The sequence below is a fragment of the Trifolium pratense genome, linkage group LG4, assembly GCF_020283565.1.
Source record: "Trifolium pratense cultivar HEN17-A07 linkage group LG4, ARS_RC_1.1, whole genome shotgun sequence".
Taxonomy (NCBI): domain Eukaryota; kingdom Viridiplantae; phylum Streptophyta; class Magnoliopsida; order Fabales; family Fabaceae; genus Trifolium; species Trifolium pratense.
Window position 1 is genome coordinate 26701399 of NC_060062.1, and position 69476 is coordinate 26770874.

Here is a 69476-nt window from a genome sequence, read left to right on the forward strand (position 1 = left end):
CCTTAACCCCTTCATAAATTCAATCATTATTATTATTTTGGCACTTAATTGCATGTGAGGTTTTGTGGAGAAAGAAGCACCGAATAATTATTCTGGAGCTGCAAATCAAGGAACATGAGTTAGTAGAAGGGTTGGAATTTTGGATCAAGTATGGTAATTGGCATCTTTGTTGCATTTCATATGAGGTGAGTTCCTTTATATAGAACATTAGTTTCCCTTGCCTTTCCTAAATGGTAAATTGTGGTCATACAAATTAGGGTTCATTAGAATTAATATTTGGGTGAAAATCATGAAAATTATCACTTGATGAGAAAACTAGAAATTCCCCTTTTTCTCTCTGGTTATGGCATGTAATGTAGTATGATTTTGGGATGCATAGTAACTTAATTTCATGCTTGTGCTGTTATTGTAATGGCCTTAAAATGATTCTAAGTGCGTCATTATGCCTGGGGCTGTTATGGAATAATAGTCTTAACATTAGACTAGGTTAGATCAATAATAAGGCACTTAGGTTGATAATTAGGACTAGGAAAATATAGTTTATCTATCCCCTAATTAATTGTTAGGAGACTAAATTAGAATAAACGCCACTAGTTGCAACTTAAATCCGTTAGGTACCCTAAGTGATACTTTAGTATAAACTATCGATGACAAGACTAAGGCAATTGCAAACTACAATTAGGGATAAGGACTTTACTTAGTAATTCCCCAATTAGCCTATAGAAATTAATTTAATAACAAGTTAACAGTTGATCAAAATACTTGAATTCTGGTGCATACATTATTATGTGCTGATTATAATTACATTTTGTACATGGTCCTTGAGGCACCACATGAGCTTCATTATAGTCGACCGTGTTGGTTGGATTTCGCATTATATGAATCCACATGGTAATTTAATTAATATGTGAGGTAATTTTCGCATCCAATTATTATACTTACAATTGGCCGGACAAGTCGGCGTCTGAGACTACTCACCTCAGGTCGTCCGGGTAATAAAACGAACCAAGATTTATAATTGTGTGACACATTTTATTACATTGAAGTACTTATAGAATAATACATGTATTTTACATGACTGATCAACTGGCAGGATAACTCTTTAACCACTAACACCCTAGGTGTAGGTGGAACTCACTGAGGCTTTTGTCTCAACCAACTCCCTTTTATTTTTTTCAGATAAACAAGTCGATCAAGATAAGGGTAAGAACTAAGAAGTAAGTTGGCGAACGGAGTTGTGCACGTGTTCTTTGACGGACTCCTATTAGTTTATTTTCTTCCTTATTTTGTATAGATTGAACTATTTGAATTATGTAGCGATTATTTCCGCTGTTTGTATTTGAATAATTGTTGGTGATAGTGTACCATGCAAATTCAGACGAATTATCCTTGTAATTTTAATGTATCCGGATTCAAGTATGTATGTCCCTGTCGATATTCTAGACAATTTATATGGGGCGTTATAACAATTATTTTGGCTGTTAAACTTTTTTTTTAGTTATTTTGATTCTCAAACCCTCAAATTTATCTTTTGTTTGTTAGTTAGGTCTTCAAATATGCTTTGTATTAGTCAATTTGTCCAAAACATTATGAATAATAGGCAGATTTTAAAGTATTTTTGTAATTTTAATACACTGTATTGACAACATCTCATATACTCCCTCCGGTCCTTTTTATAAGAAACACTTTAAAAAAATCACAAAGATCAATGAAACATATTTAACATAGTTACTAGTATAACTGACCCGTGCAATGCACGAGTTAATTTTCATTGAAAAATATTAAAATATTAATAATAATATTTTGTGATTTATTAATTAACAAAATTTATTTGATATATTCAATGTAATTTATCTAAATATGAAAAATTATACAGATTTTAGAGATTTTAAAGGGGAAGGGCGGAATGGTCTGACGAAGAGTGAAACTCATCCACTCTCCGTTTCCGATCGACGTGTTATTTTCTCCCTTGTAGCCATCTTCACTGGTCTTTACTACAATGCAAGGATCTCATGAACATAACAAATTGAATAAATAAATTCTATATTATTTTTCAGATGAAGATCAACCTCCCTGTGACCATATTTTTAAATGATTCTCTTGTTTAGAAAATAAAATTGAGAAGAGTGTTAATAACATTTTCTTAATATATTCTATATATAGTGGTGAGACTCACGTGAGTGTCACTCACTTAAAGAGCGAGCTGAGTAATTGAAAGTGTTAAAAAAATAGTGTTTCTGACCTTCTTTATTCATAAACATGTTCATGGTTTTTTTGTCAAGTAACAGATGTGGAAACTTTGTACTATATAATAGTAAACACTACAAATAATGTGGATCTACACATATTTTTTTGAACATCAAAAGAAAGAATTCTATAGATTGCAGAAAAAAACACTAAATTATTTCTTTCTTTTTCTGTTTTCACAGCCAGTTTAATTTGATTCGGGGTTAATTTTGGTATCAAGTGATTTATTTGATTGATATACAACATATGAATATTCAAATGCATTTTGACATGTATTAACATCTAATGTATTACAATAATTACTATAATACAGTTAAGCATATTCCCTATTTTTATTGCACTAATATTATATGAAATTTGAATTTTAATAGGATGATCTTATTCATAGAAAGTTTAAATATGGTCAATGCATAAATAAGTCATTATATTGAATTGAATAAATATAATTGTTAAAAAGTTATTAGAGTAAAGACATAATTTCTTCTGATATAAAAAAAAAGACACAATTCCTTCAATAAATGATCCAATTTAGTCATCATGAAAAAGTTAAACCATCTTTTTAGTCTATGTCAAGGTTTTAAATTGTGGTTGTGGTCATGGATGTGGGTGCGGTTGTTGCGAATGCGGTCATTACGGTCGCTGCAACGCGCAATGCGGCTATTGCGGCGTGAAATCATTTTGACATTTCACAAGCTATATAAAATGAAACTACTATGTAACTATATTATTTATTCATCATTGCATAGTCTTAGTTTATTCCATAAACACTAATTTGAATGTGCTTAAAATACACGGTTGAGAGATGGTTAAAAGTAAGATTTTTCATTAGATTTGACACAAATTATGATTTAAAGGTCATAAATTTTATTTTTTTGTGAGAAAATTTGAACCAACATCGTCGAAAATATCTGATGCGGCTTCTGATGCGGTTGTGGTGCGGTTACAATGCGGCTATACACGTGAATATTGTGTTGTAATTTTTGTCTCTAACATGCAAAGATCACAAATATTTGCAAGGATCATGAATCTGCAATATACAATCAAAACAATTATAATCAACAAAAAAAATTACAATCAACAAAACAAAATTATCTATATTAAGGACATATGCATTGTAAATAGTCTAATCTGCGTAGAAAATAAATTCATAAATAAGTGCTCAATAAATTCATAAATAAGTGCTCATAGTATTTTATTGGTCATAGATATGTATAAAAACAGTAGTACAAAAATAAGCCAACAATGAAGCAGATGAAATGAAATATACTACTCACACAAAATAGACGAATAGAGAAAGAGAGTACCTTTAAATGTTAGCTGAAACAAAAAAAAAAGTGTACAAAAATGGTTAGAGTAGAACAATATAAACGTGAAAATAAGTAAGTAAACAGAAAAAAAAAGTGTGCTATACCTTTTAAAAAAAATGGAAGAAAAACAAAATGTGATAAATAATGGTGAAAACTATACCTATATATTGATCCCAGGCACTAAAACGTTTTTGCTGTTAAATGATATTAATCATGATTAGAATTTTCTTTTTATAAGTCAATGAGGATTTTCTCAAAATAAAAAAACTTAATTAATGTCAACAAAGAGCATAATTACTATTCACACAAAAAATTTGCTACAAAAATAATAATAATAATACGTGATTGACACTAATAATATATTAATGAATTAATATGTAATATAATGAATCAAATGATTTGAATATATCCTGATTTAATTTAAGAACATTAAATTCGATTTATAAACAATAATTGAGAAATGATTGAATTTCCAAATTAGCCAAAGATTCTATGTAAAATGATATCATCATGTATTAGAGAAATTGCAAAGGCCTTCATAGTTAGCCACATAGGAATTGGAGAAATATTAGAATGCCACATAAGACATGGATCAATAAAATGGTGTCACATAGGAATAAGACCATGAGAGAGAAACTCCTAAACATATAAATAATAGATTTTCATTTAATACTCTTATAAATTTAAATTTATTCCATGTATACCCTTATTTAATTACTCTTTATTCAACTAACTTACTTATTTTTAAATTCTCTCTCATAATAAATAAGGGCATAAGTGAAATTGAACATTTAAAACATTTGAAAATTGGTCAAAGTTTCTTATAAAAAGGACCGGAGGGAGTATTTAAAGAAGAAATCAATGTTTGTTCTCCTTATATATATATATATATATATATTGAGGTAGTAGTCCTTTGCTACTCCTCTTTCTTAAAAAAAAAAAAAAGAGAGAGAGAGAGAGGCATTAATATAAGTTTTTATTTTTTTAAGCAAGGCATTAATGTAAGTTGCATGTTGTATTTTTCTAATAATTCTTTTATTCTGTGAGATTAACCAATCACACTTAATTATATTAATTATACAGTATGTCTTGTAATATAAATTTATCTTATTTTGTGATTTGTCTCCTTTATTTTAACCATCAAATATTTGATAAATGGATTGGTATAGAAAATCATATCATACGAACTCTATTACACTTTGATCATTTAGGTTACGTTGAGTTCTACCTTAATTTCACCATGAGTTTTAGCTTTAGCATGCTTAACTCAGCTTGACCAAGAGCTCACTTTCAACTTGTCTAGCTCAATTTTATCATGAACTCCATCTTTAGCATGCCTAGTTGAGCTTGACCACACTTCACCTCCAACAGGTCTAGCTCAATTTGACCATACATGTCATGTTGAGGTCCACTTTCAGCACGTCAAGCTCAACTCGACCATTCAGGGTCACATTGAGCCGCCCCCCCCCCCCTAGTTAAAATCTAAGTTATTTGGACCTCGAGTTAGTGTCTAAGTTGTGGTCATTTGTCTTGGTTGGCCACACATCCTTCTACAATATAGTGACGTGAACTACGTGTGCTCTAGCTCTACATGATTTGCATGAACGAGTGATGTGACCTACACGTGCTTCAACTCAACGTGTTTTGTACGACCATACATCTCCCACTTCAATTACTTTAATTAGTTATTAAAATACAATTAAATGTGTATAAAATCAAATATATTAACTTGTAATGTTTTATTTATTTTATAGATAAATATTATTATAAGGCTTAATGTTGAATGGGCCGTGATGGGTTGGACCGTTATTTCTAGTCAGCCTATTGAGAGGTTCATGCCTCCACTAGGTTGGATACACGGAAAAACAAAACACGCATAATGGCTCATCAGTGAGAGGTAGAAGCATCTCTTAACATTTTTTCTCAATTTCAGTCAATGGATTTTTCTTTCATTCCAGGTACACGGTTACAGTAAATTTTAATTCAATATTCATGTTTATACAATTATGTTATCCTTCATATCTATAAAATGATTTATAAAATTCTTTCAATTGGTATCAGAGCGGCAGGTTTAACCTTATGTTGAAAGGTCTGATGGGATAACGTTTATATAACTGAACGGCTGAGGGCAGGGACCTCTGATTGAGCTTAACTGAATGGTCTAACTCATCACGGTCCATTCAGAAACAAGAGTCTAATCAAATAATTCATCAATAATTAAGTGTTTAATATAATAGACCATAATTTATATGAATAATAATTTTTAATAATTGATTATTGTCAATCGACGATTGATTACTTAAATAATTAATCCAACAATCTAGCCAAAAATTGTTCCTACCAGAAATCGAACTCGGGTTCTCTGAGCAATCCCAACAGCAAAGGATAAGGTTATAAATAAAGACTGACTTAAACTAAGATACCAGCATCCTAAAATTAATTTATCAGGCTGAAACTAACCTAAGGTGAAAAAGATCATCAAAGCATTAGTGACATCTTACAATAAATTAATCTATTACTTCTCTTCAGTGTGATTATCTTCTATTCTAAATTAAAAATATAATAGATATAGATTATAATTTGTTCGATTCTGACTAAAATAAAAGCAAGCCTTTGAAATAAGAACTTGATTAAGGAAGATGATGACTTCCTCAATTTGATTATTTATCCTCTATTCCTCTATATGTTACTACTATCCAACTACAGACACCTAAACTGATTTGAATAAGGAACATTTTACACACTTGCATCAATTTACTCATAGTTCATACATGTTAAAGAATAAATGAAGATCCTATGTTTGTTTCTCTTAAGCATCATGTTAAAGATTTCATTAAAACAAATTGAATTTCATAATAAAAACATGAACACTTCACGCATTAGGCGTGTCCTGGTGTCAGATGCAACACCAACGACACAACGATATTTATAGTTACATTAAATTGTTTCATTTTCTCAAATTATTTTCAGTGTCGACGTGTAAGTGTTTATGTGTGTTTCATGGCATAAAACCACGAGGATTTATTGACATTGGAGTATGTTAATTCATACAAATACTAATGTATACTAATAATGTCAAGTTACCAGTATTACAACAATCACTAAACTAAAACCTGAGCAAAGCACTGTGAAAACCTGAACAATAGACAACCTCACCACCTTACTGCAAAACCAAAATGATTCAAAAAAAGCAAAACATCAATCATAAAAACAAAACAGACCCATTATAATTAAAACAATAAAGTTATGTTTTTTACATCTTTGAGAGCTTGTTGGGTGCACCATCGGTGACTTTAGCAACACAGAGCAAGGAGAGTTCAGCTTTAAGGTCTTTCAACTGAGCTATTAGATCAGCTTTGGTTTTCTGTCTCAACTCGTGAACCTTGACTGCAAAACACAATACACATCAATTAGTGATATCAATCATATGAGAAAGTAGGGTTATAAAAAAATTACCCATTGTTGAATTCTACAGATGCGGCTGAGAACCGTGACTATTGAGACGATGCAAATATCATGAATAATATATTGAGACTTTGGGTTTGGGTCATTATTTTGGTTTTAATTGGCCTTATTTTACCTATTTGGGCCATATTAGTTTTTTTTTATATATACAATGAGTTGAGGATCGAACTCATGATTTATAGCGTACTACTCAAACTCTTCACCACGAGACCAAACCTAGTGGTTTAAATTTTTTTATTCATTTTAACTATGATTAGACAAAATTACTAATAAAAAACGGTAAAATAAAATAGAAATATTAACCAAAAATAATATGGTCCCCATCACAGTTGTTTGTACTTCTTCATCGTGTTTGTATCAAAATTAGACAATCTAATCGTTTGGTACCATCAACATTGCGACTGACATGAAATGGAAACGATTTTGGGGTTATGATTTTGATTTTGGGGTTTCAGTTTTATAAATTTGTAGATTTAGGATTTGTTAATTGAAGAAGAAAGACCTAACTATCGTTTTAGGGATTTACTTTCACGAGAATTAGTTTCACTTCTTCATTGTTTTGGTATTTTAGGAATTTGATTTTATTTTAAAGTTTATTTTAATATACTATTATCATTTTTAAGTTTTTACTAATAAAATATATAACTTTCATTTTTTTATTTTTTTTAATTCATTAATACAAGTATTTGCCACATGTATGTCACTGGACAAGTCCAATAATTTAAAAAAACTAGATGGCTATTATATATTGATCGGCCAAGTTATATCTTGAAAATTGATATAACATCTTTTATTACTATTAGATGAAAGCTTGAATTGCTCTTAGGCCTTCTTTGTGATGATGTGACACCTCTAAGAGAATTTCTTACAAAATAATATATCAATAATGAAAAATGAAAAATTTAATTAAAAGTGACCAACTAATATTATAAGACCTACAAATTTATATCTCAGTTATGGTTTAGAGAGAGACATAAATGATACTATGACCATCAAATTCTCATGATTGTAGGAATTCTAAAATGAAATTCTCACAAGAAGATATATCAACAAACAATTATGTATTCTTATATTATTTGTCTCAACTTTCTACTAAATTTGGACTTATAATGATAAATGATAGTATATAATGTAATTGAGAAAAAACTGAATTACGCCATATTGACATTTTTGCGTCCAACATTACTAAAAAATTCTCCGATAAACAAAAAAAAATATCTTCCTTAGAAAAAAAAATTAATAATATGTAATTTTATTAAAGTTATTGTATAACTATGAATATAATTTTATATTTGAAACCGGACTTTTTAGAAAAAAGAATTGATAAATACGAGAACAATAACTTGTCTATTATTAGTCCATAGAAGAAAAAATAATTGAAATCGGATATGAGATTTATTTTATGCTTAATTGCAAATAATTGGAAACACCAATTAATAGTGTGACTTTTGATTATCTACAAAAGAAACGGCACACTAAAATGAAAAGAATAAAACTCTGTGTTATTGTGGTTTTTGCATAAAGAGTTCTAATTTCTTATGCTATAAATTAACCTTTGCATAGTTAATTTGTAAAAATATAATGCAATGATAACTAAACACTCATTACAATTAAATCTTATGACTATTGAAATGTTTCTCAATGTAACCATGGTCCTTATATAACTAATATCTATTCACCTGTATCACATACTTTTTGTTTAGTCATGCTCTCTCATTTTTTGTATTTAAATTATTTTGTATGTTTTCTATCTATAGATATTTTAGCAAATTATGTCTATATATATTCTCAACAAGTAAGTCAACCACTGTATATTTTTATCTTTTTAAGTATTTATATATATATATATATATATATATATATATATATATATATATATATATATATGAATGTTATTTTTTTTTTCAATATTCATTTTTCACCTTTTTAAGGACTGAGGTTTCAAGATTGCTTTATGGAATAAATGTGGTCATTGCAGTGTGATGATTGTGAAGCACGTCAATTTGATTGAAAGTTTTCCTTCTATTTAAACCATGGATTTGGTATGTTTTGTAAAAAAAAAATGTATGTCTCAACTACATTATAAATAATTTGAATGTATATGACCTATGCAAAAGTTTAGAAGTTAAAGGTTATAATTTATTTTACGACATCTCTATAAGCGAACTTTAAATTGCCCTTATGTCTTATATTTTCTTAATCTTTTTTGACCAGTAATACATTAAAGAGAAGTTAAATAAGCTATTTTAATATCTATCATTTAACTATATGATATTATTATATTTATAACAATTATTATTTTTCATTTATAAAAATATTTTAATTATATATTTAATCGAACCCGTGCGTGCAACGCACGGGTTTACCCTAGTTTATATAATCTGGCAAACAATTGATTACATGTTACTTAGTTTTCTTCTTTTTATTTTTTACCAAAAAACAATACTATTTATTTAAATTAAGGTTAAAATATATTTTTCGTCACTTGTCACACTAAAATTAGCAAAGTTTAGTTTTTGTAGTTATAAAAAAATCACATGTTTTCATTCTAAAAAAAAAATGTTTTTTTTTATGTTCCAGGTGATCGATTTATGTTTATTTTAACGGTTAAATATGTTTTTAGTCCCTACATTTTGTCATATAGTTAAGAATAGTCCATACATTTTTTTTATGGTAAAAAAAAATCCTACATTTTTTTCCGTTATCAAAATTGGTCCCTGCCATTAATTTTTTTTTAACAGAATGCTTATGTGGCGTAACTAGCCAATAACATGATGACACGTGTCTTCTTCCACCATAATTATTGTTAATTTTTTTTAACAGAATGCTTATGTAACCTACCATGGAAGAAAAAACGAGTTGGTGGAGGAAGAGAGATAGGGGAAGATTTGGTGTGAAACCGTGCACAATAATTATGGTGGAAGAAGACACGTGTCATAACGTTATTGGCTAGCTACGCCACATAAGCATTATGTTAAAAAAAATTAACGGCAGGGACCATTTTTTATAACATAAAAAAATGTAGGATTTTTTTTTCACCACAAAAAAAATGTAGGGACTATTCTTAACTATAGGACAAAATGTAGGGATTAAAAACATATTTAACCCTTATTTTAATGTCTATATTATGATCATTTTATGTTCAAGATGTCTCTATATATATTATGTTAAACCTAGATAAGTTTATATTATGTTGAAAAAATGTCAATTTTGTCCACTAGGAAATAAAAACAAACAGAAATTTTTTTGGGATGGAAATATTTGATTTTTATAGGAACGAAAATCAACATTCGCTACATATCCTAAGTTAGACAAAAAACTCTAACTATTAGACTATTTGCCAAAAAGGATTTAAGAATACTTAAAATAGTGCTTAAGTCTTGGAATAAATAATCTTTGACTTTTAAATGATAAAATACACAATTTTCAATACAAAATTACTATCATTATACACTAACAAATATTTTAAGGACAATGTCAAATTTTATCATTATTTATATCTATCATCATCACTTCACAAAAGCAACAAGGATCTGCAATCTACTTGGTTTTATTTATTTTTTAAAAATTGATCCATTATCGTGTGAGAGTATAATACTATGAGTGAAGAGTATTTGCCTAAAAATATGGAAACGTGTATTTACACTCCTTCGTGAAATTTTTCGTGATAAGATGTTCGCACTATATAGCAGTGCTCATATTGATAATAAGGTGGCGATTATGAATAAAAAGTCATCAGTTTGATATTTATTAATGCTATTATATTAAATGAAAGATTTTTTTTTTTTGCCTAGACCCATGAAATGTCAAGAACGACACTGACAACCGATGTATGACTTGTTAACATTGATGTGAGACTCTCAACACTTAGGACAATTGTTAAAAAAAAAACTAATATAAAAATAAGTTAAATATAATTTTAGGCTTTATAATATTATAAGAACATCTCCGATAAAAATTTAGATTTTTTTAACATTAGGTGAATTATTTATAAATTTTTATGAGTAAAAAAATCATATTCAATACTTTTTTATGAAATATTTAATTCACCTATTGTTAAAAAAATTTAAACTTTTGCAAGAGAAATTCATATAATAAACAAAATTTAAAATTTCGAATGATATGCACAAGTTAAATGAAAAGTAAGGCAAAAAAGTATGACAGAAAATACTTCAAGAACAAAAAAATCGCGAAAAAAATAAAAACAAATTTTTTGAAAACTATAGTAACCATTTACTTATTTAATCCAATAAAATATTAATAAAATTTACGTTGACAACATAATCATGACAAATATGATGACTGTTGATATTAAAATGATAGAGCACCATGTATTAGTAAATTTGGTCAAATGAAATTTATAAAAGATAGAAAATACTCACTCCGTGACACTTTATAAGCAAAAATATAGTTTTTAGGTTAATTGTATATTTAATGTATCTAAACTATATTATGGACTAGATACGTTAAATATACAACCAACTATATTTTTGTCACGGAGGAAGTATGTAGAGTAATTGGCAAAATTTTCTACCGAATTTACATACTAGCACTAGCATTTCCACTATTGCCTTATAGGTTCCGTTTAGCGTGATCCAAAACATGAATTTGTTCATGTTGGACCAATTAAATTGACTTGCTATCATAAGTTTGATCCGATTACAATATTCCATACCATTACACACATGGCAACATAATAGTATATCCCTGTTAATATTATTTTAAAAAGAGGACAACTATTTTTACTTGCAGGTTTATTTTTTTATTTGGATTGTTTATCATATGTCGTTAGGGTATATGTTAACACGGTCTTTAAAAATTCACCAATTTTACTTTTTATAAAAAAAGTCATTTTTTTGTCTCTATAAAACTTTTATGCACATAATTTTAATTCTAAAAAAAGTCATTTTTATTTTTTATCATATGTATTTTTTACCTCTCTTAAAAATATAACAGATTTGTCAAAATAAAAAATATATATAACAGATTTTGATTTTTGTTTATAAAAATATAAAATAGGATGTTTTTGTCCTAAAATCTACTATTTTTAGGGACTTTGGTACAGAAAATTTTGGGAGGACAAAAATATGCCATTTTTATTTTTAAGAACTAAAATCAAAATTTGATTTATTTTTAGGGAAAAAAAAATATTTAATTATTCCTCTATTTATTTTGGTCTTTGTCAATAAAATCCCTTTTATTCATTTTAAAATTAAGTTAATGAAGTCCCTATGAGCTTAGCTCGGTTGATAGGGACATAACGTTATAAACGCAGGAGTTGGAGTTCGAATCCGGATACTCTAATTATCCACCTTTAAGATAAAATTTGTAGTCATTAGACTACTTGACAAAAAAATTAAGCTACTGAACATTTCGTTATAAGAATTATGTTACCAACGTTTTGGTCCAGTATTGACCCAACCCACCAATTCTGGTTGCAAACAAAAAAAAAGGAAAAGAGAGAGAATAAAATCACATGTTGCCAAATTTACTTAAGCATGTGTACCAGTATAACTTGACTATCAGGTTGTAAACTTTTAATCCCTACCATTCACATAAATATATATTAAATCAATGGACACAAAGCCAATTGGTCCAAGATGGACAAATGAATTTGTTGGTCCAAATTATACGGACCCTGCCTTATATTACTCTTATACAATACACTCTCACAAACAAACGAATTTAACGTTCTTCAACCCACTCTTAGATTCTTCTTCTTCCTCCCTTCTCCTCTTGCTCTCAAATTTTCAAATTTTTGCTCTCAAATTTTCAAATTTTCAATCATTCCTATCGCTCTCGATATGATATCATCAAGAATAACAAAAAATCTGGATACAGAAACCTTTTATTTCCTCTCCCACAAAGTACGCGAGTTCTGAAAACCCTAACTACCCAAATCGATTTCTGTTCCGATCCACTCTCATGAAGCCTTCTCGCGATGTCTGTTCTGGAAACTGGATCCACTCTCATGAAACCTTCTCGCGATGTCTGTTCTGAAACCTTTTACTACCCAAATCGATTTTTGTTCCGATCAATCGCGATGACAGCGTTGTTGTTTTCCCTATTTTAGATTTCGAAACCCTAATTTAAAATTTCAATTCTTGAAAATTTCTCCTAACTTTCTTTCTTCCATTTCTTCAAAATTTTAATTTTTAGATTTTGAAACCCTAATTTTTACTTTGGGTTTGATTTGTTTTTGTTTTAGGCGCCGGAGACGACGTGGCAGCATCATTTGTATGGAGAGATCAACATGTGGCTGCGGCGGCGGCGTTTCCTGCCCAAGGTGGTCGTGCTTCCTGCCCAAGGTGGTCGTGCGGCTTCCATAGAATCTGGAACCAAGCTCTATATATCTAATTTGGATCATGGTGTTTCCAATGATGATATAAAGGTATTTAATCTCTTTTTTGTATGTTTTATTACTAGTAATATAAATGTCTCATTTACAGGAGCTATCATGGGACTCTATTAAAGGCTTGGCTTTACAATGTTAGACTATTTTTATGCAATAATCTCAATTTGTGAAACCTTTCTTTTCCGCAGATATATCTATAAATGCTGAAAATCTTTGCATGATAAGTTTTGAGATGGTAAGCCTTTTTTTGACAAATGAGATGTTATTCCTTAAGTTTACTCGGTTTTAGGATTTGGAGAATTTCATGGTGCTAATTAAATGCACGCTTCTGATCCAGGTCAGGATAAACCAGAGGTTCAACGAGAACATAAATATGAGGTAAACTTCTCTGACTAGCATGGCTACTCTCAGGTGTTGATATTATTGGGTGATGCAAGCAGTGCACTTGGACATATGAGCAAAGGTGTAGCTGCATTGTCTATGGATAAGTTCATTCAAAGTCGACAGAGACAGGTTGTCTGTTCTTTTCTCGTGCTTTAAATTTTGATAGCCACATTGATATTACCACCAGACCTAAAATTTAAAGCTTTTGAGTAGTACTTTCCCCACATAATTTTTTCCTTAATCTCATTTTGAGTTTTAAAAAATCTCAGGTCATGTTTAGTGATTTGATAGGATGCTGTCATGTTGATACACATGTTTAATATAACTTTGTGTGACAGGAAAACAAATGTGTGGAGGATTTTGGTGACGTTGTTAGAGAGTGAGGTGGAGCATTAATTATGTTAGGCACCTTTCTTAATCCCAGATCAAAGGTTTGTCTATTTTTAATTATGTTAGGCACCTTTCTTATTAAACCACACAGTTCATTTTACTGCACTTTTGTGTTGGATACTGTTAAAGGACAATGCTAATGATACTAAGAATGATGCACAATAGAAATTGTTTGTTGATTTAGAGTTTTGGATGTATGATGATGTGTGGTTGAGTAAACGTGTATCATAAAACTTTCGAAGCAGGTTATAGTAGATTGGTCCCTAAGGTAGCTTAACCTATTGCAGAATCCATAAAAGATGGAGCTTAATATCCTATTGGGTTCTGACTAACTGTTAACATCTAACTTCAATATGTTTTTGGCTGATGTGGTTATTTGTTTATCTTTCGTGTACAATGCAGAAAATGTTATCTGGCATAAGTCAACGTCATGATGTTCCAGGTTTGTACATGCTTTTAGCCCTAACTAGTCATAATGGATTTTCTCTAACGCTGTTGTTCTCATCTGCTGTTATTGACCATAAATTGTTTTCTTCATCATGATTTTATATACTTTTTAATCAGACATTTGAGTTTCGACTTCCTTTTGGTTTCAATCTCTCACATTCCTCCTTTTATTTTAATCCATCTCTCATCTAATTATCTCTGACTTTACTTTTTCTTCGCATGTCTGAAATGCTCCTCCTCATACGATGAGAATAATGTGCTGCTTGCCGTCACCGACGAAGGTAACGACGACCCAAACCTTTTTTCCCCCCTGTTGCTTTCTTTTGTCCCCAATTGCTATTTTTAAAGCCTTTTTACGTTGTCCATATGGTTATGCTAAAAGTTATATCATTTTATTGATTTGCTTTCTACTCTCACTTGAAACCTAATTTCTTAATTGTTGCAAAGGGTAAAAGGAAACGGGAAGATAAGCATGGTCGAGATTTCCCAAAAATTATAAGAGATAGAATTTGTTATCGAATAATCAGGTGAGTATATCCAAACAAACCCATTCATTCTCTTTAATTGAATATTTTCTAATGTTGTCTCCTAATTAATATTCACCTTTTTTTAATTATGAATTTGGGGATCTTTGATTTTGTTTTTATGAAATATAGTGACTAAACCCGTTCCTGGGAGTCAAGGAGAGCATGGTGTTATTGGATCGGCGAGAAGAATTCCTTTAAAAGATATTGCTAACGGTAATGAATCAATTTAAATGCAATTCTGTATAGTAGTGTAATCATTATTAATTGAAATACACTTCTGCAACTGCTATTTCAACCTGCTGTAGTGATTTTGGACGTACCTTTTTTTTTTTTTTTTGCAGCATGAAGTGTGTTGGTTGTGTCTGTTTTATAGCAATTGTGCTTTGAACCAAATATGCCCTGTTTTTGCAGCATCGTTATTTTTCACTATCAGAATATAATTATTAGCCTTCTATGGAAGAAATTGAGTTAGAGTTTTTGAATTTGATTTTGTATATCTGCAGTTGGTTCTTCATCTTTAAAAAAAACAGCAAAATCATCAGCAACAAGAAGTTCGTTGAAGGCAGGGAAATATACAGTACGTAATGGTACATTTATTAATCGCGCAAGATGTTCACTAAGAGCTTCGTTTAGGCGGAATGTGGAATCTATCAAACCACGTCATATTGCATTCCAAGGTAATTATGTTTGAATATGCTATTGGTTTATTAAAAACATAACTAAACAGAATGGTACTGATTATATCATTAAAAATATTTGTACCCTGTTTAAAAAACCACCAGCTGCTATATTAGATGCAATATCGGCTCTTATGACTATGATTTAGTTGTTTATAATAACTTTTCCTATCAGACATAACCAGCAGATAGGAAATATAAGTTCTTTATTGAAACATATAATTGTAAATATAAGTTTTTAACCTGTCTTCTTTAAGTATCCTTTTTTTTTTTTATAACAATAACATTCTTATCGCACAGATGTCGTCGATATTACATTGATTAATCATCATGACGAGAACCAAATGATATGTGCAAATAATGCTGAAGAATCAGATATACCGTCTAATTCGGGTTTTCTTATTCAGATATATCCGCTTTCTTATTAACAGATACTTCTTATTCAGTCTAATTTAGTTTTTTTTTTTTTAATTTTTTCATTTATCTTTTTGATTCTAACACAATCAAATTTGTAACTTTCTATCTCTCTTTCTCCGTTGTATAATAAAAATCAAATTAATCAGTATATCTTCACTTTATTTGTTTCTGATTATGATGATGTGTTGCTTATAAATCTCCAATCAAGGTCTTTTTTATGAATGATTCTTTTCAATTCAACTAGTTTGTTTGTGTATTTGTCTGTTTGTTGCTTCTCATATTCCCTAACTAACTAACAACATTCCACATTACTCATTCAACAACAGTGCTGCTGCAAACATGGCCAACCAACCTAACTTTGCCCGGGATACTTGGAAAGGTACTTTATGATTGTTTTTTGTGTGCGAAGAAATCTTATTATCGACTATTTACTTGTTTGTGCCACAACATAACCTAACCATACAATGATTCTCAGATACAGATGACTGGAAACGATAAAGACCAGAGATAAATGGCCACTTCTGATTTGGTTAATTAGTTGACCAAACCCACTTTTAGGGCCGATCCTGATCTCGAACTTAAATTGAAAAATATCATCATACAACAACTAGACATGCTGCTAGTGATGTTTCTGGACTTGCTGTCAAATGGTACATATATCTTTTTACCAACGAACCAATATCATATTATCAAACCACTCTCCACATTACAGATTAAGTGTTGTTTTAATTCTTTTTGTTATAATTTGCAGCCTTGCTCCGTTAGTCAGGAAGATGAATGAGCCTTGCACCGTTAGTCATCATGCCTATTGAAATGGTTGAGTTTATATGCTTTGCATATTAACTTATCTCTTTGTTTAAAACTTGTTGTCCAGAATCACTTTGGTGTTTTGTTCTCAATCCTTTATGCTTTCAACACCTTATTTTATATGTTTTCCTAGTTCTCTGTTCCTTGTATTACCCATTCTTAACACGATATTGAGAACATGCGTATGGTTATTGAGCTTTACCCTTTTTGCTAATTTAATTTATATATTGTTATGTGGTTTAGTTATAGTTTGCTGTTAAGTTCGCAGTAGCTTTATCAACACATTTAACAAGTTTTTATTGCTAGTTTGTGACTATTCTTTAGTTTTCATGCCTTTACTTATGCTATGTGTTTTGTATGTTATAGTTTCAAATGACAATGGAAGTTACACAGATCCAATTAAATGCCCAAGCAGTGGATGGTGCTGTGAGGAAACAAGCTGAAGATAACTTGAAACAATTCCAGGTTTGTTTTTCAGTTTATATTTTTGGACGGCTCTTGGCAATTTCTACTGGGAACACAGTAAGATGTTAAATCCTGCTCAGGGTTTTTTATGTTTACTTATTATTAACTATTTTTTATTTAAATTTATGTATATGCACCTTTTAGCTGATTGTCAAGCACAAAACCCATGCTTTTATACATATACACAAGATAGATTTTATACTTAGCTAAACAAGGGTGTTTTGTTGTATTTTAAAATGGTCATGCTACTAGGACAGATAACTTGCTGATGTAAAAACTTGCCGCTGGCATTCTCATTCCTATAAAATGAATTTATAGTAGTTAAAGCCAATTTTCAAGACAGCATTCTTTCAAAGTTCAAAGCTTTTTTGTTATTTGAAAAGTTGTATTTATATTCATTTTTGTCTGCTTGGAACATTTGTCTCATCTGCAGATACCAGCAGCAGCGAAGACACAATGATGGTACTGAAGATGCTGGCCTTGTTGGTCATATATTCATCTAAATGAGGTTTTTTTTCTTTCTTTTTTCTTTTCATGACATGTTAACTAGTACAATTTTAAATTTTATAATCTGTCTATCATTGAACCATCAATTAGTAACCTATTCCCCCTATGAGAAAATTTTCATATAAGGAGATCCATGATCATTGTTTGGCTTTGGTTGTTTTTCTAGTTCAAATTTTGGCGTTCCTCTGGTGGTCTATTCCAAAGGAAAAACTATCAATGCGAAGGAGGTGCTAGCTGCTGGTCCTCGGCCTCAACCTATAATGGAAACAGTTTTAATTACTCTGATGCATGTTGGATTACATAGTGAGAAGGTGGAGTTAGAGGTAATCTTATTGATGCGCCATATATATATATATATTTTTTTTTGTTTACTTTTAAAGTGCTTTGATCCATTCTTGTACCTCTGTCTAGTGTTATTCTAGTGTATGATACAAAATACTCAAGTTTGCTTTTTATTTAGTAGTGCCGTTTGTTTCCTTTCTGATTCTGGATGCCTTTTTTCAGGCTGTTTTTATGATATGCGTGGTTTCTGCTGTTGATTCTTGTCAATGGTAAACAATATTTCCGTGTCATTTTAAGAAGCTTCCCTTTAGTGTCTTATCTTCCGTAACGTGTTTAGAGAATTGGTCTGCACTGTACTTGACGATCTTTCTAAGGAGCTTCAGTATATGACTAGAACGAAGGTAATTGTTTTTTATGTCTTTGTTTAAATTTTGACCTTGTGCAATATCTATTTGATTGTAGTTTGGTACTACCAAATGTCTTTGTTTATTTATAGTTAGATGCAAATTTAATTGTAATTTTGTTTTTTATAGAACCCATTTTTATTATAGAAAATTTTATTGGCAGATGCTTATTTGCTTTATTATGATCTCGGACAATAACTTGATTTTCATGCTTTTGTTCCGTATACATGTTACTAAGTATTGAGTGAGATTTACTGCAAGGTAATAGCTCAATTTTGCTTCTAGTACTGCTCTAATAAAAAGTCTGTTAGTTGCAAAGGCGATCTGCGATCCTTAAATATAGGACATGAACAAGCTGCGAGAGATATTTTGAATTCCATTTGTAATTTGATAAAAAATTTATGCTTCCGATTTGAAGAATTGAAAATCGTTTTATTTCTAAATTTTTAAAATTAGAAAATATTTTCTAAACACTATTTTCAAACCAGCGATTAGGGAAAGAGAGGGAGAGATAAGGCGAGGACGACCGGAAATGTCTTTGGTTTACAATAGAGGCTATTTGTGTGGATGCGAGTTGGTGACTGCAGTTGGAAAGAGAGAAATGTCCTGCTACCATCAAAGGGTGAAATACACTCTGTGGTGTGAGACATTAGGTATTGTGCCTTATGAGAATGTTGACATGGTAAGATGAAGTGTGGTCATGCTGACAGGGATCATGTCCTTGCAGAGTGGCAATTGGTGGAGATGGTAGCTGCGTGTGATGGTGTGTTCAGATCTTATTCTCGACGAAGGAGATGGAAGATAGATGTGTTGCAGATCTTGTGATGGAGGGCTGCTGATCTGGTTGTAGATCTTGTGGATGGCTGCCGATCTGGTTGGAGATCTTGTGAAAGAAGGATGCGGTTAGAGAAGAGAAGAAGAGATTGCGTGTTATGATGCAATAATTTTAGTTTCGTACTCTATTTTGTTCGTTGAATGTCTTCCAAGAATGCAATAATTTTTGCTTTTGCTAGTGTTATATTTCTTGTCCTCGTCTATAAGTTTTCACTTTTCACCTTTTTGTTCCTTTTTCCAGGTGTCCTGGACATTTTTATCATGTACGGTGCATATACAACTACCAGCTCTATCACGGATTTTTCTAAGATTTCTTTGGTTTAGCCTTGCTTTAGTTTTGTAACTTTCCTTTATGTGTATATATTTGCCCAAAATAATGATTTTTATCTTATATCTTCAGGTTTTTGTTGTTTTTTATTGATGTGTTGATGATGTTTACATTTACAACTCTTTGTTATGATGGCAGAAAAGCACTCCAGGAAGAGAGTAAAAGCGATTCAAATTCGGTTATTTTCAGATTTTATGTTATTGTTGTCGGGATTTATGCCGATGTCCAGTTTTTCATTAGTTTCCTCATGCAGATTCCTGCATTGTCATCTTCTGACAAACCAATGTGATCGTTGGCCTCTCATTCGCTTTGTGAAGTGGCCGCGCCAGGTTTTGTGTCTTCATTTGCACTTGTTTTTGTAATTGTATTATCGATTAATTCATCTTATTTTGTATGTTCAATATCTTTTGTGGTTATGCTGAATGCCGATATCGGTTTTTATATTGACTAATGAAGGAACGACATTATGTTGGACGGGGAATGTATGAAAGGAGTTTCGATTTCATAAAGTATGCACTGGATATTGTCTTGTATAATTTTTCTTTACTTATAATACATGTAGAAGTACTAAGATATTTGCTTCCATTTCCAATACATTTTTGTGAGAAGTTTAGGGGCTTTAGTTTTTTTAATTAGAAGCGAGTACTATAAGAGAGACTCCTCTTTGTGAGGGACTGTATCTTGTGTTTTTCCCGGTTTAATTTAGAAATATATAATTAAAACTACCTTATTTGTGTGATTTTTTTTATTAAGATACACCTTGTTGCTTTTCTCAGGTATATGCTGTTTTGGCTTGTCATTTTGAGTGCAAAATTTTTATTTGCTTACTTTCTTCAGGTACGTGACATACTCATAGTTGCCTCCAAATTGGAATTATACTGTTAGAACTGGTATCTAAATTAATTAAATATACTGAATTTACTAGAATATTTTAGATAATAAATCTTGAAGCACTGTTCCGAAGAGCAGTGATTACATATAATGCAGTAGCAGTTCTTCCTCTGGCCAAAACTGACAGATTCATTTTCTGACGTAACAATTACAGAAGTTACACACAAATGACAGGAATTTGAGAGCCCGTCCTCTCCCTAACCAACCGGTTTATACCAAATAATGCCTCAATTAAAACAACAAACTACTATTTATAGAGTTACACACACTAATAAAAACATAACTGACATAATTAAAATAACTTCTCCTAATAATATAATAACTGCCATTAATTACATAATAAATACGTAATAATATTTACTAATAAGTGGTCTAACGTATGCATCTGTTTGTTCTTGTGTGCCTATATGTGGGTGAGTGGATAATATTGCTTGTACCTACTGTGCGTATGCTTATATGCTTGTACACTTGAATGTTTTATTTTTGAGGTTTTCAGATCAAGCCACTTGTGAAACCAACAAGGGACATAATAAAAGAGAAAAACTTAGTTTACTCTTGTCATGATTTTGTATCTAAAAGTAAGCGGTGGTCTGTTTAAGTTTGTGGTTATGTCTTTTTGTTTCCTGTTGATGCTATTGGCTACTAAAGTGCCTTTATTTTTGCTGATAATCTCAATGCTTTGACAATTGTTAGCATATGGTCTCCAGTGGTTTTCGTAAGTGCATCACTGTTTTGCCTTTTTACCCCCTTGTATGCTTTAGTTCTACTTTTTTCGTTAATGATAGCTTTCTTCTCTCGTGGGGATGAAATTGTCTTTCAAGAGGTTGTTGAAGTTTGGTGTGAACTATGAAGTAGCACAGATATTAATGTGATATTTATGTACGACATCATTTATGAAGCCTTCTAGCATTTTATGTTTATGTTCATTTGCACTCAAAACAAGCTTTTCTGCTGAAAGCTATATCTTGAAAAACATGTTTAGCTCTTGTAAGTTGTAACTCAAATACTCAAATAAATAGATTATTTTAGGAGGTATTGAACTAATATTGAGTTGGAACATTTTCAGTACTGATGGTTGTTTTTGTTATTGATTTATCTCATCCTTTTCACCTTGACTGTTTCTATTGTGCAGGAGAATGAGGATAGATATATTATACTACCTAGGAGATGCTGCTCTGTTTTCCTATAAATATAAATAAAATACTTTACATTTTTTTTTTTTTTTTAGCGTTTATAATATAGCTCCATTACTAAGATTTTGCATCTACAAACGGTTCCCCCCGAGAGCCCCTTGATTGATTATTTGGCTTTCGTCAGGCTCACAACGGTAAATAAGCGATTCGCGGGAGGCCACCTGTGTCCATTGTTTTATATTTTAGTTTATTATTATAATTTTATTATGTTGGCATGTTTGATTTTGATTTTAGGAAATTCAACGTCTTTTTCCCAGAAAGTTGCGCTCAAGATGGCTTGTACCTTACACTGTTAGTCAAGTCTTTCTTCATGGAGCACTTGAAGCTTCTAAAGAAGATGGCACCACTTTCATAGTTAATGGACAACATGCAAAACATTACGAGGAAGGGTTGCTCCAAGTGAGATATGTCGTTTGCCTCAGTGATTGAAAGCTTTATCAGGGAAGTCACTGTTACTCTCTCACTTATTTACTTCTGTGCCTGGTTGAATATTTGACATTGAAGACCATGCTCTGAACTAGCACAATGTGCTATGTTGACTATCTTTTTGTAAACTATCTTCTAAATGTGAGATTTGAGCCTCTATAAGGGGATACATTCTAGAACTTGTCTTGTGTTCCACTGAAATTGAAATGCATAAAATTGCAGGGTAAGGGGACATATAAGAATGATAAGGCTGGATTGACACTTGCTGATCTTGCTTACCGACGTGCAAAAGCAGTGAAGAATCATCAAAAGAAATCTAATAAATCTAATCCTTTGCCAAAACCTTCCTCTTCCAGGCTAGAGGAAATGCGGGAGCTATTCCAGAGTGACGTGAAGGATAAAAAGCCGAAACGGAGAGGTTCTTGAACAGGAAAGAAGGCGAAGAAGTCATTGAAAAGCAAGTCAAGGTATCAATTGAAAAATCTATCTCATTTTTGAAACTCTTATCTGATCTTTTTAGGCATCGGTAGAAATATTAATTTCATTCTTGATCAACTCAAAAATGTCTTTTGTTTCTGTTCTGTGATTAATGTGGAGTTGTGGTCTGAGGCTTTCAATCGGGCAACTTAACAAATAATGATATAATCCTTTTCATTTTCTTGGTGCTAAGAAAATGTCTAAATATTTTTTACTTAATATCTTCCTCTAAATAGAAAGTAAAACATATCAGTTAATAAATTTGTGAGATTTTCTTTCTTTTCCGGTGTAAGAAAATATGGTTTATCCTTTAATTCACTTTCATAACTCTCATTATACGGTGATCTGAGATACTACATTTAACAGTGAGATTCATCCCATTCCCATTATATTTTAATTTTTTTTACCATTTTCATGTGGAAAATTGACATAAATTCTATTGCATTTCAATCTTCTAACTTTACTTTGTTTTCATTTTTTTTCTTCCAGAAAAGTGGTTTCTTTTATCAATCACAAGTTTCATAACACTGGCAGGGTTGCAATGCATGTCTCATATAATTTTTGTAATGCCAATATTTCTTTTCAGTAAACTTTCACTTTAATGTCTATGGCTTTGTTCTCAAATTGAGAACCCAAAATCTGCACTACTCACTAACTCAAGTTGTTTTGCGTATTATGCTGTCTATGGTTTACAATGTTTGATCTACTTCTACTATATTTTAAACGTATACGGATCAAAAAATATTTTTGAATTGTGTGGGAGATGATTTTGAACCAGTTATGTTGAATTGTGGCTACCATATTAACTTAAGAGGAGATACTTGGAATTTTACACAGAACTTAGAGTTAATTTATCTCGTTCTTTTTGCAGCTGTAACCAGTGCTGCCATGCTGATGGGTTGCAGTTCCCAGGAATTAATAACGGCATTATCTACCCATAAAATCCAACCTTGCGAGCGAGGACACTGTTGCCACAAGTTTGACATTATTGCAGGTTTGTTTATTACTCAAACACGTCCGTTCAATTTTTTGTGGCTCTAAATGCTCTATATTCAGTATGTTTATCTATCTATCTTTTTCACATTCTATTCTCAGGCAATTGAAACAAGAGATACAATTGCCAAATTTATTTATGCAAGCTTGTTTGAATGGCTTGTACAACAAGTTAACAAGTCACTTGCAGTGGGTGAAAACCATACAGAGAAATTCATTAGTATCCTTGCTTTTTATGTGTTTCAGCCATTCCAGGTATTCAATTTGTATTAATTTGCTAACATGGAGATAAGAGACTCTTGAAGTAAACAAATTGTGTGCATTTTTTGGAACAATGAAAATGCCAAAAAGAATTCATTTTATCTTCTTTCCATCACAATGGTACACTTCAAGAGTCCCACATCTTATTAGCAAGTTAAAATGAACACATATTTTGAAAATGCAAATAGAAAATGTTTTCATTAAGTCAACGGGGCCTTAAATTTTTTATTTCAAAAGAAATATTTTCATTGCTTTCATGATAATGATATCAATACAGTATAGCATATTTAATCATGTAGGTACTCGTATGATAACATTGTTTTTCCTCGTCATTCCCCTAAAACTTTACACCCTTCACTAAACCCTCACTTTCATACTTGCTCATGCTTGTACCTACTGTGCGTATGCTTAACATGCTTGTACACTTGAATGTTTTATTTTTGAGGTTTTCAGATCAAGCCACTTGTGAAAGTCACTGTTACTCTCTCTCACTTATTTACTTCTGTGCCTGGTTGAATATTTTACATTGAAGACCATGCTCTCAACTAGTGTGGGGGAGGATATTTATCTTGGAACTTCACTTCTGCTAGTTCTTGTTGATTGAATTTTCTGGCTTGTTTTAATTAAGTTATAATAGAGATTATGTCTTTGAGGGACCCTTGAAAATTTTATTTGATAGACTTGTTCAATGTTGATAATGGGGTTGTCTTTTGAAAGCTAATAATTAGCACAATGTGCTATGTTGACTATCTTTTTGTAAACTAACTTCTAAATGTGAGATTTGGGCCTCTATAAGGGGATACATTCTAGAACTTGTCTTGTGTTCCACTGAAATTGAAATGCATAAAATCGCAGGGTAAGGGGACATATAAGAATGATAAGGCTGGATTGACACTTGCTGATCTTGCTTACCGACGTGCAAAAGCAGTAAAGGCCACCAAGAGGGCACTAGACTCTGGCAAGATTGTGAAGAATCATCAAAAGAAATCTAATAAATCTAATCCTTTGCCAAAACCTTCCTCTTCCAGGCTAGAGGAAATGCGGGAGCTATTCCAGACTGACGTGAAGGATAAAAAGCCGAAATGGAGAGGTTCTTGAACAGGAAAGAAGGCGAAGAAGTCATTGAAAAGCAAGTCAAGGTATCAATTGAAAAATCTATCTCATTTTTGAAACTCTTATCTGATCTTTTTAGGCATCGGTAGAAATATTAATTTCATTCTTGATCAACTCAAAAATGTCTTTTGTTTCTGTTTTGTGATTAATGTGGAGTTGTGGTCTGAGGCTTTCAATCGGGCAACTTAACAAATAATGATATAATCCTTTTCATTTTCTTGGTGCTAAGAAAATGTCTAAATATTTTTTACTTAATATCTTCCTCTAAATAGAAAGTAAAACATATCAGTTAATAAATTTGTGATATTTTCTTTCTTTTCCGGTGTAAGAAAATATGGTTTATCCTTTAATTCACTTCCATAACTCTCATTATACGGTGACTGAGATACTACATTTAACAGTGAGATTCATCCCATTCCCATTATATTTTAATTTTTTTTACCATTTTCATGTGGAAAATTGACATAAATTCTATTGCATTTCAATCTTCTAACTTTACTTTGTTTTCATTTTTTTTCTTCCAGAAAAGTGGTTTCTTTTATCAATCACAAGTTTCATAACACTGGCAGGGTTGCAATGCATGTCTCATATAATTTTTGTAATGCCAATATTTCTTTTCAGTAAACTTTCACTTTATTGTCTATGGCTTTGTTCTCAAATTGAGAACCCAAAATCTGCACTACTCACTAACTCAAGTTGTTTTGCATATTATGTTGTCTATGGTTTACAATGTTTGATCTACTTCTACTATATTTTAAACGTATACGGAACAATAAATATTTTTGAATTGTGTGGGAGATGATTTTGAACCAGTTATGTTGAATTGTGGCTACCATATTAATTTAAGAGGAGAACCTTGGAATTTTACACAGAACTTAGAGTTATTTTATCTCGTTCTTTTTGCAGCTGTAACCAGTGCTGCCATGCTGATCGGTTGCAGTTCCCAGGAATTAATAACGGCATTATCTACCCATAAAATCCAACCTTGCGAGCGAGGACACTGTTGCCACAAGTTTGACATTATTGCAGGTTTGTTTATTACTCAAACACGTCCGTTCAATTTTTTGTGGCTCTAAATGCTCTATATTCAGTATGTTTATCTATCTATCTTTTTCACATTCTATTCTCAGGCAATTGAAACAAGAGATACAATTGCCAAATTTATTTATGCAAGCTTGTTTGAATGTTTGGAAGGGATGATTAATGTTCCTTGATACCATATATGTTTGGAATGGCTGTTTATATGAATTTATAACATGTTTGAATGAATTTTTGAGTTGATTTAATGTTAAACCGCCTTAGAAACTCAAGAACAGATATTTTCTTTCTGGTGTAGTTCGCTAAGCGACCAGGAGTTCGCTGTAGCGAACAGGTTCGCTGGATCTCGCCGAAGCTCGCTATGAGCAGGTGATTCCCGGGTGAGGTTCGCTTAGGCTCGCTAAGCCTTCGCTCAGCGAATAGTTTGTTGAAGCTCGCCAATGCTCGCCATGAGCAGGTGACTTCCTGGTGTGGTTCGCCATGTCTCGCTAAGGCTTCGCTTAGCGAAGGCCTCTGTGACAGCAATTCTTGTTGATGTTTGTAAGTGTGGTTAGGCACTTGTAACATGGTTTAAGAGTATCCTTACATGATTGTTGATACATGTTGATACTGTTAATGCTTATTGTTAATCGTTATATGAATGATAAACGTGTATGCAATAAGTTGTAGCTTAAAATGAGCAATGTTATGTTTTGGCATTAATGTGCAATGTTAAGTGAATGTGTTAGGATTGTGTTCCCGCATTCATAAAAGTGTAGCTTCGAGCTAGAGAATCTCATATGGTTGATATGTGTATGCATACATGCATTCATGATTGTATGTGAACATTGGAAACTTGGGTTCCAATAACGAAAATGGATTATGTGTCCATAATGAAGCCGAGGATCGGATTAGATGAATCCATGAGTCCGGAGTTGCTATCCAACAGGATATAAAACTGTGTTGGCTTATCCAAGGGAGATAAGATGGTTCGGTAAGTTCCGACATATCCAGCATGATATAAAACTGTTCTTGGTCCACCGTTGGTGAGACACCTTGGTACCACATGCATTTAGTTATGTCTAGGGATGACATGACAGTGAATTAATTGGCATTAGATACCTTAGGGTAAATGCGCATATATTTGATAAATGGTATGTGACATTATCTGGTTGAATTGTGTTGAACTTTATTAATTGATAATCGTTTAGTGCGATGTTTTGGCGTGAGTTAGAATATGTATGATGTAGTTCGAAAGTGCAAGACCTTTCTTATGCTCGTATGATATGCGATTATGTTTTCTAACTCTCTGCTTTGTGTTATTTGCTGGACCTTTGGGGGTTCAGATATTCAGGCTGAGGATTGTGCCGACGTTTAGACTGCTGTTCTAGCGTGGTGTTGAAGTACCTTTTGGTGAGGAGACTTAGCATAGATTACTCCTCTTAGTACTAGCTTTTGACTAGAGTTTGTAAATAGTAAATGCTCTGGTAATGTAACATCGAGTCGGGGTTTTCGCTTGGCTTTCATCGTATATCGGTGTTACCTTTTTGATATGCTAGTTCTTGTATAAGTGACATCCTTAGGGATGAATATGGCTTATGTATATATATATGTATATATATGCATGCTTGGTTTGATTGGAATCCGCTGTTGCTTTTCATGTTAAATTTCATGATGCTCTGTGTGTATGCTTGTGTTTTAATTACCGCGTGGCACTCTGCCTTTACACTTGTTGAAAAGTTTTTAAAATTACGTTTTTAAGGGTAGTATGGGTTAGGGTGTTACAATAGTGGTATCAGAGCAGGTCGGTTCGTGTGAACCAATTAGGACTTTTCTTTTCCCCGTATGAGCATGTGTAGGGAACACTGTTAGTACTTTCTAACGTCTAGTTGTGATTCGTTCAGGAATCATGGCTGCTGCGAGAACGAATGCTCAGATTGCGGAGGCTTTGGCCGCACTCACCAACATTGTGGTTAGAGATCACCAACCTAGAAGAGAGGTAGAGATGAGGTTGGAAAGGTTCATGAAGCAGAAACCGCCAACATTTACCGGAGGTTACAACCCGGATGGAGCTCACAAGTGGCTGGAGGAACTTGAGATAATTTTTGAAGCAATGGATTGTTCCGAGGAAGGGAAGACAACCCTTGGGACATATGTGTTGCGTGAGGAAGCGAACGTGTGGTGGAAGAACGCCAAGTTGAGGCTAGGACCCGGTGGTATGGCTATACCATGGGCAATGTTTAAAAGAGAATTTTTGGTTAAGTATTTTCCTGTTGATGTGAAGAACAAGAAAGTGGTGGAATTCATGGAGTTGAAACAGGGAAATATGACGGTAGCTGATTATGCCGTCAAGTTTGAGACTTTGTGTGCGTTTAGCCCGCATTACAACACTATGGAAGCGGAGAACGACAAGTGTGTGAAGTTTGAAAGTGGTCTACGTCCAGACATTAAGCATATGATTGGATTTTCACAGATAAGGGATTTTGCGACCCTTGTGAACAAGAGTAGGATCTGTGATGAAGATGGTAGAGCTAAGGTGAACTACTACAAGGCTGTGAATGACCGAAAAGGGAAAGGACAAGAGCGCGGAAAACCTTATGACAACCGCGGTAAAGGGAATACAAGTGGTGGTAAGAAGCCGGTGAATGGAAGTTGTTACAACTGTGGAGAAAGGGGTCATATGTCTTATGATTGCCCGAAGAAAGGGGATAGGTGTAAGAATTGTGGAAAGCTGGGCCACAAGACCGAAGTGTGTAGGACAAAAGTGGTGTGTTTCAATTGTGGTGAAGAAGGCCACAAGAGTCCAACTTGTAAGAAGCCCAAGAAGGTGATGGGCAAGGTGTTTGCTTTGAGTGGAGAGGATGCTAGCCTTGAGGACAATCTCATTAGAGGTACGTGTTTCATCTATAACACTCCTTTAATTGCGATTATAGATACGGGAGCGACGCATTCTTTTATTTCTTTGGATTGTGTGAAGCGTCTTAGTATTCCAGTAACGGATATGACGGGTAGGATGGAAATAGAAACTCCTGCTAATGGTTCAGTGATTACCCGACAAGTATGTCGTAACTGCCCCGTAACCATTTTTGGTAGGCACTTTGGTATGGATTTAGTGTGTATTCCACTTAGTGGTATGGATGTAATTTTTGGTATGAATTGGTTAATCTTCAACCGGATTCATATCAACTGTCGTGAGAAAGCCGTTGTTTTTCCGAGGCCGGAGGAGAACTTGCATTTGATGAGCGGGAAGGAAGTATCGGAAGCGTTGAAAGAACATGCCGAGATGTTCATGATGTTTGCATCATTGAAACTCGAAGGAGGAGTTAAGATAGAAGAGTTACCGATCGTTTGTGAATTCCCAGATGTGTTTCCGGATGATATATCTGACGTGCCTCCAAAGCGAGAGGTAGAGTTTTCTATCGACCTAGTACCTGGAACTAGTCCGATATCGATGGCGCCGTATCGAATGTCAGCATCTGAGTTGAATGAGTTGAAGAAGCAACTTGAAGAGCTGCTTGAGAAGAGGTTTGTTCGACCGAGTGTTTCGCCATGGGGAGCGCCAGTATTGCTTGTGAAGAAGAAAGATGGAAGCATGAGATTATGTATAGACTATCGTCAGTTGAACAAAGTGACGATCAAGAATAGATATCCACTTCCGAGGATAGATGATTTGATGGATCAACTAGTTGGAGCTTGTGTGTTTAGTAAGATCGATTTGAGATCTGGATACCATCAGATTAGAGTGAAGACGGAAGACATACCTAAGACTGCATTTAGGACGAGGTATGGGCACTACGAGTATTCAGTTATGCCGTTTGGTGTGACCAATGCACCTGGAGTTTTCATGGAGTATATGAACCGAATTTTCCATTCATTTTTGGATAGATTCGTGGTGGTGTTCATTGACAACATTTTGATTTACTCAAAATCCGAGGAAGAGCACGAAGAGCACTTGAGGATTGTTTTGCAAGTCTTGAAGGAGAAGAAGTTGTATGCCAAGTTGTCAAAGTGTGAATTTTGGATGAAAGAGGTGAGTTTCCTAGGGCATATAATTTCAAGTGGAGGAATCGCGGTAGATCCTGCGAAGGTTGACGCTGTGTCACAGTGGGGAACGCCGGAATCTGTTTCAGAGATTAGAAGTTTCCTTGGTTTAGCCGGTTATTATAGAAGATTCATCGAAGGTTTTTCGAAGTTGGCTTTACCGTTAACCAAGTTGACGAGGAAAGATCAAGCGTTTGTTTGGGATGGTATTTGTGAGAAGAGTTTCCAAGAGCTCAAGAGAAGATTGACTACTGCACCCGTGTTGATTTTACCTGATGCCAAAGAGTCGTTCGTCGTGTATTGCGATGCTTCGAAGTTAGGACTTGGTGGAGTGCTTATGCAAGGGGGTAATGTGGTAGCATATGCTTCAAGGCAACTGAAGGTTCACGAGAGGAACTATCCGACGCATGATTTGGAGTTAGCCGCAGTGGTGTTTGCTTTGAAAGTGTGGAGACACTACTTGTATGGATCGAGGTTTGAAGTGTTTAGTGATCACAAGAGTCTGAAGTACTTATTCGACCAGAAGGAGTTGAATATGAGGCAACGTAGATGGCTCGAATTCTTAAAGGACTACGATTTTGAATTGAGTTATCACCCCGGAAAAGCCAATGTGGTGGCCGATGCATTAAGTAGGAAAACTTTGCATATGTCATCATTGATGGTGAGAGTTAGAGTTGATTGAAGAATTCCGAGACTTGAGTCTTGTGTGCGAGGTTACTTCTTCAAGTGTGAAGCTTGGAATGTTAAAGTTGACGAATCCTTTTCTCGAGGATATTAAAGAACGTCAGAAATCGGATAAGAAATTGATGGAGAAGATGGTACTCATCAATGAAGGCAAGGAGACCAATATCAAGATTGACGAAAGTGGAGTCATGAGATTTCACGGAAGAGTTTGTGTACCGGATGTACCCGAATTGAAAAGAATGATCATGGAAGAAGGTCACAGAAGTGGTTTGAGTATTCATCCTGGAGTAACCAAGATGTATCAGGATTTGAGGAAGTTATTTTGGTGGCCGGGAATGAAGAGGAAAATTTCTGAATTTGTTTATTCATGCTTAACTTGTCAGAAATCGAAGATTGAACATCAGAAGCCGTTTGGTTTGTTACAACCAATGTTTATACCCGAATGGAAATGGGATAACATTGCAATGGATTTTGTGGGAGGTTTACCGAAGACCAAGAAAAGTAACGAGGTGATTTGGGTAGTGGTAGATCGTCTGACGAAGTGTGCTCACTTCATTGCTATCAGGAAAGGTACTTTGGTGCCTAAGTTGGCCGAGATTTATGTGGAGCAGATTGTGAAGCTACATGGTATTCCAACAAGTATTATTTCAGATAGAGATCCGAGATTTACTTCTAGATTTTGGGAAAGCTTGCAAGAAGCTTTAGGAACGAAGTTGAGGTTGAGTTCAGCTTATCATCCTCAGACAGATGGTCAGTCGGAGAGGACGATACAATCCTTAGAGGATTTGTTGAGGGCGTGTGTTTTGGAGCAAAACGTGAATTGGGATTCTTGTTTGCCGTTGGTAGAGTTTACATACAACAACAGTTACCATTCTAGTATCGGAATGGCACCGTTTGAGGCTTTGTATGGGAGAAGGTGTAGGACACCTCTGTGTTGGTATGAAACTGGAGAAGGTGAAATTCTTGGACCAGAGATTGTACAAGAAACAACAGAGAAGATTCGGATGATTCGTGAGAAGATGAAAGTGTCTCAGAGTCGACAGAAGAGTTATCATGATAAGAGGAGGAAGGACATTGAATTCCAAGAGGGGGATCATGTATTCCTACGAGTTACTTCGACTACCGGAGTAGGACGTGCGTTGAAGTCAAGGAAGTTGACATCGAGGTTTATTGGGCCGTTTGAGATTTTGAAGCGAGTTGGGAAAGTTGCATATAGGATTGCATTACCGCCATCATTGGCGAATTTGCACGATGTTTTTCATGTATCACAGTTGCGCAAGTATGTGTCTGACCCGACACACGTGATTGAATCGGACGATGTTCAAGTGAGGGATGACTTGACCATCGAGACTGTGCCTTTGAGAATCGAAGGAAGAGAAGTGAAGAGGTTGAGAAACAAAGAGATTGCATCCGTGAAAGTCGTGTGGGGAGGACCGGCTGGTGAGAATGCGACGTGGGAGTTGGAAAGCAAGATGAGAGATTCTTATCCCGATCTGTTTCTAGGTAATTTCGAGGGCGAAATTCTTTTAAGGGGGGTAGAATTGTAACGACCCGTTTTTCGTATTCGTATATTTTATTAAATGTTATTTTATTTATTAATTGGCTTTTATTATTTTAGTGAGCGACGAATAATTATTTAGCCGAACGTAAGTTATTAGACGCGAGAACCTTTGTTTTGGGCTTATGGGCGTGAGAGGTAATGGGCCTAAGCCAACTGGGCTTGGTTCATGACCATGGGAAGTAGTATAAGTAGCAAGTCAAACATATGAATAGTATTACAATTCATTTCTTTGAGTTTTGAGTGAGTAGAGCAAGAGCAAAACCATAGAGCTAAGCTAGGGTTTGATCAAGAGAGAAAGCTTGAGCAAGAGAAGGCTTGGATCATCACCAAACTTAAGGTAAGAGATTAGAATTCATGATTCTTGAGTGGCAAGGAGAGGGGAGATTGTCTATGTCTCCATTCCCGAACTCTCCCACTCAATTTCTTTTAGATTTTGATTAAGCTTTTGTATGTGAGTATGATGTTCTTCATCATCACTTTGTATGTGTTAATCACTAGTTTGATTTCATGAAAAATATGCATGTATTTGGATCATGTTGAAAAAGTTTATGAAAGTTGCTTAAAACTCAAGTAATTGGCATGATTTTGATTATTAGAGGTATTTGGATGTTTGGAAGGGATGATTAATGTTCCTTGATACCATATATGTTTGGAATGGCTGTTTATATGAATTTATAACATGTTTGAATGAATTTTTGAGTTGATTTAATGTTAAACCGCCTTAGAAACTCAAGAACAGATATTTTCTTTCTGGTGTAGTTCGCTAAGCGACCAGGAGTTCGCTGTAGCGAACAGGTTCGCTGGATCTCGCCGAAGCTCGCTATGAGCAGGTGATTCCCGGGTGAGGTTCGCTTAGGCTCGCTAAGCCTTCGCTCAGCGAATAGTTCGTTGAAGCTCGCCAATGCTCGCCATGAGCAGGTGACTTCCTGGTGTGGTTCGCCATGTCTCGCTAAGGCTTCGCTTAGCGAAGGCCTCTGTGACAGCAATTCTTGTTGATGTTTTTAAGTGTGGTTAGGCACTTGTAACATGGTTTAAGAGTATCCTTACATGATTGTTGATACATGTTGATACTGTTAATGCTTATTGTTAATCGTTATATGAATGATAAACGTGTATGCAATAAGTTGTAGCTTAAAATGAGCAATGTTATGTTTTGGCATTAATGTGCAATGTTAAGTGAATGTGTTAGGATTGTGTTCCCGCATTCATAAAAGTGTAGCTTCGAGCTAGAGAATCTCATATGGTTGATATGTGTATGCATACATGCATTCATGATTGTATGTGAACATTGGAAACTTGGGTTCCAATAACGAAAATGGATTATGTGTCCATAATGAAGCCGAGGATCGGATTAGATGAATCCATGAGTCCGGAGTTGCTATCCAACAGGATATAAAACCGTGTTGGCTTATCCAAGGGAGATAAGATGGTTCGGTAAGTTCCGACATATCCAGCATGATATAAAACTGTTCTTGGTCCACCGTTGGTGAGACACCTTGGTACCACATGCATTTAGTTATGTCTAGGGATGACATGACAGTGAATTAATTGGCATTAGATACCTTAGGGTAAATGCGCATATATTTGATAAATGGTATGTGACATTATCTGGTTGAATTGTGTTGAACTTTATTAATTGATAATCGTTTAGTGCGATGTTTTGGCGTGAGTTAGAATATGTATGATGTAGTTCGAAAGTGCAAGACCTTTCTTATGCTCGTATGATATGCGATTATGTTTTCTAACTCTCTGCTTTGTGTTATTTGCTGGACCTTTGGGGGTTCAGATATTCAGGCTGAGGATTGTGCCGACGTTTAGACTGCTGTTCTAGCGTGGTGTTGAAGTACCTTTTGGTGAGGAGACTTAGCATAGATTACTCCTCTTAGTACTAGCTTTTGACTAGAGTTTGTAAATAGTAAATGCTCTGGTAATGTAACATCGAGTCGGGGTTTTCGCTTGGCTTTCATCGTATATCGGTGTTACCTTTTTGATATGCTAGTTCTTGTATAAGTGACATCCTTAGGGATGAATATGGCTTATGTATATATATATGTATATATATGCATGCTTGGTTTGATTGGAATCCGCTGTTGCTTTTCATGTTAAATTTCATGATGCTCTGTGTGTATGCTTGTGTTTTAATTACCGCGTGGCACTCTGCCTTTACACTTGTTGAAAAGTTTTTAAAATTACGTTTTTAAGGGTAGTATGGGTTAGGGTGTTACAACACCCACCTCTCACCTTCACGTACGAAGAACCAAAACCCCTCTCACCTTCACATACACGAACCCAACGCCGTCCTCACCTTCAATTCGCATCCCAAAACGCAGCAACCCAGAGCCGTCCTCACCTTCGCAAGAACCAGCGCCGTCCTCTCTCTCAACTCACCACCAGCGCCGTTCCCTCTCACGAACCCTAACTCCAAATCGAAGCTTAACTCCAAATCGAAGCTTCTCTTTCTTTCTCCGGCCTCTACTCTCACGAATCGAAGCTTGTTTTTCTCTCTCACATCGATTCAGGTACTCTTCTTTCTTTTTTAATCCTTTTTAAATATTTTCCTTTTTTTGATTTCTGTCGTGATTTTCCTTTTTAATTGTTACGTGGTTATGTGGTTTTGATGGGAGATGGGTATGATTATGGTGGAAGTGTGTGGTGAGGAATTTGTTTTCACGCATAGAAGAAGGTCTAATTTGTGTTTTCTGTTCTCTGTTGTCTCAGTTTGTTGGTTACAAAATCTCCCTTTGTTCTGATTTTTTCGTGGTTTATTACTTGGTTTGTTACTTGATTTCTTTGTGATTTCTTTCGTGATTTTACATGGTTTGTGGTTTGTTACTTGGTTTTAGCTCTTAGAATTGTTTCTACTGCAATTGATTTATGTTTTTTTTCATCTGCAATTGATTCATTTAAGTGATTGGTTTCCCATCGGGTACGAAACCAATACTTTAGTTGGTGTTACCATGTTTTAACTTAATTTCACAACATAGGTATGGATCGTAATTGGATGAAAGCTAGTAGATTAAGTGCCGAGTTTGAACGGCGAGTGATTGAATTTATTCGATTTGCTGAAATCAATCTTCCATCTCCCGAAAATAATGATGAAAAAAATCTTCCTCCTAAAAGTAATGAACATTTTCGATGTCCATGTGTTCTTTGTGGAAATAAAAAACTAGAAATTCATAAGGATAAAAAGTATTGCTTCTGAGATGGAAGGAAAGACAGAAGAAGAAGTAGAAAGATATGCAGAAGTTTTCAGAGAGCGATACAAGGAGTTGAATGGTAAGTTGCCATGAACATGAAAATGTGAATATTTTGCAGTAGTAAAACTAATTTGTAGAATCCAGATGAGTATAGATATGTATTTTGAAGGAAGTTTTTGTGTGTGATAAAGTCAGTTTACTCGCTTCTTGGTGTACTATTGTGGTTATGAAATGTGAAGACTATGCAAATTATCCAAAATCCTTGCCCAATCCTAGTAGCTTTAGTTTGCTTGATTGATTGGCCAACAACTCTGATATGTTGAGATGGACTGTGTAGTGTTTATTGAGACAGCTACAATGCATCTACATATTTCCTTTTTTATGTGTGTTGATTTACCAACCAAAACTTGAAATTCACATATCTTAAAAAATATGGGTCTTCTGATTTATGTATTTTGCTTGATTGATGTAGATTATGACAGAATTATAAAAAACATTGAAAGAGGTGAGTCAAGAATAGCTCGGAAAGATGAGATCATGAAAGCTATTGGGAAGAAGTTGGACCGCTACAAGAATCCTTGGCTAGAGTTGAAGATACAATATGGACAAAACAAAGGGAAATTATACAATGAAGAATGTGATCGATTCATGGTGTGGATTTTATTTAATTTTCATTTTTAGTCTATTCTTATTGAATTCATTTATCCCCAATTCATTATGTTGTCTGGTTTTTAACAGAAAATTCTTAATATTATTTTATTGTGGCACAAAATTTTCAGATATGCATGACTCACAAACTTGGATATGGGAATTGGGATGAATTGAAGGCGGCATTTCGAATGTCACCCTTGTTTCATTTCGAATAACAAGGAGAGATGTGACACCCTCATTCGGTTGGTAGAGAAGGAAAATCAAGAATATGATGAAAGGGAGAGACAAGCTCGTAAAGAAAAGAAACTTGCCACTAAGGTTCTTTTGAATCCCTTTTTTTACCTAATGAATTTCTTGAATCATATTGAAATAAACTCTTTTTAAGTTAAAGTTCTACAAACCTTTCAGAGTTCGACTCCATCAAAGCGCCCCTTGCCAAGACAGGCAGAGAGTCCATCTCTGAAGAAGCGGAAGCAATTAACGATGGATCACTATGTAAGCTCGGTAAGTTTGTTGCCAATGCATCATATATTCCATCATCATGATTACATCCATGTTGCAATTTCACTAATGCAGACTGGTATTATTGTGGCAGGGGAAGAGAAAAAAATAAATGGACGAATGCCCTACATTCCGGTAAATGAGAGGGGTTGTTTGTAGGTTGACTTCTGATTTTAAAGCCTTGGTGACTTTGATATGGCCTAGTAAACATCTCTATTGATCGTAGCGTGGCTTCTGGCTTCCCAAGTTTGGTGCTAGGGGCTTCTACCTAACACTCTAATTTTACCTCTTACACCTTCCTTTCTGCATTCTTATTTTTTTACTCTCCACAGCGCTGCTTTGCCTAATGTAACCTACGACCCATTCTGCATATATAAGTATTTGCCTATTTGCCTGATTAGTACTTCTGCATTCTGCATTAGCTGTGTAGTTTCCTAGCTGTGTAGGACTTCCTTCCACAATTAGAAATTCTTGACATTTCTCACAATTGTCTTCTTGGAACACTTCCTTCCCTGTTTCCTAGCTGCATTAGTTGTTGTAGTTTCCTAGCTGTGTTTTGTATTTGGAATTATAATGGCATCATTTTAATCCTAGCCTTCTCACTTCTCATATGCTTCATTCTTGATCATGTATATGTATTGTAGGTGTTCGATGATCCCACGTCATTAACCGAGGAGGAGATGTATGAATTGCGAAACAGCTGGGCTACTTGTTTTCTTGACCTGTACAATCCCGAGGTAGATTATGATGTTTCCGATGATGAGGTTTAGGAGCTAGCTAGTTACAATGGATTCACATTAATTAGGATGTTTTGAATTGTAATGACTTGTATTTTGCTTGAATGTTATAACATTTTGGATTGTTGGTATTTTGCTTGAATTGTAAGACTTGGTATTTTATTTGAATTGTAATGACTTGGTTGAATGTAATTGTATTTTGGTTGAATGTTGAATTGTAATGACTTGGTTGAATGTAATTGTATTTTGGTTGAATGTTGAATTGTAATGCTATTTTGGTTTTTTTTAATTACAAAATAGGATTTAAAAATATAAAAAAAAAAAAACGCAGGATTTTGAAAAAAAAAAAATTAAATAAAGTTACTATTTCACATCTGGTGACTTGGTCAGATGTAAAAGGTCCAATTTAATTAAAATAAAAAATAAAAAATTGGTCAGCTAAAACACGAGAACAGAGGTAAAAGGGGATACTTTACATCTGGCGAATGTCAGATGTAAAAAGCGTAAACTTACTACTTCTTGTACGTATACCTCTGACTGGGGCCAGATGTAAAAAGTGTTTTCTGTACTAGTGTTTGTAGAAAAAATTAATTTCATGAACACATGAACATAAATTATTCGTCGAAAAGATTAATTTCATGAATAGATGACCAATTTTTTTTAACCCCCTAGATGATTCCAAATATGAACTCAATTTTATTTTTAAAAATATATATTGTGTTTATAACTTTGGATCGAAACTCAAGAGATGTGAACCTCTTGTTTTATAAGAGTTCGTAAATTTTTATGAATGCTTGCTAAAGTAACACTTAGTTTATTATCACATTTCAACCTCTTAAAGACATGCAAATAGAAACATTGTTATTTAATCAAACACAAACAAAACTTCTACAAACAAATAAATTTAAAGCAAACTAAGTATAATATGTGAAATTCAACAACTACCAAAGGCTTGGTAGTAAAAAATCACAACTTTTTTTTCAATTTCTCAAACATATGTCAAATTAAATCTTCACAAATCCTCATTCTTGTAAGAAGATTAGCTATGTGGGCATTGCTCATCAAGGTCACTTGCAACTTTGAGATGAAGCATGCATTCACCTTGGTGGAAAGAATTGTTTGAAGCCATGAGACATTGATTTTGGTGGAAAGAATTATGGAAAGTCATGATAGGATGAGGGAGCGTGTGAGTTGAAGGAGAGAAAGTGAAAATTATGGGTTTGAAGAGAGTGGGTGTGTGAGTGGTGTAGTTATAGGAGAAGCAAGTCTTGCCTTACATGCATGACAACACTTGTCATTTGCCTTCCATGCAAAACACCAAGTGTCCTTCATGCACCTTGCTATTTGTCACCACATGCACTTGTCAAGTTGTCAATTAGTGATTGGTCAAAATGGCAAACAGAAAAGTTAACATCATGAACCTATTTTGAAAACAGAAAATTCTAGAGGAACTATTATTCGATGAAAAATTTTAGGGGGATTAAAAAAAATTTGGAATATTTAAAGGGATGGATAATATATTTGACCCTTTATTTATTTTATACAATTTTCTTTTTTAGTTTTTAAAATATGTTTTTATGAAGGTAAAACTAATTTTTTGATGAGCTTACACAGTACTTGTCCGAGGCTCCAGCTCCAATATCAACCGATGTTTTAGAGTAGTGGAAGGTAAACAGTACACGCTACCCTCGACTGTCTGTGATGGCTAGAGATTTCTTGGCTGTGCAGGCAACTTCAGTAGTGCCTGGGGAACTTTTCTGTGGCAAGGGTGATGAAATTGACAAGCAACGATTTTGTATGCAGAATGATAGCACACAAGCCGTTCTTTGTATCAAGTCATGGATTCAGGTTGGAATAAAGTTTAAGTATAAATCGACGGAGATAGATTATGAGAGGTTGATGGAACTAGCAACTGCTTCTGCAACACATAATATTAGCCCTTCAAGTTCTGAGAAGAAGATGGTAGATAATTATATACCACATTTTGTTAAATGTTCATGTTGGATTTAGTCTCTATAAAATGTGTATAATATTGTTGAAAGTCCTTATGTTATCAATATTAGATGGATGAAAATTAAATGTTCTACTTACTATAGAGATCAATTCTAGCATAATTTTTTTTTACAAGGACTAAAAGAAATAGTAAGGATCAAAGAATGTTTTTTATATTTTCAAGGACTAAAAATTAAATTGCAAGGAACAAAAGTAAAAAGTTGTAAGTTTTAGTAATCAAAAGAATATTTAAATCATAGTTTTGTTACTGTGTTTTTTATTAAATAATTCTATTTTTATTTTTTACTGAGTAGCTCTATTACTATATATATCTTAATCTTGATCTATATATAGATGACCATAAATAGTCTCAAAGAATAGTAATAGATGATGGAGTATATTAAAAACTCCGAATCTACCATTACAGGCCCAGATTTTGCCAGGAGAGGGAGTAATTTATCGTACATATATTCAGATACATTAGATTTTCAATGAATCTAAAAAGTAAATTTTCTTTTATATTTAGGACTATTATTTTAGACTTAATTGAACTCTTAGTCCCCCCAATTTTTTTTGACACAAAAATAATCTTTTATTTGTTACTATTTTGAAAATTAACACGGTGTATTTTTGCACATTATCTTTTTATTATACCCTAATTTTAATACACCAATAAATTCCTTTTTTTTGCCGACACTTTCTTTTTCCAATAAATTTGATATAGTGTAAATGCCTATTTACCCCCTGCAAAATTAGGAATTTTTCGTTTACCCCCTGCACAAATTTTTTTCTGTTTAACCCCTGCAATGTAATTTTTTTATTCATTTTTTTTGCCCCCAAGATGGACAAGTGGGCATCTGACTGTGCATCTTTGCTGACGTGGAAATGCATTAAATTTATATTTATTTTTAAAAATCCACGTTAGTTAATTTTATTTTATTTTTGAAAAAAATATTCTTAAAACTTTATTATTTTTTTTATTGCCAAAAAAAAATTCAAAAAATAATAATTTTTTAAAAAACAAAATTCTTAAAACTTTATTATTCTTTTTTAATACATTTTTTAAGATTTTTTTTAAATAATAAAAAATAATTTTAACAAATAAATTTTAAAAATAATAAACTTATTTTAAAAAATTTATTTTCTATTATTTTTACAAATTCATAAAACTTTAGTATTAATTTTTATTTACAGTAAAAAAAATTATTAAAGAAAACATGATAATAAAGTTTTAAGAGTTTTTTTTATAAAAGATTTTTTTTATAGTAAAAAAAAGGTTATTAAAAAAAACATAATAATAAAGTTTTAAGAGATTTTTTATAAAAAAAATTATTATTCTTTTTTACGGTAAAAAAATATTATTAAAAAATAATAATAATAAATTTTTAATAAATTTTTTTAAAAAATAATAAAAAAAAATTCAAATTTTTTTTTAAAAATATTAACTGACGTGGATTTTTAAATATAAATTTAACGTATTTCCACGTGTGCATGTGTCAACAAAGATACACAGTCAGATGCCCACTTGTCCATCTAGGGCGCAAAATAAAAAAATCTTGACATTGCAGTGGGGTAAACAGAAAAAAATCCACGCAGGTGGGTAAACGAAAAATCCATAATTTTGCAGGGGGTAAATAGGCATTTACCCTTTAATATATCATGTAAAAAAAAACAAAAATTTAATATGTTATGTACAAAAAAAAAAAGTTTTCTAAATATATAGTATTAATTAGTTTTATTGAAAAAGATAAGAATAATTGACAATGAGTATATGCTTAAAAAAAATAAATTTGACAATGAGTATAATTGACAAATCGTACATTTATTTAGTATAATAGTATTAGTAAAGTAGAAGCCGTAAAACTTAATATATATTGCTGCAAAATATAAAGTCATTCCCGGAGCCGGTCTTTCTAAAGAGGAAAGAAAGAAAGAAACAAACTTCTAGAAAAACATGACACATGAATTAAAAAAATAAATAGAAAACAAACGTTAATAGTATACAGAGAAGACACCATCACACAACCACCATCGGTCCATCAAGAACCGACAGCCAGCCACCCATCACCACCGTTGCCGTACCCACTCCTCCTATTCTCAGAAACTTAGTCTCCATTTAAGTTATAGGGTTTCTAAAATTTGAATGTGTTGTTGGGAGAAGAACATGGAAATTGGATAGATAGAGAAGAATGTGTGTTGTTGACATTGTTGGGAGAAACATGCATGAAGAAAATAAAAAGAACACAATCACAACACAAGAATATAACGTGAAAACTTTAAAATAAAAAAAAAAAAACACGGTCGTTGTCAAAACCGACAACCAGAGAATATCACTATGTGAAAATTGTTTCAACACATAAACTACTTTCAACCTTTCCACAACCCCCAATACACTCACACTCTCTAAAACAAATATCTAATTACATCTCACAACACTTTAATAAAAGAGTACAAAAGAAGAACAAAAAGTCACATATAAACTCAAAGTGTTTCCGTTGAGTGCATATAAAAACAAAGAACTTAGGTCCAATATATAACATTGGTTTCCCCCTTCTTCTCTAATAACTAATTTTTAACCTCTTTTATTTAAAAATTTGGGCGATGTGAGAATTGAAAATCAACCCCAAACTTGACAATAAAGATGAGATGTTTTTTTTTTGTTTTTTAAATTAAAGATGAGGAATATTATGCACGGTTTATTTTGCTATTTCAACCTACTAGATATGTTATAGGTTTAAATATCATTTTCGTTCTTATATGTTCACAAATTTTTAGTTTTAGTCCCTATATGTTTTTTTTGTTGCAAATACACCCCTAAATGTACAAATCTTAGTTGGTTTTAGTTTCTCCCGTCCAGTTGTAGCTAATTTCGAGAATTTTTGTCTTTAAGCACCATTATGAAAATGTGACCAACGAACTAATTAAGTTGTTATTATTATGAAATCTTGATTGTAAAAAGTCTTTTGAAAAAAATCTCTCAAAATCCATTCAAATCATGTGTTAAAAATCTTGATCGTAAAAAAGTCTTGTAAAAAAGTCTTTAAAATCTCACAAAATCAATATAGTCCAACAAAATCTCATAAAATTATCAAGATTTTTTTTGACAAAATTTGTCTCATAAAATCTCAATTCAATACACCCTCCTTAATTGAATATCACAAGACTTTTTTATTTTTAAAAAGTCTTTTAAAATTTTTTGAAATCCTAATTGAATACACCCCGCTTGTTGCCAAATTATTGTGACAATATCCTAGCGATTTAGTTGGGAAACACAAACTTTTGGACAATATTTAACTAGGTATTAATTGGGAACTAGCTAGGATATTTTTTATATTAGTTTCAAATTAGCTAGGAAATTTTTTGATAGATGATTTGCTGCCCAATCCATGCTACCCCCTATACCATAGCTAATTCACAATAATTCACAACAAATCTGTAGCTAACTCTGTTTTACTAGAGATTAGCTACGAATTAGCTACATACGCCGTCGAAAAGGGTCGGGCTATAGGGCCGGCCCATTAGCCCTATCCTTTTACACGGGTCGGGCTTCATAAAAAGGGGGCCGGACCTTATCGGGTCAGGCTTTTTCATGGGCCGGCCCACAGGCCCCTTAAAGAATTTAAAAAATTATTTAAATTTTTTTTATAATCTTGTTATTATTATATTTTGGTCCTATTTTTATGCATAAATTCATATATATTTTTTTTTTTTTTTTTTTGTTTTATTGTTATTATTTGTGTTTTGTTCCGATCTATAATCTGTTTTATTCCTATTTTTAAGCATATCATCTTTTTATATTTTTTTTAATTTTTTTTGTGCAATTACAACGAAGGATATAAAACTTGGAATATGTTTATTATAAGCCTATCATCTTTTTATTGTATTTATTTTATATTCTTTCTATATTTATTTATTTTTTTTACTTAAATTACAATGAATGAATGATATAAAACTTGAAATTTTTTTTGGTAGTAATAATAATAATATGACAAAAAACTTATTGGATTATAATGAGATTATTTGTTAGAGATTTGTTTATTTGTTTGATGAGGATAAAGAGGAAGATATTGTTGTTTGGGAGATTATGTGAGAAAATATAGGGATACGAATTACCTTCTTGAAGATTTATCTGAGAAATATAACATAAATTTAGTAGAATATGTTTTTTTTTTCAAAAAAAAAATACTATGAAAATTAGTGGGTCGGCCCATCGGGCCATGTAGGCTTTTGCTTATCGGACCGGGCTAAGTGGGTCGGGCCATGAAGTTAACGGGCCGGACTGGGCCGCCCCCTTTATTTGGCCGGGCCCCTCCAGGCCGGGCCAGGCCGGACCGGGCCGGCCCCTTTGACAGCTCTACGTATTTGGATTGAGAAGAGGGTGGGAGCGGTTGGCGGCGGCTGTGGAGAGGCTGCTTTGAAACCCTATCAGAGTGTCTGTTGATATTCATCAAATAGAATCCAACTATTGTATTTATTTGTTCTCATTTCTCACGATAGCAAAGTGCTCTCAGTGGAGTCGATTATATATACACCCACATATTTGATAATAATTTTTGTTGTTTGAAAAAATAAAAACTTTCTTAAAAAAATTGTGATGCACGAAAATAATACTAATATAATTGACTTTAAAAGCTAGGGTAATAATGATGAGTGCCTGTTTTCGGGATCATGTTGATAACTTTGTGGCTGGGTTCACGCAGCGTAAGCAGGTCACAGTGTCAATAGTGGAAGGCGAAGCATGGGCGCTCTTGCGGGCCATGAAAGAAGCCAATCATAGATGTTTGGATAGGGTTCAATTTGAAAGTGACTTACATATGTTCTGAAGCTATTCGAATCAGGCATAGTGGTAATTCAGAGTTTACTTTAATTGTGGCTGAAATTATCCAAATTATGTTTTCGTGTATAAACTTTGAAGTGAAGTTTGTTATGAGATAAGCGAGGTTGCTCATACTCTTGCTCGGGCGGCCAATTCTTGAGCTAGTTTTCGTAGTTTTGATATTATTCCTTTATGTATTGAACAATTACTAGTTAATCAAATGCATTAAGTTTGTTTGATTAAAAAAAATTATTTAAAATTGAAACAATAATTATATGAAAATTTAAAAGAATTAGAATTAGAATTATTTGAATTTGAATTGTTTCTTTTTTAATAAAAAAATTAAATGCAAATTCACAATATTTATTTACTCTAATAGATGACTCTTAAAGAAAAATAATTATATAAGTATGAATGTTAATAATGAAAAAGTAAATCATACCCAGAAATATTTGGCTATGAAGATGGTTCAAACTGAGAAATATTTGGTATTTCCATTGCTCTACAAATTTATTGAGTTGACTTTGATATTGCCGGTGTCGACAACATCCGTTAAAAGAGTTTTTGATATGCTATCTTTTAACTTTGCAATTTTAATTTTTTCTTTAAAATCAAAAACCAATTTGAAATATTTACCGACCAATCTTCGTCGAGGTCAACAAACATGTGATCACTACGTCAATGCGGTATTTTATTTATTTATTTATTTTGGCTTTTACCATCGATTTAATTTGGTTCGTGGGTCAGTTTTAGCATCAAGTGGTTCCAGCCTTCTTCCAATCGCAGTTGCGAGGAATTGAACTGTAGTCCTCTCTACCAAGTTCAACGTCAATCACCATTGAACCAACTAATGTCAACGTAGTATTTTTGTTGTCATACTTTTTATCTTCTAGCTACCACTAACATACAAAGATTAAAGCACACAAAATTTTGATACTCAAAGAAATAATTTTTTCTCCTTTTAATTTAAAATTTATTTATAAAAAAGGCTAGTAGCTAGCTTGTGCAAAAAAATAAAGAATGTCCCTATCAAAGACTCTATTATTATAGAGAAATACTTCTCTAGGCACAAGGATAAATATATATTGTTAGGCACACTTACATAAAGAAGCAAAAAATTAAAGAGAAATAGTTAAAATGATATTGATTGATGTGACTTAATTATTTTTCTTTTATTTTTTTAGATTTATGTATGTGTGCCTGGATAAAATTAATTTGGGTTTGTACCATAAAAGAATACCTCATTATTATCAACTAGTCACCGCCCCGTGCGATGCACGGGTTTGAAAGAACGTCCTATACATAACAATCATGGTTGTTGTCAATCATGGATGCTATGAGCCAAATGAAGTTAGTCATAAGCATATAAAAATTAATCAAATTGGTTCATTTGGCGGAACACCAAATTTATTTCAATCATGAATGCTGTCAATTAAGTGGGTTAAGCATAATATATCATTGCAAATATAGGATGTTTTAAATTAAAAGCATCATATAATTTAATCTTAATTAAGTGGGTTAAACATAATTGATCATATGCTCACTTCAAGAGAATCATCACACCGAATTTTATAATGGAACTTTCTATGACCCATGACATTTATAGAAAGAAGATTACTACTATTTGAGAATAGATAGAAGTGCTATGAGACATAGGAGTGCTATTCAAAATATAGGTAGGAGAAATTTTAGTGATGATAGAAGAATTTTGTGAAGGACATGATAGCAAGTTCCAAAATAGTATTCTTCAACATATGAGAATTATTTCTACCTTCCTTTCCTCTCATCAACCTTCAATGTATAAGATTTTCTAGGTCAATCTCATTATATCATATGAAGCCAAATTCAATTTACAAAAACAACCACATAAATTATCATTATCATGACAATATGAAGAAAAAAAAGTTTCAATGCACAATAAGGATGCAAGAGTGCATTAGGATATACTTTAAAGAAAAACATCAATACATAGACTCAATCCATTTCTCTCTTCCTCTAAACAATAATTCAAAAATAATCATAGCTCCTTTTTTCCATTAATTTGGTTGATAACTTCAAACTCCAGGTCCCTCCCTCTTTAGGACATATAGATCGAAGGCCCAAAACCAAATTGATAATCTTCTATCATATCCTACAATCTAAAGTTCCCTGCATAAAATTTGGAAATTCATCATATCTGAGATAAAAAGATAACTACATTGAATGTTACCAGCATATAGTTATATTGAACATAGTTTATCCATAGTCATGGAGAAAATCAAATGGATAATCAAATCAAGAATAACTAACATCTAAAAAGCAAGCAATCAAGTAGAAAAAATAATCTTAATTGTTAAAAAATAAATTTCAATATAAATCAGAAAAAATAATATAATTCACACAATAAAAGTGCTAATTTTGCCAAGACAATTATGATGTTCAAATGTTACAAATAGAACCACGTTGCTGCTATGTGACAAAAAATTTACCTCATTAGTATTGCTTGTACTTTTCACCTCATTAGTTTAAATGAGAACATGCATGGTGTATATAGAAGTTTTTCATCTATGTTTCAATCCCCACCACTTAAGCCATGCTCAATAAAAATCTCATTCCACCGACCAAACAAAACTAAAGAAAATCAATTAATTGAAATATCACAAAGAGACATAATCAGAAAAAATTAATGCAGAAGTTAGAATCTTTTTACCTCTAGCATTTCAAAAGGAAAAAAGGCATAATCAGGTAACCTATATCAAACACCACCAATATTTCCCCATACTATAATACTCTGCAATTTAAGTGCAAAAAAAAAAAAACCATAAGCAGATAAAATATAATCAAATACCAATCAATTTTCCGTTAAGAAAAAGTCAATTACTTCAACACTCAACATGTCAAAATTATCTTCTTCTAACCCTTTATTTATTTAAGAGGAGATGAATAGAAAAGAAAATTAGAAGAGTGGTGCATTTGATCAATGAGAAAATATGTGTGTATTAGTGAAGGAGTTATTCAAAAATATAGGATTGGATGCTCAAGACTTCCTAAAAAGTATCAATGATGATGTAGTCATCCCTATAAAATAGTAGTAACCATACATACCTATCCTTCCTCCCCTAAAAAGTAGCAATTATGATTCGCCAACATGAGTTCCAAATTTATATGCACAAGTAAAAAATGAATAAAAAGTTGCTTACAAAAAAAAATAAGAAGGGGTTTAGTTGCTTAATTAGTGTGTTTCTAATTGGAAGATCCCTAATCTCCCAAACCAACAAAACAAACCCCCAATAGCTACATCATGGAAAAACCACTTTTAACTTTCATTGTTAACACATGGAATTAAGGATCATAATGTGAGAGATAGAAGAAGAGAAACTAACTCTTATAACACAGATGATTAAAACTTTCAGGCTAATCCATCCTTTATCTGCAAAAAACACAATCTCAGCAAATATTAGAAAATAAATCATCAAATAATCTAGAAATTTCAAATTTTACAATCCATATCTATCCTTTTCATTCTATTGGAAATACATTTTCCACTATCAAGTGTTAGATGCATCCTTTTGTTAAAATAAAAACACAATTTAAAACAGGGAATTGGAGGTTCACTCATAGTCCCTGGTTATTGGAATTCGGAAATGTTAATTCTTAAGATAGACCATGTGATCATTTAACAAATTTAAGGCATGAATTTAAAGTAAGAGACTACAATATTTAATGTGCAGTAAGGGACTTCGGATTAATCCTTTTTCTTTTTTTTTTTCCTGAAGTTGAACTTTTATATTACCCTCTAAAGATGAAAAGCAACAATGATACAAGCAAAATTAGGAAGAAAAACACCGGAAGAAAAAGAAGAAAGAAAATGGAGAAATTGGATAACAATTAAACTCACTTGTTGGGATGATCTGCTGTAGAGAACATGGAGATAAAGTATAAAAAGTCATCGTGGCCTTGAAACTGACTGTGTGTTCGTCACTGCATCCGTAGAACAAAATTTGACACCATTAAAAGTGTAGGAAATGAGCAAACATACAAAATTGATAGAAATCAAGAAATACCACTCAAACTCCAAAGTAAAAGAGAAAAGAGCACATGAATCCACATTGTTTACCTGAACAAAGGAACATCAAAATGCGCAGATACTCCTCCAAAACCATTTGGTGATGAACTGTACCTGCCATTGATGCTTATTAGTTTTAGGTGCCGGCTGGCTAAATATAAAATACACATTTGTAACCCAAAAAAAAAAGAGTCGTGAAAGTGCAATTCAATGAGGCAATAAATCAAACTTGTAAAAGGAGAATTAATTAAAACTGTAAAATTTACACAAAAAGTAGTAAAATAATAAAGATTTGATCAAAGAATAAAGTGGAATATTGTTAAGAGTTAATATAGACTTACAGTAGTAGGAGTAGATATCAGTTCATCTTGCGTTGCATTTGCATCTACAATCATGCCACTTGATGCCTGGATAGTGCTGATGCAAAGATTTGAAGCATGAACCAATCAGAGTGCAAACTGTCCAAGCAAATTAAAAATGCATGATGTAAGTATGCAAACTCAAAATCAATATTGTCCAAGCAAGTGATACCAGGTCAAAGAGGCAAATAGGAAACATAATAGAGCTGAAACATGACATATAAGAGCCTTACCTCAAATGATATCCATGAATGCCGCTCTCATGTTTGGATATACCTAAATGATGGCAAAATATTTTGCAAAGCCTTGTTAGTTGATACAAACAAATTAGTTTGAAAAAGACAATTTCAGATATCAGTATTTCCACACAAGGCAAAACAGAAGGGTATAAATTATTAATAACAGCCTCATATTTTCCTATCAAACTCAAAAGACCGCCATGATGTTTCTGCTCGGCAGTAGCAATCCTTACAGAGGCAACACAGGCTTGCCAGTAGCAAAAGACCAATTATTCAACAATACAAGCCCACAAAGCACTAGTAATCGATTCTCCACCCAAACTTCAGTAGATCATAATTGTAATTAACCAAGATATTTAAGAATACCCGTCTATGAGCTGTGGTCTATTGTCATCACTGAATCTGTTAACCAGTGGTGGATATAAGTTATAGTTTGTGAGGGCAACTGCCACTACTCCTCTAGTGGATTTTTAATAGAAATGTATATAAATTGTTCTATTCCCTCATCAATAATCAACTGTTTCAAGTTTCCCGCGGTTACTCATTAATTAACAATTTGTGCAAAAAAATTACGAAGGAAAAATTACTCGTTAACTACCAGTGATAACCCAAGGAACCAGAGGGGAGCATTAAGCATGTACACAACATCTTCGGTAGCTACATTTCCCGAAGCCCCCTTAGCATATGGACAACCACCAAGACCAGCAACTGAAGAATCATCTGCGCTTATTCCCATCTGTTTATATGAATACAAACCAATGATGTCAATTAATAACTGTGACTACCAAATCATAAAAAGCAGACCCAATTTAAACCTATATTCTAGAAAAAATATGCTTCTGATTTGTTACAGCTGGAAAATCCTGAATTTGCCAGTCATGTATCTCAGGCTGTCCGATCTAAAGATAGGATTGCTCATGTTTCAACTCAGTCAAGCACATTCAAAGTATGCAGTTGCAACATGATCTGTTTGATCTTAAAATACACATTTAAAATCCAAATCTGTAATGCTTCACTGAAAACAAAACTAAAACTAAAAAACCCAGCAAAAGAGTATGTGGAAGCTTAACATCAACATATATTACACGTGCCACTTAACTTCACAACTCAAACAACCAAATTTGAAAAGTCAATTGAAAAACCTTACACAAAATCATATGCTAAACTCTAAGGGCAAAAAAGATTAATCCACATTCCATGAATCAAGACAAAATTAACATTAACATATAGTAATACATATAGTACTTAACTTTTCAAATTTTTTAAAAATTGTAAATTCAATTGAAGAATCAGTTCTGCACTAAATCATATACATGGACTTTATGCATGAAAAATATAAATCAGCAATTTCAAAAACTAACCTCCGTATTTTTTCTTCACGGTAATTACACGTCGACGTTTCAACTTGTGCTCTCTCCACCTGTAAATAGAAAGTTTAATGCGTTACAATAAATTTAATAAAAATTAGAATGAAATCATGAATAATAATGAGAGAAAAAGCATGACAATTGTAGTAGTAACAATTCTTCAAATTCAATTTTTCTAACCTCTAGATCTAACGATTTGATCCTTTCTTGAGTGATTTCAACGGATCCATTGCTTGAACAACATGATGCCTGAAAATTGTTTGTCGTAGATAGAACCGGAGGACGGTTCTATCTACGACAAAATAAGTGGAAAAAGATTAACCAAATCATTGCATGAAATACCATTAACAATTATATTATAGTCATGTCTTTGTAAAAATCCCTTTCGATCAAATAAATAAAAAAAAATGTTATACTAAATTTCTTCTCACCCAATTAGTGGTCTTTCTACTGAAATTCAAATCCATCTAGAACTTTACTTCATTGTGAGTTTAAGAAAATGGTGTAACCTAAAACAAAAATGAAAAAAGTAAAAATAAAACAATGCAAGATTCATCAATTAAGTATATAAATTGGAAGCAAAAAAACTGAGGAAGAGGAGGAGAGTAGAGAAAAAAAAGGAAGCTAGGCAGAACCAAAACAGAGAGGGGAGCTTGCCATTAAGCCACAAAAACACATCAATATTTCCAAATTCAAACACCAACCTTCTTCAACACACAAATTAATCAAAACAAATCATTCCCAAACCAAACCACCATTTTCAATCAATAAAACAAACATCATTAAAGAGTGAAAAAATCATCACTATCACCATCCACCGTATTTAAGTTCAATGTTGGGGTTTTTTGCAGAGCATAAAATTGATAGGGGAAGAACAGAAAAAACCTAAAAAAATCATCACTATCACCATCCACCATAACTACCACACATCACCACCACCTCCAATCTTCATCCATCCTAACAAAAAAAAAAGCAACACAAAAAAATAAAATAAAATAAATAGAGTATAGAAAGTAAGGGATCTAACCAGAGGAAAGAATGAGAAATCGTCGCCGCCGTCGCCAAGCACCGCCGTGTCACCGCCACAAGAATTCTCTCGGCCGGAACTCCTCCTCCTCGCCGGAACTTCTCTCCCGCCGGCAAATCTTCTTTCACTCGGCAAAAAATCACTCTCACGAGCGATTGATTTGGGAAAAAAGAGAGAAGAGAGATGAATAATAGTTGAGGGTAAAGAGAGATGAGAGTGTGAGTGAGGATGGTGAGAAAAGAGAGAGTACGGGAGAGAGAAAAGAGAGAAGAGAGAGAAAAACACTTGATAAATGAAAAAAATTTGGGAAAAAAGAAATATATATTTTATTGGGCCCAATGCATGTGTTCCATGTAGCTATCCATGTGTAAGTTTCTAGTTCTCACTTCTCAACATGTGGTTTGCCAGGAATTAGGGTTACCAAGGGAGAAGGGAATTAGGGATGCAAACCTAGAGTTGTCAACATTTTATTGGCTAATACACAAAGATGTCAAGTGACAATTGGACAAAAAATTAGGGTTTCAAATCACCATAGAATTAGGGCTTCCAAAACAACCTTGCTTTTAGTATAATAAGAATAAGATAAGATAAGATAAGATAAGATAAGATTAATTGATTACCCTTTATCTCAGCAACCCTGAATTTCGTGTATATTTACAACAAACTTAACAAACACGGTGCCACGGAAATTCAAAGTCTGTATGAAAGTTGTTTAACTCGGTCTAGTCTTTTGTGGGTCTCTTCACCTTTTTTGTTTGTGGCCATAAATAATTAGTCTCTACTATCTCTTCATCAATCTTCAATTAACAAACATTTAAATTCTTCAATTCTCAACCACTCTATTTCTATATCTCTCTGAATGAAAAAACATGACAAGCAAAGGAACAAACTCTGGAGAACAACAACCAAAGACAGAGTGTTGCATGTGCGGTGATCTTGGTTTCTCTGATCAACTTTTTCAATGTAAAATCTGCCAATTCAGATCTCAACACAGGTACAGTATCTTCTTAGAAAATAGAAAAAATAACCCATAAATTTTTATTTTACTATAAGTGATCTATATTAAAATAATTTATATCTTTAATTTTATTTTAATTTTGACAGACTTCTTTAATATCATTATATTTCAATTTTTGGTTATTGGGATGTGCATGTTCTTTGGATTTTTCTTTCAATAATTCATTCCATGATTTTTTTGCAGGTACTGTAGTAATCTGTACCCAAAAACAGAGTTTTTTGGAACATGTAACTGGTGCTTGAGTCCTGAGAATTCACCAAACTCTTCAAATTCTTCTTCTTCTTCTTCTTATAAGAAAAACATGATGAGTACCAAAGACGAAGGAAAGAACAAGAAAATAAAAAATTGTATTGAAAATAAGGGAATGATTAAAGGAAGTGGTGGTGGCAGTGGCGGCGGTCGTGTTTATCATCTTCAACTTCCGAAACCAATGAAGAAACAAAATTTACCATCTGAAAAAAAATCACCATTAGCATCAACATCTCCTCCAATTTTAGTTTCAACTCGTAAAAGAATCATCACAAATGGTGCTTTGGAAGAGAAATTGAGAAGAACTAGATCCGAAGATATTATAAAAAGTAGTAATAGTATTGGTGGTACCAAACAAGTTTCCAGGAATAAGGTGAGAAGGTATAAGCTTTTGGATGAAGTTTCAAGTTAAAATAAAAATAAAATAAAAAATTATTAGAGAATAGAGATGAATGGTTTTTGTGATAGATGAATGAATCATACAAAAATGAAAAAAAGGGTCATCTTTTTTTATTTATATTTTTTATTTTTATTTTTATTTTAAAGTTTTGTCCTGATACATGTACAGAACAAAAGTGAATGAATGAAGGAGCTAAAAATGTTTAGATTCATAACACATACAAGTGCTTTGAATTTGTCTTTCCCTTCTTTTTCTTGCCGAATGTCATTTTAACGTGCAGCGAGGAATATTAGAATTTGATTTGTTTATTAAGTACTCAACTAGTCGCTTACCTGTGCGATGCACTGTTTTATACTATAACGTCCAAAAATTATTTATATAAGTCGTAAATTTAAAATTAAAACAATAGGTATTATCAAAATAATAGTTACAATATTTTTTCAAAATAATAATAATAATAATAGTTATAATAGAATTTATCTAAATGTGATATCAAATATTAGTTTATACATTTAAAAAAACTTATTTATACATCACATTTGAAGTTACTTTGGTATCTTCTTCATTAACATTGGCTGGCAATATTTTTAACTCATTATTTAAAATAACTCTGGAAATGACAACATATAATTGACCATGGAAAAAAATTGATGTTGAAACATAACTTTTTTTTTTGTATTGTAAATCTCATGGGAGGATTTTGAGTTGCATAAACTACTTAGCTTCATTATCGAAGAATCTGACATTTATATTAATTTGAAACATATTGGGAAAAAGATAAATCAACTTAATTCGTACTCAAAATCGAATATGATATTAGTAAATTTTATTTTATCTATTTTTTTTACTAACACTTCAAATTGATTTTTATTTGGATCAATCAAAAGAACGCGACGATGAATTTCCGTACCAAAATCATCAGTAAATAGTCCCGACAATCGACCAACTCTCTATGTACACAAAGATTGGACAAAAGTTTATTAAGCTGGACTGACAGCAACTTGCTTGTGCATTTACCAACAACTGGAGCATTCTTTACATGGTCAAATGGTAGGCCTGGCGCAAGACACACAGAGAGGAGATTAGATAGATCAATTTGCAACCATGATTGGCTTGATGTTTGCACTTCCATTAGCTGCATCACTCTAGTGAGAAACAAGTCAGATCATTATCCTTTGTTATTGGATTTTCAAAGGAACATTCACAAGTTTATGCCTTCTTTCAAATTTCTTAGTATGTGGTCCACTCATGAAACTTGCAAAGTTGTCATAGCTAATAGTTGGAATGTGCCTGTAGTCGGTTGTCCTATGTATATTTTGAATACTAAATTGAAAAGACTCAAGGAAAAACTTAAAGTGTGGAATAAGGAATCTTTTGGTAACATACATGATCATGTGAAGGTGGCTGAGAACCAGTTGCATGATATTCAATTGCAAATCCAATCAAATGGGCATTCTGATCACATGATGCAGCTGGAAAAAGAAGCTCAGTGTAACTTGGATAAGGCTCTGGACAGACATGAACTCTTTTGGAAAGAAAAATCAAGCTCTAAATGGTACTTGGAGGGAGATAGAAATACAGCTTATTTTCATAGGCTAGCAAAAGTCAAACATGCATCCAAATTAATATCATCTCTCAAAAATGGAAATGAAGTCATAACAGATCCAACACAGTTAGCTGATCATGCGGTGAATTACTTTAAATCTCTTTTTTGTACTAACACTATTATGCAGGAGTCTTTGCTTGTGGAAGATGTTATTCCTTCTCTAGTCTGTGACAATGTCAACAATTTGTTAACAATGTTACCTTCTAAAGAGGAAATAAAAACTGCAGTTTTTGATCTCAATAAAGATGGAGCTCCTGGACCAGATGGCTTTGGAGCATTTTTTTATCAAACTTATTGGGATATTATTCAAAATGATGTTGTCAGTGCAGTGCTGCAATTCTTCTCTTCTGGATGGATACTTCCTAATTTCAATTCAAACACCATGATTCTTATTCCCAAAAATGAAAGTGCTGATACAATTGACCAATTTAGGCCTATTGCATTGGCAAATTTCAAGTTCAAAATTATTTCTAAAGTCTTGGCCGATAGACTTGCACAAATTTTGCCATCTATTATTTCCAAAGAACAAAGAGGGTTCATCCATGGCAGAAATATTAAAGATTGCATTGGTTTAACTTATGAGGCCATCAATCTTCTTCATAAAAAATCATTTGGTGGTAACTTAGCAATGAAGATTGATATTTCCAAAGCTTTTGATACTCTTAACTGGTCTTTTCTTCTTAAAGTTTTAAAGCAATTTGGCTTCAATAACAAGTTCTGCAGTTGGATAGAAGCAATTTTAAATTCTGCACACGTCTCAATCTCCATCAATGGTGCTCAACATGGCTATTTCAAGTGTAGGAGAGGTGTCAGACAAGGAGATCCATTATCTCCACTCTTCTTTTGTCTGGCTGAGGAAGTTTTGAGTAGAGGAATATCTAAGCTTGTGATTGATGGAAAGGTTGATCTCATTAAAAGCTCAAGAAACACTTATATTCCATCACACTGTTTATATGCTGATGACATTATGGTATTTTGCAGAGGTAAGTTATCTTGTATTCAAGCTTTTAAAAATCTATTCACAGAATATGCTAATTGCTCAGGTCAAATTATTAATGTCTCTAAGTCTACTCTTTACTCTGGTGGTATATCCCAAGTCAGACTTGCTCACATTGCGAATTTAATTGGCTTCAATATTGGTTCTTTGCCTTTTATTTATCTTGGTGTCCCTATCTTTAAGGGTAAGCCAAAAGCCAGATACTTCTATCCAATTGCAGACAGAATTAAGTCTAAACTCTCAGCTTGGAAAGCTTCACTCTTGTCAATTGCAGGAAGGGTCCAATTAGTTAAATCAATGATTCAAAGCATGCTGGTTTATAGCATTTCTGTTTACTCTTGGCCTGTTTCTATCCTTAAATCTATTGAAACATGGACTAGGAATTTTATATGGAGTGGAGACATTAATCAGAAAAAGCTTGTTACAGTTTCATGGAAAAGGGTTTGTCTTCCACCTGATGAAGGTGGGCTTGGTTTGAGATCATTGATCAGCATTAATGAAGCCACCAATTTAAAGCTTTGTTGGGCGCTCCTAAATTCTAATGAAGATTGGGCAGTTATTCTAAGGAGCAGAGTTATTAGAGGCCATCATGCAATTAACCATCATATATACTCTTCCCTTTGGAGTAGCATCAAGGCAGAATTGTCAACAATTAAAGATAACTCATGTTGGAAAGTAGGCTCCGGTCAGCAGATCAACTTGTGGTATGATGCTTGGTGTGGAATCCCTTTGGCTCAATCTCTTAATATCCAACATAATGTTGTTACTTGGCTTCCTCAAAATGTTAGTGAAATTATTCTGTTGTGAATTCGTCTTAAAATCACACCAATGAATAACTTGATGTGTGGAGCAATAGAACGACAACCAACAATTAAGCGGAATAAGCAATAATAATAATAACCGATAAAAGATAAAGGAGAAGAAAGAACACAATATTTGTTTACCCAGTTCGGTCCAATAATGACCTAGTCTGGGGGAGAGAGCAGCCCCTCCGTTCCACTATATCAAAGAGTAACGCTACAAAGAAATTCCCAATTGGGTTACAAGAATTAATCCTAATTCTACCCAAAACCCGAATCTCTTCCCGTGGCCAAGAGACTCAATTTGATAAGTGTTTTCCAAGGTGTAATCAATCCCCTTTGCTCAACCCTAGAGTTATACCAAGAGACAACCCCTCTTGTTTCTCTCTAAAACCCTAGCCTTGTGTCGGCGGCAAATCCTAATTGAAAACCCTACATTGTTGCTTCCTTTCTCTCTCTCTCTCTCTCAATTTTTCTATGAATAAAGCACTCCCTATTTATAGAAAAATAATATGCCAAAAAATTAGTAACAAATCTGTTTTAAAATAAAACAAATCCAAGTCAAAGTATCTTCCAAGAAAATATATTTTTTTCCCAAAAGATCTTCAAAACATCAAAGATGCAAAAAGATTCAACAAAGATTTTTCTGACTTCTTGTAACTGAGATTTCAAGGCATATCCAACAATTCTCCACCTTGCCTTTAAATCGATGGTGATCCCATCAACCACCGTGCTGCTCTCTCCATCTTGAATCTTCTATCAAGATCACCGGATTGTACCTCCCTCTTCATCCTCGGAATGCCTTCCGCTCTCATGAAGATCTTGCATCCCACTACCATAGGATTTTAGGTAGCCCCACAAGATTCACCGCACCCTCTTCAGACTCCGAACTGGTCAAGTCCGTACCTCCCTGAAGAAACGCTTGCTCCTAACTATCATCGGAATTTTAGATAGCTCAACAAGCTCCACCATCCCTCTTCAGCCCCCGGATTGTGCCTTTTCCGTCCTCCTGAAGAATCGCTTGCCTCCGACTATCCATGGGATTTTGCGATAGCCCTACAAGCCTTCACCACTCTTCGACCCCGGAATGCCTTCCGTACTCTCGAAGTTTTGCTTGGCTCCAAACCAACCTTGGAATTTTAGGCGGTTCCACAAGCTGCAACATCAAACTCTCCTTGTATCCAACTACCTCCAGCAGTCTCACAAGTTACCAAGTCTGATCATCTGTTGCTTTCAATTGCCTCCCTGAAGATCCTCTCAAGGTCTTGCACTTCTTCAGCCACAATTGAAACATAACTCACAAGGTCTTCATGGTCATCCCCCTTTGGTTCAACAATACCATTCTCCTCCCTATCTCCGATTAGATAGCCAAGAGCTAATGTTGACTGTCTACCACTATTGGAAGACTCCACCTCAAACTGAGTTTCCACCAAAGTATACCCACCATGATCTCCACCTTGTAACACGCAAGACCTCTTTAACTCCTCTGAAACATACTTCAAGCTATTGTTAGTCTCCAACAATTCCAGTTCAGTTCAACACCTAGTAAACCTTGTTCACTAGTCCAACTAAACTCATGTCACTAACAGGTCCACCCGAAGTCCCACAACTCAACCACATTATGAGAATCACCGCTAGTTATAGATGCATGACCAACTATCTTTGCATCTAAGTTCAGAAACATACCTCACATCGTGTAAAGAAACTCACGATTGTCAAACTTCGTAAGACAAACTAAACCCATACCTTGAACTTCAAGCTTTCCGTCTTCAAGATGAACAACTCCACCTTCAACTAGATCTAGAGCCTCAAAGTATTCATTCTTTGACCACACGTGATAGGAGCATTCAAAGTTCATGACCCAACACTCCACCGGTTCCCAACTTCCACTAGCATCTCCGCATCCTCATAATAAAGTTGTTGTTTCAGAAGTAACCCGAGTATTATTACCACCGCCTCTCCAGGCCGACCGTCTTCTTCACCATCTCCATTAACTTTTTATCTTCGAGGCACCGGGTAACAACACTCCATGTTTTACCCATCATCCCGAACATTAAAATTGCTTCCATCTTCACTTTCCACAATTCCAAATTGCTTTTGGAAAGTCCCTCGATATCCCACTTAGAACCCATGGTGCTCACTTCAAATTGTTCCGATTGCCCCACGGTGGGCGCCAATTGTTGTGAATTCGTCTTAAAATCACACCAATGAATAACTTGATGTGTGGAGCAATAGAACGACAACCAACAATTAAGCGGAATAAGCAATAATAATAATAACCGATAAAAGATAAAGGAGAAGAAAGAACACAATATTTGTTTACCCAGTTCGGTCCAATAATGACCTAGTCTGGGGGAGAGAGCAGCCCCTCCGTTCCACTATATCAAAGAGTAACGCTACAAAGAAATTCCCAATTGGGTTACAAGAATTAATCCTAATTCTACCCAAAACCCGAATCTCTTCCCGTGGCCAAGAGACTCAATTTGATAAGTGTTTTCCAAGGTGTAATCAATCCCCTTTGCTCAACCCTAGAGTTATACCAAGAGACAACCCCTCTTGTTTCTCTCTAAAACCCTAGCCTTGTGTCGGCGGCAAATCCTAATTGAAAACCCTACATTGTTGCTTCCTTTCTCTCTCTCTCTCTCTCTCTCAATTTTTCTATGAATAAAGCACTCCCTATTTATAGAAAAATAATATGCCAAAAAATTAGTAACAAATCTGTTTTAAAATAAAACAAATCCAAGTCAAAGTATCTTCCAAGAAAATATATTTTTTTCCCAAAAAATCTTCAAAACATCAAAGATGCAAAAAGATTCAACAAAGATTTTTCTGACTTCTTGTAACTGAGATTTCAAGGCATATCCAACATATTCTCAATCAACAATGGCATATTCCTTCAGTTTTGAATCTTTTGTTCCCAAATCTCAGGTCCATGGTGCAGCACATCATTCTTCCAGTTGAAATTACTCCTGATCAACTTTGCTGGAATGAATCTCCCTCAGGACAAATATTCATGAAACAAGCTTATGAATTCAAAAGAAGGCGTTGCACTTCAAAACACTGGGCAAAATCTATTTGGTGTAAAGATATTCCTCCATCAAAATCTCTCTTAGTTTGGAGATTGATGCATGATAAAGTCCCCACGGATGAAAAATTAATGGAAAAAGGTTGCAGTATGCCTTCTATGTGCTCTCTCTGTCATGACCACTCTGAGACTACTTTCCACATTTTCTTTGAATGCAAGTTTGCTCGTAATTTATGGTGCTAAACTGCTAATTAACTACTATTCTGAACTTAACTTTACAATTTCAATCCATGGATGATATTTGGCATTTATGTGACAATGGTTGGTCACCTCAATGTAAAATCACAATCAAAGCTGCTCTAATTAACCTTTTGAATGTCATCTGGTTTGCTAGAAATAATGCTCGTTTCAACAACAAAGTTACTCATTGGAAGTCTGCAGTAACATGGATCATATCTAGCACTTCCCTTGCAGGTAACATTTCTAGTTGTGTTTCCTCCTCTTCTATGAGAGATTTTATGATTCTTAAGTGTTTCAATGTCAAGTTACATCCTCCAAATCCCCTAGTCATCAAAGAGGTTATTTGGCAACCTCCATTAGAGCATTGGGTAAAATGTAACACAGATGGTGCATTCAACAACCATAAATCTTCTTGTGGCGGTATTTTTAGAAACCACAAGGCAGAATCTTTATGTTGTTTTGCTGAGAATATAGGCCTAAAGTCCGCTTTTATGGCTGAACTTTGTGGAGCCATGACAGCTATTGAAATAGCCAATAGTAGGAATTGGAAGAACCTTTGGCTAGAGACAGACTCAACTCTTGTGGTTATGGCCTTTAAGTCATCCGAATTAGTGCCTTGGGAACTAAGTAACAAGTGGATGAATTGTAACTTACTAACTAGAAATATGAATTTTGTGGTTTCACATGTTTATAGGGAAGGAAATCAATGTGCTGATGGATTAGCAAACATTGGGCTGAATCTTGATAGGTTTACCATTTGGTTTGACATTCCATCAGAAATTAGAAGTTTTTTTGATGACAATAGTTTGGGTAAACCTAGTTTTAGATTTTCTAGTTCTTAAGGAGGTTTTGGCCTAGTCCCCCTCCTTCTTTTGTATACATCTTCTTTTCATCTATATTTTATATATTTTGAGGTGGTAGCATTTTGCTACGCCTCTTTTTGGGAAAAAAAAACATTAACTATTTTGAAGCAAAAATAATAAAATACACAAAATAATAAAATAAACAAAAAAAATAAACTGAATAGTAACACAAAATAATAATAATAATAATAATAATAATAATAATAATAATAATAATAATTAGTACCACACATTAAATGAATGTAAAGTGGATGATGTGGCTAAATGAAAGATTCTCATTGGTTTAAATGAATTAGGGTTGGACAACTATCTATGATTTATATATATAGATGAGGGAGAAATTTGATTTGTTTATTGAGTATCGTAAATGATTATAAATATTTTGTGTGGAGCTATTGAGCCTAAATTAATGGTGGATAATTTACAAACTTTATAGTTATATGTTTGGATTGATGGGAAAACATAAAATGAAGGAGAATGTTAACAAGGGCACATGTTAAGGAAACAAAAATATAAAGTATTAAATGTTGAAACATTAAATTTTAACTTTTTAAGCATTAAATTTTTGTATCATTAAATGTTAAATTTTTATATTAAAATACCTTAACATGTGTCATATATGCACATGTTAACAACACCCAAAAATGAATTGAGGTTATATATTTTGTTGACATATATTGCTATCTATTTTTTTTAACAGACAAAGGGTCTTGTTAACATGTGCCCTAAGGACACATGTTAAGATATACTAAAATAGAAATTCAACATTTAATGATACAAGAAATTTAATGCTTCAAAAGTCAAAATGCACAAATTAGCATTTAATAATTTCTATTTTTACTTCCTTAACATGTGCCTTAAGGGCACAAGTTAACATTCTCTATATTTTTAATACGTGGGAATTGATCATCAGAATTATTGAATTTGGGAGGGAGGGAGCATTACTATCTTTCTTATAGGGATGACAATGGGTAGGGTATGAGTAGGGTACTATAGTACTCATCCCTATACCTGCGAATTAAAAAAATACTCATACCCATCTCCATATTCGTGTGGGTAACAACTTTTGCTCCCGTCCCCATACCCTATGGGTACCTAGGTACCCATAACCATACCCGTTACCCGTTGTTTTACTAAAAATAAATTGATCAATTATAAAATATCATATAATTTTAATAGAATTAATTTTTTTAAAAGATTTTAATATTGACTAATGAAAATTATAAACAAAATTATTACTAACCTTATGTTAAAGTTCGTATTTATGTTAAATATTCACATTATTTTTATATTATGTTATACATAAACATTTTTATTAAAAATATGTAATAATTTAGTAGAGTTGTATTGTTTTAAATTGATTTACATATATTATAATTATAATATACTAATATAAATAAAATAAATAAATATATATTATGCGGGTATGGAGCGGGGTGGGTACTAAGGTACCCGTACCCGCACCCATACCCGTTCATTTTTGCGGGTAATTACCCATACTCGTGCCCGTACCCAAAATGCGGGTTTTTACCCTACCCATTATGGGTAATTTTTGCGGATACCCTCTGGGTATGTGTCAAACTGTCATTCCTACTTTGTTAAGAAACATGACATCAATGAAAAAGTAGAGAGAAATCTAGAAAACTCTTGTATGGATGGTAAATAGTAGAATTACAAAATGAGAAAGTTAGGTACAAATGACGGGTAAAAAATATATTTATAGGCTAACTAATTAACTAGTAACTAGAGCAACTAATTATGTCTGTGTTTTGTAAAAATAAGCTATAAGCTAGCTGAAAAGTTAGCTTATAGCTAAAAAACTAGCTTATAGCTGATAGTTGAAAAATTAGTAAAATAAAATTTAAGTGTTTGACAAATTTAGCTGTTGTAAGTACAAAATAAAAAGTACATTGTTATTGGGTAGTTATTTTATTTAAAAAAAATTAAAAATAATGAATGAAAAAATAAGGTAAAAATGGAATAAAGTGTAGTTGAAAGTTGAATGGATTTGAGGTTGAGCGAGCTTGAAGACGATTAAAAGTTTGATTAAGAGGCTTTTGAAATGGCCTTTGGATTATTACTCAAAAGGTTGTTTGTTTTAAATTAAATAACAGTTCTCTCCCTTCTCTCTAAAGAAAAATCATTTTAAAGAAAAAAGCTAAAACAAAATGGCATACTATTAATGTTTTTTTATTAAGTCTCTAGTTTTCAGGCAATTGAGACCTGATAATTCCAATTTTGACGTAAGTAAATCTGACAAAGAATTATTCGCATCAAGAATCGAACTTGAGCGCTTCGAAACAAAAGATTTGTCGGTTTAAAATAACTCATTAACCACTTGAACACATGGTACTATTATATTACCGGTTTTTATTCATAAGGATATAGATTTAACGTGGCTAATTGAACCCAAGTTGTTCTATTCTTTATTTCCCCCTGACAAAAACAAATAGAAATAGGGTATGTTGCTCACTCTTTATACCTAAAAACCTTCCTATTCAATTTCCTCTTCTTCACACCATCACTCACCAATTTTAACCAATCTTCAATTATAACAATTTTTCAATTTCCGTAACAGATCGATTGTTCTTTGAAGATGACAAAAACGATACCGTCAAAGTCTTTGACGGTAAAGAGTATCAATGACTTCTTCGACGAGATACTAACTCACATTCTCTCATTTCTCCCATTCAAAGACACTTTTAGAACCACCGTCCACTCTAAAAAAGAGGTGGCTTCCGTTATGCCACTCAATCTCCGTTCTCCACTTCAACTATAGTCGCGTATAAAACACAAATGACTGGATTCTCTTTTGTCGACAAATAGACCAAGTTATGTTCTCTCCACGCTCTCACCAAGTAATCCTAAATTCTTTTCATCTCAAACTAGCTGGACACCCGTGCGTCCGCACGGGAGTCGCGCGCGGCGTTGCCGCTCCTCACTTGCTAAAATGAAATAATAATTTACTGGAAAGTAATTCAAAAGATAAAAAAATAAATAAGAAAGGATATAATATTTGGTAAAAAAAAAAATAGAAAAAGAACAATGGTAAAACCATCACAAAAAAACCTCAGATATCCGTATTAGTATAATATGAATTTTGTTCAAAAAAAATATATAAATATAGATAATGGAGAAATCATGAAAAAATAGGCTACCTTATTAATATATTAGTAAAAACATCGTCTTGTAAAAATAATCAAAAACTTATGTCTGTGTATTCAATATATGAGTATAAATATAGTCCCGTAAAAATTATTAGAAAATAGGCAACCTTATTAATATGTTAGTGAAAATATAGGTCTCACAAAAATCATCAAAATAATTAGGTCACCGTATTAAATATTAAATATGAGTATTGAAGTAACAATGTTTGTCACAAGGAAGGGGGGTTTGAATTGTGACCCTTTAAAATTTCAACTGCAAAATAGATTAAACACAATAACACACTATAAAAGTAAATGGTTAGACTAGCTGGAGAACGTTCTCCTTGAATGTGAGTGCAATATAGTGATTTGAGTGTGTTAGTGTTTGCACAAATAAAAGAGTAAGGGAAGAGAAGATAACACAAAGATTTTATCCTGGTTCACCCCTTAATAGTATGGGCTACTCCAGTCCCCACTTGCGTGAGATTATCCACTATAATCTAGACCAAGATTACAGAAAAACTTCCCTTTGATCTAAGCCCAGATCAAAGACCCTTTATGATCTAAACCAAGATCACAAAGTAACCAGCTATAACCAGCTGCTCTACCTCAATCAATTATACCCAATTGACTTGAGAGAATCCTAAGATTTTCAATGATTTCTTTGGATCTAAGCTTATACACCTAACCGGATGTGAAGCTTACAAATTGATACACTCAAAGTACTCTACAAATATATGATCCTAGATTTCTAAAGAGCTTTAGAGTAAGAGTGAAAAGGAGAGCTTGTTTTAATGTATTAGATTGCTTTGTGTGCTTGAAGTTCTTGCTCTTCCAATTAAACCAACGTGCTATTTATAGATGGAGATGCTCCTTTGTTGCTTGGACATCACACATATCCGTTGTGAGTGAGGAACTAGCCGTTGTGAGAGAAACAAAACAGCCCATGTGAATTTGTCTTTGAGATGCTCCAGGAGATCATTCTTCTAATGGTCTCTGACTGTCACATTGTACTTGTTGGTCAGAAATATTCTTCCACCAACTGTCAATGAGTTGTCTCTGAGTGTATATCCCTTGCAAATGTATTTCCCATGTGGGAAAATAAGATTTGAATTCATTTGGATAAGATTGCCACCTAAGTGCAGAAATTGGGAGATCATTCTCCAGGACGTTGGAGACCATTCTCTGAGATGGTGTGGATAAGGTCCAACGAAAATATAGCTGTTGCAAGTTGTTGCAAGTTGTCAACCAGCTGTAAACTCTTCATCAAAGGCATAGAGTAGCCACTGTTCACTTGTCCTTCAAAGGACACATGAATAGTGAGATAAGTACTATTTTATGGGAGAGTGTAGCTACCCATGTCATAAGCTTGTACTTTGGATCAGATATGAAACTTCATTGCAAGCTGTATGTACTTGTTGCTGAGTTCTCATTGGTCTAGATTAACTTCTTTAATGATGTTCTTGGAGAACATAAAGCCTTGTTGCAAGATGTGAAGTTATTATTCCTTAAAGAAGCTTATTCGAGTAAGCTCAAGAACCAAAATCAATTCCTTGCCTTAAATGACTTATTTGCACTGTTATGATCCTTTAATAAGTCCAACTTAAAAGTTCTTTCTTGTCTTGTACCAGTTGACTTGAATAAGTGCTTATGCTTTAGAACACATAAGTCTGGAGACCAATCTGAGATTATTCTCTTGAGGCAGATTTGTCTAAAACGTGCTTGATTCTTTTCTTATGAGTGAAACAAGGTTAATTTAATCCATTGCATCTGTTCTTAAATTAAATCACTCAAGAGCACTTGTTAGATCACAAAATGATCAGAATCAAATTAAAATTTAATTAAGGGTTGTTATCTTTAAAACATCAAAATAGGATTTTGTCTCAACAATCTCCCCCTTTTTGATGATGACAAAACCTTTAATTAATTTTTGATTGTGATTCTGATTAAACCATATTCAGTAATAATACTTGTGATTTAATCATATAAAGCTCCCCCTCAATTTTAGCATTCTTTATCAATTTATAAAATATGCAAATGCAAATTGAGTAAAAATATGTAAAGACATAAATTTGAATCAAACATAACATTCATTAATCAAACTCATAATCAGAGAATATGACATTGTTCAAGTACATGATTAATGATCAAAACATAATCTAAGTTCTTAGAATTCAAACAACATACAATTAGAAGTTGAAACCAAAACAACTTCCAACTATATCTACAAATTCTAAGACTGATAGTACATAATTAGAAACAAACATAACGATTCAAAAGAGTCTAAAAACTTCACAATCTCCCCCTAATTACTACAGAATTTATTCTCCCCCTTTTGTCAACAGCAAAAAGAGGTGAGAGGCAACATAAAAAGCTTCTAGGGATCGGCTGGTGGAGAGTCATCAGAGTTGGAATCTTTGTCAAGTTCTGGAAAATCTGGAACTTGTGGAGGAGGATTGGATGGAGGAGGATTGACACGCATTGCAGGGCAAAATTCTTCAATGAGCCAGGTCCTAAAGAGCTGGTGCTCATGGATAGTGTAGTTCATCAGAGTGTTGTTAATCTTAATGGCTTGGAAAAGCTTAGCCATATCTTTCTCAACTTTTGACTTTTTGGAGGGTCTTGTGTCAAAAGAAGGTAAGTTAGCAGAGCTTTGGTATGCAGCAGAATCATTTGATGGATAGCTAGTGCAGAAAGAGTTCATGGAGGCAAAATTCTGAGGGAAGGATGGTAAAGATGGACCAGCATCAGTATAGATAGGCTGATGTATGTTTGAAAAATCTGAAGGGGTTGTAAGAAAATTTTTCAGAAAATCTGAAGTGGTGGTGTTGAAAGAGGTTTGAGGTGATGTCATCAAAGGTGAGAAAATTGATGTATTCACTGGATGGTTTGAAAAACCATCATTTAAGACAGTGGTGAAACGATTTTCAGAGTTGTGTCCTAAGTTATCAAATTCTAAGGATACAAAGGGATTAAACTGAATGGAGGTGGTTTTCTCACTTACACTTTCCTTGCTTTTCTCACTAGCTGAGACAGGGAGAACGGTCTCTGGATGGTCTTCCTGTTGTGTTGTCATGACTTCAGCTAGAAGGTCCAGATTGTTGTCCTTTTCAAATTTTTCTCTTTTCCTTTTCTGGCCTTGTTCACTAATGGTGTGGTCTTCAATATCTCCTATGAACTTCATTCTTCCAATATTCTTTAGAGAGAATGTGGTAGATGAATTCTTTCCTTCTTCTCCTTCAAAGCTTACTTTGAACTTGTTGAAGACTCTTGTTAGAAACATACCATAAGGAAGAGTGACTTTTCTGGATTCATTTTCAATGACAGAAATCATATGTTTGAGCATGACAAAGGGTAGGTTGAGAGGAATTTTGTTGAACATATGATACATTATCAACATATCATTGTCAGTGACTTTATCCTTGCTACCTTTTCTAGGAAAGATGGCATGAAGACACATGTTGTGGAACATTTTGAACACAAGTTTAAGTTTGGAAGAGGATGGATTTTTGAGAGGGGTTCCTGGTTCAAAGATTTCAGACATGAATGTTTCCTTGTTTACTCCTGCCATGGAGAACCAGCTTTCTCCATACAGTTTGTGACCAGATGAGGGTACATCTAGGAGATCGCTTAGAAGTTGTTCAGAGACCTTGAATTTTACTCCTTTGAGTTCAGAGGCAATGTAGGTTTGTTCAGAGGAAATTACAGCATTGAAGTAAAAGGCTGAGATAAGGTTAGGATAATGAGTTTCTCTAATGTTGAACAAGTTTGTCCATCCAAGAGGGTTGGTATATTGAGTTAGGTCATGATCTGTGTTGATAAGATCATCAAAGTTATACACTCTACCAGGAAGAACAGGTTTTTTCTTTGAAAAAATTTCGAAACTTTGTTGACAATCCTCATGAATAAGAGGAGCAGGTTTTTTGAGTTTTCTAATCATGATGTCTTCTTCCTCAGAAGACTCTGATTTTTTTGAGGGTTTGGTTTTGGTTTTTGATGATGAAGGCCTTTTAGAGTAGGTTTGAAGAACAGGCGCAGACTTTGCCTTTGGAGATCCTGAAGGTGTGTTTTCTGAATCATTATCAGATATAGAGTACACGGTTTCATCAATGGTTGTTTTCCTACCTGAAGCTATTCTATTGGATCTACGAATTTTGGAGGTACCAATAGATTTTGATTTTTTGGTTTTGGGAGGGATTGGAGTAGACTTTGAACTAGAGACAATTTTAGCTTTAGGTGTAGATGTGATGGTTACCCGTGGAACTTCATTTTCAGCAATGGTTTGAGAACATTGAATGGGTTCAATGACGGTCTTACAAGTAATTGGAATGGCTCCAATTAGAACTTCAGAGATTTGAATTGTGGTTCGTGGTGGTGTAGGTGTGGTTTCAACAGTGGGTTGGTTTGTTTGAGGAGTACTTGATGGATTTGATTGAACTTCAATCTCATTTTCATGATCTGAAAGAGATTTAAAAGAGGTAGAGGAGGATGATTTGGTACCTGACTTTTGAGAAGAGGATGAACAACTATCCATTTTGTTCTTGTTGGCGGGTTTCTTCACTCGAGCCATAGACACCAGTTTGGTTTTTGGGAGATGAACAGTGGATGAGGGTTTGATGAATAGTTGGGAGAAAGGATAAGAGATTTTCGGAAGTGATGATGGAAAGTGTAGAGTTTGTATTGATTAAATAAAACTCTAAAGAAAGAGTGTATAGAGAATAGGAAAAGATTGATAGATAGGTTAGGTGTAGCTTAGTACAATTATGAATAGTGATTAATTGTACTTAGAAAAACTAAAAAGAGAGAGAGAAGAAATTATTACGAGAGAGAGAAGGGGATATCCTAAGAGTTTTTTATGTGATATAAAAATTAATTTAAAACAAATATTTAAAAGATTCAGATAAAACCTATATCACTTCTTTTAAGAGGTATTCTTTTTCGTGCAGGGAAAGAATGTTCTCCTGACGTTCTCCAAGAATGAGATTTTTGTTCAACAATGCTTAACTGGGATTTTTATAATTTTTAATTTTTCTTTAATAAAATTAAAGCGATCTTCAACTAGAGGTTTTGTAAAAATATCAGCTAATTGGGATTTAGTGTCAACAAATATTAATTCAATATCCTTTTTGCAAACATGATCACGTATGAAATGATGTTTGATTTCAATATGTTTAGATCTAGAATGTTGAATGGGATTCTTTGATAAATTAATGGCACTAGTATTATCACACAGAATTTTAATATTTGTGTACCTTAGAGAAAAGTCTTCAAGTTGGTTTTTGATCCATATCACTTGTGAACAACAATTTGCAGCTGATACATATTCTGCTTCAGTTGTTGAGAGTGCTATGGTGTTTTGCTTCCTACAGCACCAACTTACAAGAGCTTCACCAAGAAATTGACAAGCACCACTTGTGCTTTTTCTTTCAAGCTTGTCACCAGCATAGTCAGCATCACAATAGGCTTTTAGGTCAAAATGAGATCCCTTTTTATACCATAGACCAACATCTGGTGTTCCCACCAAATATCTAAAAATCCTTTTGACTGCTGTAAGATGAGATTCTCTTGGAGATGTTTGAAATCTTGCACAAAGACCAACTGAGAATACAATGTCTGGTCTACTTGCAGTTAAATATAGAAGTGATCCAATCATTCCTCTATATTCCTTCTCAGACACAGTTTTACCATTTTCATCTTTATC

General features: G+C 33.4%; 1 protein-coding gene and 4 long non-coding RNA genes across 51 annotated transcripts; 4 read left to right on the top strand and 1 right to left on the bottom strand.

Moving 5' to 3' along the window:
* Nucleotides 1–14: 14 nt before the first annotated feature.
* Nucleotides 15–1383, top strand: LOC123923427. Its single transcript, XR_006814398.1, has 2 exons — nucleotides 15–185; nucleotides 1180–1383. It is a non-coding gene; the product is annotated as an uncharacterized LOC123923427 (long non-coding RNA).
* An 11266-nt stretch (nucleotides 1384–12649) lies between these two features.
* LOC123921093 lies at nucleotides 12650–27884 on the top strand. 35 transcript variants are annotated; one of them, XR_006813950.1, is made up of 27 exons: nucleotides 12663–13410; nucleotides 13563–13609; nucleotides 13712–13752; nucleotides 13786–13887; nucleotides 14097–14189; nucleotides 14551–14876; nucleotides 15043–15122; nucleotides 15252–15335; nucleotides 15626–15799; nucleotides 16543–16595; nucleotides 16692–16866; nucleotides 16968–17032; nucleotides 17390–17488; nucleotides 17922–17996; nucleotides 18162–18318; nucleotides 18500–18546; nucleotides 18615–18678; nucleotides 18920–18942; nucleotides 19757–19778; nucleotides 19982–20001; nucleotides 20097–20172; nucleotides 20300–20352; nucleotides 20620–22820; nucleotides 23702–23824; nucleotides 23926–25223; nucleotides 26104–26226; nucleotides 26328–26383. It is a non-coding gene; the product is annotated as an uncharacterized LOC123921093 (long non-coding RNA). The 35 variants fall into 35 exon arrangements; XR_006813924.1 differs by lacking the exon at nucleotides 18920–18942 and adding an exon at nucleotides 23320–23393 and having other exon boundaries at nucleotides 12662–13410; nucleotides 18500–18678; nucleotides 19170–20172; nucleotides 23926–24078; nucleotides 24538–25223; XR_006813944.1 differs by lacking the exon at nucleotides 18920–18942 and having other exon boundaries at nucleotides 19916–20172.
* A 7779-nt stretch (nucleotides 27885–35663) lies between these two features.
* On the top strand, nucleotides 35664–37752 carry LOC123921094. The gene is made up of 6 exons (XR_006813953.1): nucleotides 35664–35776; nucleotides 36170–36348; nucleotides 36477–36666; nucleotides 36757–36852; nucleotides 36944–37197; nucleotides 37494–37752. It is a non-coding gene; the product is annotated as an uncharacterized LOC123921094 (long non-coding RNA).
* Nucleotides 37753–46053: 8301 nt separating this feature from the next.
* LOC123921180 lies at nucleotides 46054–51987 on the bottom strand. 13 transcript variants are annotated; one of them, XR_006813981.1, is made up of 13 exons: nucleotides 51432–51985; nucleotides 50836–50913; nucleotides 50585–50696; nucleotides 50399–50457; nucleotides 49636–49773; nucleotides 49032–49074; nucleotides 48781–48897; nucleotides 48491–48553; nucleotides 48272–48354; nucleotides 47757–47803; nucleotides 47084–47164; nucleotides 46863–46981; nucleotides 46054–46542 (listed from the first exon to the last, which is right to left on the bottom strand). It is a non-coding gene; the product is annotated as an uncharacterized LOC123921180 (long non-coding RNA). The 13 variants fall into 13 exon arrangements; XR_006813974.1 differs by having other exon boundaries at nucleotides 46863–47004; nucleotides 48491–48547; nucleotides 49625–49773; nucleotides 51432–51983; XR_006813973.1 differs by having other exon boundaries at nucleotides 46863–47004; nucleotides 49625–49773; nucleotides 50585–50653; nucleotides 51432–51980.
* Nucleotides 51988–52088: 101 nt separating this feature from the next.
* LOC123921179 lies at nucleotides 52089–53314 on the top strand. The gene is made up of 2 exons (XM_045973609.1): nucleotides 52089–52425; nucleotides 52633–53314. Exons 1-2 carry the CDS (start codon nucleotides 52301–52303, stop codon nucleotides 53108–53110), a joined length of 603 nt encoding a protein of 200 aa, XP_045829565.1. The 5' UTR covers nucleotides 52089–52300; the 3' UTR covers nucleotides 53111–53314.
* Nucleotides 53315–69476: the final 16162 nt, after the last annotated feature.

What these genes read in the sequence shown, in the direction of transcription:
- LOC123921179 (XM_045973609.1), top strand. Translation starts at nt 52,301, where the DNA reads ATGACAAGCAAAGGAACAAACTCTGGAGAACAACAACCAAAGACAGAG. An exon ending in CAATTCAGATCTCAACACAG is followed by an intron (nt 52,426 to 52,632) that starts GTACAGTATCTT and finishes ATTTTTTTGCAG; the next exon opens with GTACTGTAGTAATCTGTACC.